The sequence below is a fragment of the Mytilus trossulus genome, chromosome 4, assembly GCF_036588685.1.
Source record: "Mytilus trossulus isolate FHL-02 chromosome 4, PNRI_Mtr1.1.1.hap1, whole genome shotgun sequence".
Lineage (NCBI taxonomy): Eukaryota > Metazoa > Mollusca > Bivalvia > Mytilida > Mytilidae > Mytilus > Mytilus trossulus.
The window spans coordinates 83,538,704-83,605,540 of record NC_086376.1 but is presented as its reverse complement, the minus strand read 5'-3'; the positions used below and the strand labels follow the sequence as shown (position 1 = coordinate 83,605,540).

At 31.6% G+C, this 66,837-nt stretch overlaps 4 protein-coding genes across 5 annotated transcripts in view; 1 reads left to right on the top strand and 3 right to left on the bottom strand.

Annotated features, from left to right (window-relative positions):
• Positions 1-15,105: 15,105 nt before the first annotated feature.
• Positions 15,106-31,954, bottom strand: LOC134716155 (protein FAM219A-like). Its single transcript, XM_063578950.1, has 5 exons — positions 31,764-31,954; positions 28,421-28,496; positions 27,146-27,218; positions 19,842-19,922; positions 15,106-19,212 (listed from the first exon to the last, which is right to left on the bottom strand). Exons 1-5 carry the CDS (start codon positions 31,836-31,838, stop codon positions 19,020-19,022), a joined length of 498 nt encoding a protein of 165 aa, XP_063435020.1. The 5' UTR covers positions 31,839-31,954; the 3' UTR covers positions 15,106-19,019.
• A 1-nt stretch (position 31,955) lies between these two features.
• On the top strand, positions 31,956-51,592 carry LOC134716154 (dynein intermediate chain 2, ciliary-like). Of its 2 annotated transcripts, none has more exons than XM_063578949.1 (20): positions 31,956-32,109; positions 35,343-35,390; positions 36,988-37,044; positions 37,329-37,376; positions 38,890-38,970; positions 39,742-39,868; positions 40,138-40,226; positions 40,591-40,722; positions 41,123-41,224; positions 43,403-43,486; positions 43,743-43,827; positions 44,425-44,586; positions 45,121-45,362; positions 46,930-47,019; positions 47,571-47,658; positions 48,443-48,716; positions 49,290-49,389; positions 49,787-49,920; positions 50,715-50,766; positions 51,171-51,592. In XM_063578949.1, exons 1-20 carry the CDS (start codon positions 32,077-32,079, stop codon positions 51,285-51,287), a joined length of 2,145 nt encoding a protein of 714 aa, XP_063435019.1. In that variant the 5' UTR covers positions 31,956-32,076; the 3' UTR covers positions 51,288-51,592. The 2 variants fall into 2 exon arrangements, with proteins under 2 accessions (XP_063435019.1, XP_063435017.1); XM_063578947.1 differs by lacking the exon at positions 35,343-35,390 and adding an exon at positions 35,456-35,506 and having other exon boundaries at positions 31,966-32,109.
• Positions 51,593-55,401: 3,809 nt separating this feature from the next.
• Positions 55,402-57,052, bottom strand: LOC134716153 (ribitol 5-phosphate transferase FKRP-like). Its single transcript, XM_063578946.1, has one exon. It carries the CDS (start codon positions 56,985-56,987, stop codon positions 55,464-55,466), a length of 1,524 nt encoding a protein of 507 aa, XP_063435016.1. The 5' UTR covers positions 56,988-57,052; the 3' UTR covers positions 55,402-55,463.
• A 4,715-nt stretch (positions 57,053-61,767) lies between these two features.
• LOC134716861 (lim and transglutaminase domain protein ltd-1-like) overlaps positions 61,768-66,837 on the bottom strand; it is a 10,109-nt gene continuing 5,039 nt past the window's right edge. Inside the window, exons 4-7 of the mRNA XM_063579873.1 lie at positions 66,403-66,643; positions 65,101-65,381; positions 64,283-64,471; positions 61,768-61,950 (exon numbers count right to left, since the gene is read on the bottom strand). Of these exons, the coding sequence (XP_063435943.1) occupies positions 61,855-61,950; positions 64,283-64,471; positions 65,101-65,381; positions 66,403-66,643 (807 nt within the window). The 3' untranslated portion in view covers positions 61,768-61,854. The remainder of the gene's footprint in view (positions 61,951-64,282; positions 64,472-65,100; positions 65,382-66,402; positions 66,644-66,837) is intronic.

Here is a 66,837-nt window from a genome sequence, read left to right as displayed (position 1 = left end):
CATGTTATGGAAGGGTATTTGCGACAAATACCATTCAAGTGACGGTGAAATAGTCCGAGCCGCTTGTCTAGGATGATAAGGTCCCAAGACTGGTATGTTCCGCAAATACCCCTCCATAATATGATATATCTGTTTAGCTACACCGAATAGATTTGGATCGAAACTCTCTGGTGAAGGCAAATCTTTTATTTTCACCAGTAAGCTGTAATTCATAAACATGTTTATGCATAATTTTGAGGATAATAGATATTATCATAGAACCGCGTGAATTATATATGTACTTTATATACGCGTTAGCGCGCCGTCTTTTAAGTAACGTCGTAGCAGAATAAATTTAGCGGGAAGAGGCTAAAGAGGGTTAAAACAGGAATATCCAAAATGGCACATACCAATGCTTAGAGGGGAATTGAGGCATATTCAACGGCAGTGGTGAAAAAACAGGCAAATTTGTTTGAAATGAGGAAAAACACTAGTATAAGCGAAAATTACACTGGCTACCAACCAAACAAAATCCGGCATTCTTATATAAGGTGTAATTAGCTCATATATATTATTCACTGTAACAATATTCGTTGTAATTGAGAATACGAAAAAGGAATTATATTTTTTTTCGCAGCTGATTCTTGTTTGTAAGAATGCGAATCACAATTATATTACCAATTCTTTGTCAGTACGGTAATACTAGAAATATTGGACACCATACTTTAAAGTGCTAACCTTTCACACTGCTTATCTTTTTATCAGAAACAAAAACAGATATGTTGGTGCAGTAATTAACCATGAAATATTATCTAAACAACCAGAATAACACACATTAAAGCATGAGCAAGTTGATGAGCTTCGTTCAAAAAAGAACGTAATTCACAAAAGTAGGAATTTGCTATCAGAATCCAGATCATAGAATCACGAAGTAACAGACTTTACCACTTTGATTGACTTAAAGAATTCATAGCAGGCTTTATAGAATAAAAAAAAAGTTGAAAGAAATTAAATTGCTACGAGAATATGATAATGATCTAAAATCCTGGTTGAACCCTTATGAAATAAATGTCTTCGGCTAAATCTTTAATGTTATCATGTATTTGCGCTAAAATGCCATACATATGATCTCTGAAAATTTATCATAGAAAACACAGCAGATAATAGTAAACACCTATTGACTTGGTGTTAGGGTAAAAGCAAGTTTGTTGTACCTGAGATACCAATTGTTGTTCGAGGCGAAGCCGAGGGCAATAGTTGGTATGCGAAGGGACAACAAATTTGCTATTACCCGCACTCTCAGTCATTAGGTGTTTTATTATACTGGACAACAGTCATTTTGTAAGTGTTGTATAATACCGAACAAACCAACTTTCTTAAAGTCTACATATATCATCTGAAAGAAAAGAAAATGCCACATAACTTGAGATGAACTATAAGTTTTTTTTATAGTTTGTGTTGTATTTTTAAATATTTCATTTACTGCAATCAAGACTAGGAATACTTGTGTTAACATTTTCGTGCATATGATAAGTTCTAGCTTAAGTAAACCAAATGCAGATTAAGAAGACGACGACAAATCCTAAGTTTATGAGGTACACTTGCAATAACATTTCGAAGAGCAAAATATACAGACGTTATACGAAGCATGCATCAAAATCGAAAAAGGGCCAAACAGCGGAGCCAAAATCCATATTATAAAGGGTTGATACCTTGTAGTTATAGGACTTTCTAGAAACTGACTTTTGAATGCACAAAACTGATTTTGAATTAAGTACTTATGCATGTTTGGTTAAAAAAAAAAAGAAAAATTTTGTGTTCAAATTGAACACATTTGAGGGAATAAAATATGTATTAGGATTGCAACGAAAAGTTCATTTCAATATGCTACTTAATTTTTTTCGAATTGTCAAATATGCAGCTTACACTTAATCTTTTCAATAAAAACATAAATTTAGAGAAACAACTTTGTTTGCTTGGATTTCGATGAAAATTGATATACTTAGGTATATAATTATATTCAAAATTTACCTTGTGACAAAAAATATACAAGGCAGCCCAAATATATAAAATGTTTTTAAAGTGTTCGTATTTTAATATAAGTTGATACTGACATTAAAAATAATACCCCATTTAATGTACAGTACTGCTTTGTACAAAATGTATGTATCAGTATAAATTATTCGTTTCTGTGCCATTCAACAACAAAAAAATGCAAGCGAAGCGGATCAATTCCTGATATATATGTCTGTTTTCTAGTTTATGAATTGCCCTATATTAAAGGAGTTATACGATAATAGTTTTGGAATTATAATATGACTGGCTTTGTAGCAAAACATTTCATTCTTGTCTTATATATAACCAAATGAAGTAAAGCATAAGGGTTTTCAGTTACAGGTATATATGCATGTGTACATAGTACGTGATAATATAGATTCAAGGACATATTATTATGCAAATGTCATAATTTTTCATATATACTAGATGCACGAAACAAAACTTGATTTGAATAAGAGCAACACGCTGCTACTGCATTAGTAAACATGTTCACTTGAGGAAAGAACATGAATTACTTCCTTAAAGAATGTAGATCATATTTTTTTTTAAACGAAACATAAATCATTTAACAAAATATTTCTGTAAGACTCCACCACAAAGAGCTTCCATCTGTCCGTGCGAGATATATGAATATGTGGCCACTTTTAATCGGTATAGGTAGACGTTTAATTTAACGAATCATGTCAAAGACAGTGTCATCCTTAGGTATTTTGCAAGGCAATTTAATGTTCTGTCCCCATCTAACATACCATATAAAACATACACAAAGTCCATTTTTACCGCCCTTCGTCCTTGTCGGCCCACGTTACGGACCTGGCTATTGTATACAATGATTCATTTGTTCTCGTCCTGATGATACCTGAAATACTTGCCACTGGATGTTTAGCGAGCAGCAATTAAAGAATCAATCATTCATTCCATGTAACGCTGTGAGTACCTTTATGAAATAAATCTGGACTTTGAATCATTAATTTTGATAACGGCTAGCCATAGGAAGAAAGAACAAAAGAAATTTTCGATGTAGACCACAGTATTAGCGCTTCCGCATAGAGTGATGGATCCTGTTTGTCGCATATTAAATGAAAACTGCAAGAATTGAAAAGTTTTATAAAGCTGTAGGTATCTGAATTACAACAGTTTAATATAAATTATCAATATGTTTTCTTTGATCCGACATATATAAAGTATATACCTTTTCAAACACGATGATTTCATCTTCTTTCCTAAACTAAGTCTTTATTTAGAAATAGATAATGCAAATTCAATTAGAATAAGATCATTTAAGCCATCAGTTTCCTCATTTGAATTGTTTCAATTTTTGTTTGTCACGTCCGGGCCTTTTATGGCAGACTATAAAATTACGTTATGGGTTTTCCTCATTGTTGAAGGTCGTGTGGTTGCCTATGCTTACTTTAATGTACTTCATTTTAACTCTGGTGGATATAGTGGTCTAATTGATTATAATAGATTGTATAGTTATTTCCTATAAGTTCTTAAGAACTAGGTTGTTGTTCCGATATACCATTATTAGTTGTAAGTACGTGTTCTATCGAACCGTATTGCGTATTTTGTCTACGAAATTAAATAGTGAATTAAATATGTTGAATAATCATGATGTTCGTAAAAACAATGATTTTTCATTAATCTTTACTTAACCCCAATTCGCCGTTTCAGAATCTAAAGGACTTTGGGTAATCTCATTGTTCGTACACCAAAAGGAAAATAACGTTACGTCATTGGTTGAATTTCCATTGTTTAGAGCGTTTTAAACCAATCTCAACGTTTTGGTGTACGTTTTAGAAAATATTACCCAGAATGCATTAGATTTTGAAATGGCGAATTGTGAACGAGGTTCAACGAAATATGGTCACTTGGTGTTCTTCTGACCGGCATTACAACGCTTGCTAAAGTAGGGCGTCCGTTTGTTATGCAGGATGGACTATAACTTACTACTAGTATATAAGTATCAATGAATGAAAATGGAGAATGTCGAAAAGAGACAACAACCCGACCCATTAGAAAACAACAAGCGAAGACCACCAATGGGTCTTCGATGTAGCAAAAAACTCCAGCACCCGGAGGCCTGCTTTAGCTGGCCCATAAACAAAAATGTATACCAGTTTAGTGATTATAGACGGAATACTTAACTCCGATATATACACGAGGAACTAAAATTAAAAATCATACAAGACTAACGAAGGCCAGAGGCTCCTGACTTGGGACACACGCCGGGATGTTAACATGTTTTTATATCGAGATGACCTTGAGGTCATTCCGATGTATAATATTGCTATCGCCTAAATTTCCATAATGCATATTAGTTTTGGGTTTTCAACCGATCTATAAAAATAAAAAATCCGGCGACCGCGGACAGTATCTTGTGCAAATTAACATTCCTTTTCGCTTGTTCTAAATTCATTTCTTTTCGGTAGATACTCCTGGGAAGAAAAAAAAAGAAAAAAAAATGATATGAAAAATCATTGAAAACATTTATACAACCGTACCGAAAAATTACTTTTAAGCTTGCGGTCATCTGATGTTCAGTACTTCATTAATTTGATTTAGATTGCAGACACATCCGATCAGAATGGGGACGATAAATCCGATAACTCGTGTAAAGAAAGTTTCGCGCTCTTTGCACGTTTAGAACCCTTGCTACAACTCTTTGTGGGGTTCGTAGGTGGCCTGTTGCGAGGCAAAATTCCTGTCCTTATCCAAAATACCCATATTTTCTAATGGCTGTCAAAATTTCCCCGACTATCATCCCAATTGGCATCAATTACTACTATACATACCTATTGTATTTATTGTCAACTTGATCTCGTCCTGAATATGCATGAAATATTTGCCACTGGCGTTAAGCAACCAACAATCAATCAATTAATCTTTACTACAGGACTGACGTTAAAAAGGTCAAACCACTGTCACTTGCATTTCTATCAAATTTGAATATACAATTGATATTTAAGTGACTGTGATTGGACTAACAAAAGTGTATTTTTCGGGAATTCAGTATGAAAAGAAAAACATAAAATTAATCAACTTTAAAATTCGTTTAAATCCAAATTCGCCTCTTGCTATATCAATCAGTCAACTTCACCTACATTTTGCATTATCACATTATTTTTGCCGTTAGATTGCAAACCAATGACGATGCAAGTACATTCGATTACAAAACGAAATAATCTTGTGATAGTCATGAAATAGTAAAAAATGCCAGAACTTTAAAAAAAAAATATGACCTATTGAATAAAAATCTTGATTGAATATGACTGTTAATCAAATTCTGAAAGAAAAGTCACTATAAAACATATTAATTATATCCGACAAATACTGACACATATAAACTTACCTTAGTGTAGTGCGTAAATAGCTTACACACTCAATTACATATAAACAAAAACAGTTTCCAAGGTTTTTGTCTGATTAGCGTATTTTCCGGTCAAGGACTATTATTAATTGCGTTTTTAAGCACGGCAATTAAAACCTGTTCTTTGTATTTATTTTTGCTATTTCATTCTTTCGGAAAAGGTCGGCAAATTTCGTGAGGTAGCGCGTACATGCAAAGAATTAAAGGTAAACTATTGATTTTGGACACATATTCTGGGTAGAAAACATTTGTTCAGGCAATGTATGGGGAAAGTGGTTAATTTTCTGCCCCCCCCCCCTAAGAAAACCCCAAACCCCTCTACATCCCTCGAAAAAAACTCCTGAAATGGTCAATTATTATTTTATAATCACCTATCATTTAACCTACGGCGGGAGTCAAAATTTAGGGTTCAAATTGACTCAATTATAGAAATATTGTTATCGCTGGACATATCCCATTCATCCACCAGTAAACTCTATATGTCAAAGAAGGGCGGTCGATTTGCTGTCATGGGGTGTATAAACAGCCACGTTCGAACCGAGTCTGATCGTTATAAGTGATACCTATATATAGTTGTATAAGAGAGTCATGCTCTTAGCAATTCAATGAAACGGACATATCATATTAAGTAAATTAAATTACTAAAATACAAGGATTGGGCGTATACTAACCATATGTGACATACAAGTTACTTTTATTGTTTAGCCATGGCGTTGTCAGTTTATTGTCAATCTTTGAGTTCCTCTGGTATCTTTCGCCCTTTTTTATTCTATTATGTGATAAAATGCGGCATTAGAGAGAAAGGTATCAGATCAAACACTGATCGACTCGCAGGCTTTCCTGCTGCCAGTTACATTTCTTGAATTATCAGGTTCAGATCTGTATGGATCTTGTACAAAGCATGATTCATTATCAAATCGCATTTACATGTTCTCAACCTGGTATGCTTTTAATATTTGCCATTGGACCCTAAACATAAATTCTGCATGATCTTGTACAAAGCAGGACTCATTATCAAATCGCAATTTACATGTTTTCAACCTGATATGCTTGTAATATTTGCAGTTGGACCTTTAACATGAATTCTTAATGATCTTGTACAAAGCAGGGTTCATTATCAAATCGCATTTACATGTTCTCAACCTGATATGCTTGTTATATTTTCCATTGGACCTTAAACATAAATTCTTCATGATCTTGTACAAAGCAGGGTTCATTATCAATTAAATCGTATTTACATGTTCTCAACCTGATATGCTTGTAATATTTGCCGTAGGACCTTCAACATAAATTCTTCATGATCGTGTCCAAAGCAAGACTCATTATCAAATTGCATTTACATGTTCTCAACCTGATATGCTTGTAATATTTGCCGTTGGACTTTAAACATAAATTCTTCATGATCGTGTACAAAGCAGGATTCATTATCAAATCGCATTTACAATTTCTCAACCTGATTTGCTGGTAATATTTTCTTTTGGACCTTAAACATAAATTCTTCATAAAACATATAATAAATTTCAATGTGTGATTTTACAGTACCATATTTTTTTCTAAGCTTTAAAGGTCAAATGAAACCAGTCATGAATCTTCAACCTTGTTGAAGGGCGTACGGTGACCTATAGCTGTTAATGTCTGTGTCATTTTGGTCTCGTGTGGACAGTTGTCTCATTGACAATCATACCACATCTTCTTTTTTATATGAACAATGTAAGATACAGAGAAAAACACGTGTAAAATATATTAACCAGGAAACCCTTGTTTTTTTTTTTCCTTTTATGCCCCTAATTCCTGAACGGTTTGATCCGTAACGACCCAAAGCCAATCCTAACCATCAATTTGTGGGATGGAAACTAGTGGTATAATTTTACATAGATTCATACACCTTCTCACAAGTTATCTAGAAACTATAAAACAAAAACATAATTTTTGTGCCTCCTTTTGACCCCTCCTTCCTAAACTGTTAGGATCAATCCCCCAAAAATGAATTCCAACCTTCCCTTTGTGGTTATAAACCTTGCGTTTTAATTTCATATATTTCTATCTACATTAAATAAAGATTTTGTCCAGAAACCAAATGATGACAACGACGACGTGATACCAACTGTCCCCCCTTTTTTGGCAAAAAAAAATATACATGAAGAGGTTTTCTTTTTCATTTCTGCAATTACGTGATACCAATATGAGACCACCAATACAAGACAGAATAATAAACTTAAAGGAGGATCTGTTGGGGTCTATCGAATAGTGAAGCATGGACTAAAAAAAATGTTTCAGATAAATAGGCAAACAAATCAAGAATAGAGGAAAATATGTAAAAAAATCGAGAATAAAAAAGTATAGGCAAAAAATACCACCTTACATATACGTATTTATGCTTGGTCTGCAATGCAATCCTGACGTTGCAAATATTGTGTGTCTTCTATTTATGTGAACTTGAAGCCGGATCTTACTTACCTACTTAATCCTCTTCGTGCGTACTTGCACATGAGGCCACTACCAACGCCCTTCACTGTTGCCTGTCTTGTGCCTTTCTTTCGGCTTCTCCCCATGTCATTCCCATGACTCTTAGTTTGCTCTCTATTGTACGTCGCCATGTTTCTTTCGGTCTCCCTCTCTTTCTTTTCCCCTCTGCTGGTGTCCAACGTAGAGCTATCCTTGTTATGTCATGTTTGTCTTTTCGTAGAACATGGCCTTACCATTTCCATTGCCTTTCTTTAATTTCTACTCTGATGTCTAGTTGTAAGGTAAGGGTGTGTAGTTCTTTATTACTGATGGTTTTTGGCCAGAAGATCTTGCAAATTTTTCGAAGACATGAGTATTGTGGAAAGGTGACAGTTTGTTGAAGTCAGATTTTATAACCCTCCATGACTCTGCACCATATAGCAAAACTGATTTTACATTGCTATTATAGATTTTAATTTTTGTGGACCTGGATATTGATGTTGTTTTCCATGCTGTTCGATATCTACAGAATGAATTTCTGGCTTTGTTGGTCCTTGCCATTATATCTTTGCTAGTGCCGTTGTCCTGGCTGATATTAGTACCTAGATACGTAAAATTTTCCACTTCTTCTATGTTGTATCCTTTAAGTGTTATTGGTTGTTTAGGCCACACCAATTTGATTCCTTGTTCGACGGACCCGCCCGCACCTATTTTTTCCAAAACAGATTTTTTTTATTTTTATTATATTCCCGCTTCCCGCATCCGGAAATGAAATCATGTCCATTTCCCGCACCGTTTTTTTGTAAATATTATATAAAGATCTCAACATTTGTTTTTTTAAATCACAGTCTAGCCTTTATATAACGATTTTAAACGTACCAGCACCCCACAACACTGTAAATATCTGCGAGAATATTTGTTTCAGCATGATATTCCAAGCTCCGATATAAATAGAAATACCAGTACAGAACAAAACGTTGGTTTCTTTCCCCTAACTTAATATATTCCCTATAAAAAAAAAATGTTCGTTGGTTATGTTGTTAAAATAAAGTACTAAGAACTTCCGAAGGATTTGCCTTGACAACTGCAATTATAATGTATGGTGACGGTCATACCCGCTGCGGGTTTGTGCACCTGTCCTGGTTGATTCAGAGACCTGTCGATCAGCAGTTATCGTTTGTTGATGTGGTTCATTGGTATTTTCCCGTTTGAAAATATAATTTAGATCGTTGGTTTTCCTGTTCGAATTGTGTACAATACTAAGGTGTGGTCCCTTATAGCTTGCTGGTTAGTCTTGATCAAAGCACTGTGTAAAAGGCCGGACTTTGACCTATGTTTGTTATTATCAGGTTGGGACCAACCCTCCCTCAGACAAGGGCCTTGAAGGGGTCATTTTACCATGTTTACTGTTCAGTCTGTTGTAGAAAAGAAAATAGAAATACTAAGGATTTGTACAGTGCTACTATACAAAACATTTGGCAACTTGGAATTTTTTACTCAAAAAGAGGAGAAATACATTATATTTTAAACAACTTTTCTAAAAGAGGGATGGGTTCACTTATTTTGAATAATATTAAACTGTTAAAGTAAATGTGTTAACATGGTTAAAGTCCAGGAATATTACAAATTCTTGGACATGTTTTGACCATTTTATACCAAATATTATAGATCTTTGGGAAAATATAAGCCCTTTTGTACTTAAAGTGTTTTTACAAAAAAAAATATAATATAACTTTAATATTTTGACCCCTCATAAATGGGATATTCATAACATTAAGGGGTTGTTCTGAACCTGATTATGACTTGGATGGAGAATTGTCTCATTGTCAGTCACACATACATAGACCAGATTTAATTATTCAATTATTTCTTGTTGAGCAGGGAAAAAATACTTCATAAATTTAAGAAATGTCAAGGTACAAGTGATAAATCAAGTTTTAATATGGTCAAAACCTACTTTTTTAGGTTTACAAAAAAAAATTATAATCGCTCGCCTTTACTTTTTAAGCTTCGCCTCAAAAATTTGCAAATTAATTATTTTTTTATTAAAATTTTCAAATCGCTCGCTCGCCCCAATTTTTGGAGTCCAAAAATCCGTAGAACAAGAAATTAAATTGGTGTGGCCTTACTAGTTTTGTCATTAAGGCTAATTATCTTTGTCTTTTGTTCATTTATCTTTAAACCTACAGATAGGGCAGTCTCGTGTAGTCTTGATGTTTTGTTCTGCATGTTTGCTCTAGTTGTTGATAATAGTCGTCTGAAAAATCTAGATCTTCTAAGATTGTGTTCAGCTACCATCCTATTCCGGTTACTCTGTTGCCAAGTGTTCTTCTCATGCACCAGTCTATGACAATGAAGAAAAGAAGGGGAGAGATGATGCATCCTTGTCTAACCCCAGATTGTACATTGAACCAGGCGGATTGGGTTCCATTGTGTATGACACAGCATCTGTAGTTGTTGTAAACATAATTTGATCATGTTAATTATTTTCTCAGGTATGCCATACGATCTCATTATTTCCCACATGCTTTCTCTGTCCAAGCTATCAAAAGCCTTTTCAAAGTCCACAAAGTTTATGACGATAGTGTGTTGGCATTCTATGCACTACTCAATGATGTTCCTGAGTGTGAATATGTGGTCACTGCACCCTTTATTGGCTCTAAAATCTGATTGTTCTTTCCGCAGGGTGTCATCTAAAGCATCTGCTATTCGCTTTGCAATAACTCTAAGAAAAACTTTTGCAGGTACAGATAGTAGAGATATACCTCTCCAGTTGTTGCAATTTTTCATATCACCTTTCTTGGCAATTTTAACTAGTAGTCCTTCTTCTCAGTCTTCAGGTATATTTCTTCCTCCCATATTCTGCTAAATAGTGTTTGCAGTATTGATGCTGTTGTTTCCACAACTACCTTAAGGAGTTCTGCACTGATGTTGTCTACTCCAGCTGATTTACTACTTTTGAGCTTGCATAATGCTTTCTTTATTTTCCCAAGTTCAATTATTTCTTCTGATACATCTATTTCAGTCTTGTCTTCGGTGTTATCGAATTGAGCTTGTTTGTCTGATGGTTCTTTGTTTAGAACTTCCCGAAAGTGCTCTGCCGATCTTTCAAGTTTCTGTGATTCTGATGTTAGTACCTCTCCATTCTTGTTTAAAGCTGGTGTGTCATTGTTGTTACTTTTCCCACATAGCTGTTTAGTGATCGTATATATACAGTACGTAATTCTTCATGTTTGCATGCCTTTTCTGCTTCATTTGCCAATCCTTCAATGTAAATGTAATTTGTCTTCTTTAGTTTTTTTCTTAACTTCTTTATTTAAAATTTCTAAGTATTCTTTTTTGTAGATTTTCTTTCAACCTTTCTGATCTTTCCGGATTGCACTTACTTTTTGTAGATCTTATCTTTTCAATAACATTCCAGGTTGTATCTGAAATCCACCTTTTCCTAGTACTGTCTCTAATTCCAAGTACATTTTCAGCTGTATCGATAAACATAGTTTTTACTTTGTTCCAATGTTCATTTAGATCAGGACCAATGTTGTCGAGGTTTTCATTGATAGTGTGTAGTGTTTGGTATTGGTTTCTTATGCTGATGTTGAAATTTGGTCTTATCAAAATGTCTTTGAGGCGGTGGATGTTATATGCTTTTCTGTTATGATGTGGTCTGACTACCTTTCTCAGTTTAAGTTTAATTTTCCCAAGTAGAAGGTGGTGGTCACTTTTACAATGGGCTCCCCTTTCGACACAGACATCCATCAGAGACTTTCTCCATCTTCCATTTACAATTATGTGGTCTATCTGGTTTTGGTCCCTGCCATTTGGTGAGTTCCATGCTTGTGAATGTCCTTGTGTGGTAATAAGGAACCTCCAATAACTAGATCGTTAAGAAATATATTAATTACCGAAAAGACTAAAGAAATTGCATATGAGGAATTTTGATTCAATCTCCAGATGAGATTATCAACTAATCACAATTTGAAAATAAAATATAGATAAGATATGATATGACTTATATTCTTGATCCAAATAAAGTCTCGGGACCAGATGTGGTTAGCTAAAAGATGCTCCAGATCTTTCTAAACTTAAAGTTGCAATACCTCATCAAATCATATTTAACAAGTCCCATAGTAAATTAGAATATCCAACCAGCTGGGTAATTGCAATGGTCACATGAATAGCTATTTCCAAACTAGAGGCTCTAAAGATACTGTGTTGCTCACCTTGGTCTATGGGCATATCATAAACGATTAAAGAATTACAAAATTTACTATAAAGGGCAACAACTCCCTAAGGGGTCAATTGACCATTTTGATCATGTTGACTCATTTGAAGGTCTTTGCTGTACAATTTTGCTGTTTACAAGTATCTCTATCAATAATAATATTCCAGAAAACAACCAAAAGCTGCAAAATTTTCAGAAAATTTACCAATTCAGGGGCAGCAACCAAACCTGATTGGTATGAAAATTTCAGGGCAGATAGACATTGACCTTACAAACAAATGTAATCCGTCAAATTTGCTTTAAATGCTTTATTTCCTAGATTTTAGCCCAAACTGTATTTTACCATATGTACTATTTTTAGCCATGTCGGCCATCTTGGTTCGCAGGCAGAGTAATCGGACACATATTTTAAACTACATACCCTAATGATGATTGAGGACAAGTTTGGTTAAATTTGTCTTAGTAGTATTAGAGGCGAAGATTTTTTGTACAAGATAGCACAAATTTAAGAAAAAATGACAAAAATTGACTACAAAGGACAATAACTCGTTAAGGGGTCAACTGATCATTTTGGTCATTTGACTTTTTTGTAGATCTTACCTTGCTGAACATTAATGCTGATTAAAGTTATTCAATTATAATAATACTCAAGATAATAACCAACCAGATGCTCCGCAGGGCGCAGCTTTATACGACCGCAGAGGTTGAACCCTGAACGCTTGGGGCAAGTATGGACACAACATTCAAGCTGAATCCAGCTCTAAATTTGGGTTGTGATTAAATAGTTAACACAGCATAGGTTTCTGACACAGAATGAATGTGTATTAATGAACTTAAAATTTTTGTTTTCTCTTAGGTCAATTCACTATGCTGTTGAATATTAATCCTCTCAAAAAAATGTTTGAAGAAATTTTCTTTTTATTTATGAAATTTCAAATGAGAAAAAAAAAATTTGGACCCCTTTTTGGCCCCTGATTCCTAAACTGTTAGGACCAAAACTCCCAAAATCAATACAAACCTTTCTTATGTGGTCATAAACCTTATGTGTAAATTTCATAGATTTCTATTTACTTATATTAAAGTTATGGTGCGAAAACCAAGAAAAATGCTCATGTGGACCCCTTTTTGGCCCCTTATTCCTAAACTGTTAGAACCAAAACTCCCTAAAATCAATCCCAACCTTCCTTTTGTGGTCATAAACCCTGTGTCAAAATTTCATAGATTTCTATGTTCTTTTACTAAAGTTACTGTGCGAAAAACCAAGAAAATGCTTATTTGGGCCCTTTTTGGCCCCTAATTCCTATAATGTTGGGATCAAAACTCCTTAAATCAATCCCAACCTTCCTTTTGTGGTCATAAACCTTGTGTTAAAATTTCATGGATTTCTATTCACTTTTACTTAAGTTAGAGTGCAAACTAAAAGTATTCGGACGACGACGACGATGCAGACGACGACGCAGACGACGACACGAACGTGATAGCAATATACGACGAAAATTTTTCAAATTTTGCGGTCGTATAAAAACGGCAAAATTTCCATCAAATTATGAATTAAGGGGCAGCAACCCAACAACGAATTGTCCAATTCATCTGAAAATTTCAGGACAGATAGAAATTGACCTGATAAACAATTTTAACCAGGTCTGATTTGCTCTTAAGCCTTTGGTTTCAGAGATATAAGCCAAAATCAACATTTTACCCCCTATGTTCTATTTTTAGCCTTGGTGGTCATCTTTGTTTGTTGGAGGAGTCACCTGACACATTTTTTAAACAAGATACCCGATACCCTACTGACAATTGTGGCCAAGTATGCTTAAATTTGGCCCAGTAGTTTCAGTAGATTTTTGTAAAAGTTAACAACGGCAACAAGGGACAACGAAGGACGCCCAGTGATGGGAAAAGCTCACTTGGCCCTTTGGGCCAGGTGAACTAAAAAGGGGGACTTATCTTTGCCATCTTACTAATCTACATACCTATTATATATCGAATTAACTGTGTGAGGAAAGTTTTGGACAAGTTTTTTTCAAACATGTATGTATAATCATCTATAAATAATATTTAAGTTGCATATAATGTTGGGACCACTGCGTATAATGTTGTGAGCACTGTATATGATGTTGTGAGCATTGCATGTAATGGTGTGACAACTGCATATAATGGTGTGATCCCTGCATATAATGCTGACCTTCAACATAAGGCACAAAAACTTTACTGTAACCACTAAACTATGAAAATGACGTCAAGGTCAGATTACACCTGCCAGTTGGACATGTACACCAAATATACAAGACCTTTTGCTTATAGTATTTGAGATATATACTTATCTTTATATATACTTGACCACCAAAACTTAACCTTGTTCTCTGAAACATGAAATGAGGTCGAGGTCAGGTGAAAACTGTCTGACAGCCATGAGGATCTTGCAAGGTACACACAAATCAAATATAGTTATCCTATTACTTATAACAAGAGAAAATTCAACATTACAAAAAATCTTAACTTTGAACCAAGAAATTAGGTCAAGGACATTGAACAGGTGACTAATAGGAAGTTCATAACAGGATGCATCTATATATACAAAGTATGAAGCATCCGCAACCGCTGGATCACTATCCCTATGTCGAGCTTTCTGCCACCAAAAGTCGCAGGCTCAAAAAAAATCACCATAATAAAGAAATGCATAAAGAGCAGCTATACAATTAATGAGGCAATAGTGTTAAGTTTTGTTGTACATTGAAGAGTTATCTGTAGATCGAAGAACTCATAACAACTTTTATGAAGAACTGATAAACTAAAATGACTTAACTCTGTGACAGAAAGGGCAAAACAATGGCATATCTCCCTCAATATATACCAAGTAGGCATACATGAACTATCAATTATCAACAATTTTCTAGTTTTCATTGTCAAAAAACATTCATTTGAGTTTTGGTGGATAGTCGTCTTATTGGCAACCATACCACATCTCTTTTTTTTTTAATATCAATGTAGCAGGTATTCATCACTAATCTACAAACACAGTAACATATAACAATATACTATATTGTATTTAATGAATAGTTATATTTGTATGAAAAGCATGTATAAAATTTAAAACATAATCACATGATAATGGATAACTGCAGAGGAATGTCAGATCAAACTAATACAACTTAAAGAGTCAAATGAGATCTAATGATACATATGCAAAAATAGACGTCACATGAAAATTACAAATCTTAGCACCCATTTCACTATAGTTATATGCACAAGTCACATGTTCAGGTGAAAACCAAATAATAACACCAATTTTACCTTAGTTACATGCACAAATTGATTGTTTGATCAAATAATTTGTTTACTTTAAAGTTTTAAACAGTTGCTATAAATAGCTTTCTTCACATCTTTCTGGCTCAAATTAAAAGGGACAATGAGACTAGGAGGAACAAGTCAGACTATTGGTTAAAGGTATTTCTTTGGCAGCTATAAATTTGACTTGTGTGCAGCATCCAATAGGATAATATTGAATAAATGTTTTACAATCTAAGATATTGTATAGTTATATCTGAAAGGTGGGAGAAATTTCTTGAGAAACTCATGATAAATGAAATTAATAGTTTAAATGGTTAAAAATATTCAAGTGTATATTTTTTTCTAGAAAGAGAAGTTGGTTTGTACCAATAACAAGAGCATAATGATTATGTTTAACAATATGATAACAAAAATATGATTAGCAGAAGATAACTTTGAATACAATAAATAGAACTTTCATTAGCCATTCCACCTGATTTTACCCTATTCATAATAAATTGTCAAATATAATATCATTTATGAGCTGTTCTATTTTCTTTTAATAAACTTGAATCAAAATAATGAACAAACATATGAAATGATACAACTAAGATATATAATTGCACAAATGACCCTAAAAACCATTGCAAAACTTTATATATATTGCATGTTTTCATTTCTAATTTAGTATATCATTATCAAGGCTCTCAAATAAAATGTCAATAATACATCATCTGTAGATACCACATACAATCACAGGTTTGAAGTACAGGTATATCATCATATCATTTTTAAATTAATTAAGGAATCACTAATATTTTTTCTGTCTATTCAAAATAACATAAAAAATTTGGTGCACACTGAATAACACGCGTAGCGTGTTAATTAACAGTGTGCACCACATTTTTTATGTTATTCTTAATTCTAATTCTAAATTCCATTTTAAACCAAGAAAACCATGAAAAAAAGTTGATGACGTCACGGTCACATTACTAAATTATGTCTATGGGCTGATAACAAAATAATGTCAGCCAATCAGAAGATGAGTTACAGCCAAAATTAAATTATTCACATTTATAAACTAGAAAATGTTTATATTTATATTTCTTAGTTTAAATTAGTAGTAAATCTACTATGAATATAGCTTTTATCAAAATACATAAAAATGTTCTTCAAAATTGTGAACTTAATTTTACCTCAATGATCAAGGAAAGATAACCCTCATTATTATAGCATATCTATCATTTATGTCTTATGAATTTCTACTTTCAACTTAAATACAAAGAAATAAACAGCTGATATAAAATGTGAGATTATCTTACATTAATTATTGCCTGAATTTATCAAGTGAATTGTATTAAATAAATTTTGGACATGAAATTTAGTAACTTCTAAAAGCCTTCAGAATCTCAATTCTTATTCTATGGGTCACACATATGCTGTAAATATACTGCTATATACACTTTTGATTTCTACTTGAAGCTACAGAAAGCACCTTTTAACATTGATGATTATTTTTTTTCTAACAGTTTTGATGGAATCTATATTTGTATCTTCATTCAAGATTCATGTATCAAATGTGACCAATTATAAAAAAACAAATTGAAAATAAATGTACAAAATTTATGTCATTTCAGAAAACTTTGAATGGATATAATATAACAAACTTTTGAAAAAGCCTGAATTAAATTTAATTAGTTTATATTAGTTAAATTCTTTTAAGAATGCAACAAATTTTCATTATTTAAGTGAAGTCAACCTTCTTGATAAAAAAATATGAATGTGTCCATAGGACATGGATGCCCTACTAGCATTATCACTTCCATGTTAGTTGGAACATGAAATTTAGGTCAAAACTTTAATTTGGCGTTAAATTAGAAAGTTCACATCATGGGAAACATGTGTACTAAGTTTCAAGTTGATTGGACTTCAACTTCATCAAAAACTACCTTGACCAAAATCTTTAACCTTAACCAAGACAAACAGACGAAACAGAGGGACTCACAGACAAGAAAACATAATTAAAATATTCTAGATTTAACCATATGTATCATATTGTAACCTTGTAACATGAAGTTAGCCTTAAGAATATATGTCTTCTCATAAAAACGTTGCCATAAGATCACAAATTATATTATCAGCCATATTTAATAAAACATTTAATTCATTAAATAATATCAACACACTATACAACTCAAAAGAAAACAAAACAGAATAATATCAATATAAATAATAATAAACAAGAAAAAGAACTGTCATTATATAATTCAGAATAACTGGATTTCAGAAATGTTATATAATACTATATGTATATTTATAGGATTTCTGATGATCAAATTGCCATTAAATATTTAACATTGTATATTAATTATACAGAAAAAGAATGAAGTGACCAAAGTCCATTATAGCATGTTTTTTTTCATAGTGATCTAGAAATTTCAAGCTAAGTCATCCTTGATACTGGATTCTTAGTTAGACATATTTGCTCATATGGATAATGTTTTAAAGTATACCTACTATCTACATGAATATTTTGTTAAGTTATATGAATTTTTTGAAAATAAGTGTGTAAGCTTTTTAAAATGTTTAGTCACACTAAAAACAGCGAAATGCTGCTGATTAATTTTAATCTGTTTTTAAATTTTCTACTGTTTCTATCTTGAATATACTATTAAATGATCACTTCTATAAGCAACATTCTCTTAGGACTGTTTAAAAAACATACTTTGGACAAAGGGAAAGAAAATTTGGAAAAATCATCTATGGGTGCCTGGTTGATGACAATTATTTTCAGACATCTGTGAAATCATATAATTGTCTCAAAAAAATAGTTTCTGATTGTCAGAAGAGACTTCTCTGTGTACTATATATGTTTTTCAATGGAACAGTAATCACAAAAAACCTTTTAACATTGCCATATGCCCACATACACATTCAGATCGTCTAATACAAATATACACAATATTACAACTTTCAACCATACCATAAAATCTTTTAACATCAGTTAATGAAGAATAGATTTAACATTTAGGGGGACCTTAATAATATACAAACAAAATACATAATCTAATGGAATGTAAGCAAAACGTATATATAAAATAAAATAAAAATAAAATATCAATTATGCGTGAAAAATATCTATAACAAGAACAACTTTTTCATCCTAGACGTGCAAATTTGAAATTATAACAATGCAAAACTAAATGCTACCAGAAACACCTCAAGAATGTTGCATGGGGTAAACAATAATGGAAGATCTAATTTAATCACTCAGACAATTTCAACTGAGTATTATAACAATTTAACTGTGTGTAGAATTAAAGCAGAGTAAGTTAGAGTTTGATATTTTAAACTATTGCACTTGTGCATTATAATATTTCACTTTCCTTAAAAAAAGAAATTAAAAAAAACACAGAAGTTTTAGATAAAGCTAGCTTATGCATTTAAAACTCAATTAAAGCTGCAGGCAAAAAAAAATAATTTGCTGGTCATTTAACAATACTGATTTTTTTTTGTAAATATTATTTTACTACAAAGTTCAGTTTTACATTACTGAAGAAAATTGAGTAAATTTCATGTTTTTGAAAGTGTTTCAGTCTCCAATCTTTACCGTTAAATTCTACTGATAACAGACCATTAATCTTAAAGATTTATTTTTTAACATAAGCTGTAATATCATTGCATAACACATGATCCTTGGTAATTAGGACAACAAATACAACGTTCATTTAAAGGTCGTGGGGGTATTAAGTCAAGATCTTCATCGTCAGGTTCCAGATCTAAATTGTAGCCATCTTTAATCAATTGTTGAGCTATTTCTTTAGTTGCAGCTTTGGCAAACATTGGAGATTCAAAATCATCGTCTTCACTGAAAAAACAAGTAAATTATCTTGAAATGCTAAATATTTAACATCAAAACAGAGAATTTTTCTAATTTAGAGTGTAAATTATAACTGATACCCTGCTTTAAGTCTTTGGTTAACAAGATGTGATGCATGCTTGATTTTTAACCAACCACATGGTTAAACAGGTCACATGAACCTGATAAAGCTCAATTCCAAATTTCAGATTTTTATTTCTTGAAAAATATGTTTCACAAAATTTAATGGCCATCTAATATGGATGAGAATACATAATTATTTTGGCAAACAGTAATTTGACAAGGAAAGAATTTAATATTGCATTCATCATATGAAGCACAATACCAAATTAGTAAACAGAACCCTGAGAAAACCACTGACTTATGGCAGGAAAACTGGCAATTATAGTCATTTTATATATACAAGTCAAAAACACCTTGGCACTTGCCAGATTCAAGCTTACAACATCAGTATTGACATAGTAATCACTGCAGATACATACTTAGACCACTCTGCTTCAAAAATGGACATGACCAAATTATGCATGCATTGGAATTAGCTTTCTAGAAAAAATTTCATTAAATTACCAGTAATATAAAACAAAATAAAATTGCAATGATTTTTATATTAAACTTACCTATCATCTGACACAATTGCAACTAGGGGCTGATTGTCATGTTCATTGGCAAGTAAGTCTTGTTTACTGGGTACACTTAATCTGAAAATGACAAACAAAATCAGTTCTGCAAACATTGCAAACATAAAATGTCAAGACATGAACAATTCTATTATATTTTTTTAGGTCAATAGCTATAGGCTATAGTTCTATCAACATGATCAAAGCTTTTCAAAAGTAAACGAAATTGATCAAAATGTATGAAACTTATCAATGTAGATCTACACACAAAAAATCTGTTCAATACGAGAATAGCAGTATACAAGAATACAAGATGTGAAAATAATTATATAGTCTTCACATATTTTGAAATAAAATTGAGAATGGAAATGGGGAATGTGTCAAAGAGACAACAACCCGACCAAATAAAAAAACAACAGCAGAAGGTCACCAACAGGTCTTCAATGAAGCGAGAAATTCCCGCACCCGGAGGCGTCCTTCAGCTGGCCCCTAAACAAATATATACTAGTTCAGTGATAATGAACACCATACTTATTTCCAAATTGTACACAAGAAACTAAAATAAAAATAATACAAGACTAACAAAGGCCAGAGGCTCCTGACTTGGGACAGGCGCAAAAATGAGGCGGGGTTAAACATGTTTGTGAGATCTCAACCCTCCCCCTATACCTCTAACCAATGTAGAAAAGTAAACGCATAACAATATGCACATTAAAATTCAGTTCAAGAGAAGTCCCAGTCTGATGTCAGAACCAAAGAAAATAAACAAAATGACAATAATACATAAATAACAACAGACTACTAGCAGTTAACTGACATGCCAGCTCCAGACTTCAATTAAACTGACTGAAAGATTATGATTTCATCATATGAACATCAGGCACAATCCTTCCCGTTAGGGGTTTAGTATCATACCATCATAACATATATGAGAAGAACATAACACGTGTCATGCCAACAACTGTTTTTAGAATAAATGTGTTTAGTTCCGATGCAAAGACCTTATCAGTGACTCAATATTAACGCCAAAATATGCAATCTTTAATGACTTGACAACAGTATCGTAATTATACCCCTTCTTAATAAGTCTATTCAAAGGTTTTGTAAGTTTCTGAGGTGAATACTGACACCTTTGTGCTTTATAAAGAATATTTCCATAAAAAATTGGATGTGAAATACATGAACGTATAAGAAGTCTGCATGTTGAGCTATATTTACGAATGATGTCTTTATACCGATGATAAAATTTAGTAAATGTTTTGACAAGTTTGTGATATCGAAAACCCTGGTGAAATAATTTTTCAGTAATACATAAATTTCTCTCGTTAAAATCTAAAACATTGTTACATACACGAGAAAATCGTACAAGTTGAGATATATAAACACCGTAAGATGGTGACAAGGGAACGTCACATCTAAAAACGGGTAATTAACGATAGGAAATGAAAAATCATCCCTTTTATCATAAATTTTAGTATTCAGCTTTCCGTTAATGATATAGATATCAAGATCGAGGAAAGGGCAGTGGTCATTGTTAGTATTAGCTTTATTTAAAGTAAGTTCAGCAGGATAAATTTCATTAATATACATACTGAAGTCGTCATTATTGAGAGCATAAAAAATCATCCAAATATCTAAAAGTATTATTAAATTTGTTTATCAGATGTTGTTTTGATGGGTCTTTGCTTATTTTTGTCATAAATTGTAACTCATAACAATACAAAAAGAGGTCCGCAATAAGTGGTGCACAGTTAGTCCCCATTGGAATTCCGATAATCTGACGATATACGGAATCCCCAAAGCGAACAAAAATGTTATCTAGTAAAAATTCAAGGGCATATATAGTATCAAAGCATGTCCAATTAACATAGTTTTTTTGTTTATTGCTACTAAAAAATGACCTAAAAGAGTTAGAACATATATATTCACATTCAGACTTTTTGAATGCCCATTTAATGAGGTGTGTGAATTTTTTCTTAATGAGAATGTGAGGCAATGTGGTATACAGGGAAGAAAAATCAAAACTTTGAACAGATTCAAAATCACCAATATAAGCATGCAATTTATCAAGTACTTCCAACGAGTTCTTGACACTCCAAAAGTAATTTATTCCACTATTTTCGAAAGCCTTATTTGAACAATTTATTATAAGGTTTTTAATTGTACCAAGTGTGCTGGTAAGAAGAATAGACAATTTAGTAGTTGAACAATGGCTTGAAGACGAAATAAATCTATATTTGTAAGGGGTTTTGTGTAGCTTCGGAAGCCAATACATAGTAAGGACTTTCATTGTTTTTGGCTCTGCTTGTAAAGCGGTGGCTAAAAGTTTATGTTTGTTACAGATTTCGTTTTCTGAAAATGGAGTCAGTTGGAATGTTGGTGAATTGGTAATTTCCTTTTTCAGAACCTCAATGTAAAATTTACGTCAAACAATAATAATATTATTAGCAGCTTTATCGGCCGGGACAAAAACAAATTCCTTTGCTAGTTCTTTTAGTTTATGTTTGATACGAGAAATAGATTTATTGTGGTTATTGTTAATAGTAAAATTTTCTTTAAAATGTTGAATACGTATATCAACTATCTTCATTACTGAATTAAAAAATTTGTAAGGGTTCTGCGGAACCCAGTGTCTCGCCTACTTTTGCTGTAAATTGCAGACTCAACAAAAATCAGGGAAAAAATCAATACAAAAATTCTGCTTGATACTATCTTTTGATTGTAAGAAGCTTCTGTCCAAGTTTTGAAAAAATCAAGGATAGCTTATGAATCTAATAAATGTTTTAAAAACTTTAACTATATGGATGTAATGTTAACCGGAACAATAACTAATTCCATTTATAAGTAAAATACAGATACACAGGTACCAAATATTCACAAAATTTTCTTCTAAATACTAGTTTTTGGTCATAAACAAGCTTCTGTCTAAGTTTGGTACAAATAAATAATGGTATAAGAAGTTATCAAAATTTTAAAAAATTTAACCACAGAGTGAATGTGTTGTTTCCTGGCAGAAAATCTAAGTCCATTTACATGTAAAATCCGAAAAAAATGGATTTATCGTTTTACAAAATTTACTTCTGGATACTATCTAATGATCATAAACAAGCTTCTGCCAAGGCTTGGTACAAACCAAGGATTGTTTAAGAAAGTAATTAAAATTTTTAAAACTTTATCCACAGAGTGAATGTTATGTTGTCCCACAGAAAAACTAAGTCCATTTATAAGTAAAATACGGAAAAAATGGAATTTTATTTTTACAAAATTTACATCTGGATACTATTTTATGATCATAAACAAGCTTCTGTCCAAGTTTGGTACAAATCCAGGATAGTTTAAGAAAGTTATTAAAATTTTAAAAACTTTAACCACAGAGTGAATATTTGTTGACGCCGCCGCCGACACCGACGACGACAGAATGTAGGATCGCTTAGTCTCGCTTTTTCGACTTAAGTCGAAGGCACGACAAAAAAGAGTCCAAAGATTTTTTGTCAGCTTTTTCCCGTTTTATCCATTTCATACAGTAAGTATGGAGTGAGTCTTGGATGATATTACGACACTCATTCCAATTAATAATTGATGGGGGACGATATTTAGGTTCTTTACTGAGGAATGATTTTAACTCTTGGTCTTGAACGATGTTAAGATCTCCTAATACAACATGGGAAATGGGTCCATAAATATATTCGGAATTACTGCAATTACATGAAGTAGGTGTATTTTCACTGATATTAACATCTTTACACAATTGACTATAATTAAACACAAATTTCTGGGTAGATTTCTTGTAAATATAACAAATTAGAGGTAGTTCAGTATTGTCAAAATATCCAGGAATTTGTTCTTTAACAGAATGGTCGTTAAATATACCTGCAATATTTACAAAATCAAAGCCTTTATTGACATACTTTATTTTAATAAAATGTTTTTTATGATCTTCATGTCGATCAATTTTGGGAAATAATTTAGAATAACAATATGCCATAATAATTTGAACAATTTCATACTTATATATAATTAGGACTGCTATATGAAATTGTGTTGCAATCCTCCAAAATTTTATTTAACTTATTAACCGGTAACGAACAGAGTTTTGTTAACAGATAATGTCTGCCGTTGTTTTTTGAAATAGAAATTAGGTCCGAAATATTAATATGATTGGCCCGAAATTTTCTTTGATTGCGATTTGTTCTACAACCGTGAGAACGGTTTTTACGAACAGTTTTAGAAACTATATCCAAAATGTTAACGGAATTGGTTCTAGATATATTACCAATTCCCATTATATTATCATTTAGACCGAGAGGGTAAACTGTCTGTAATTTTTTAATCCAATTTAATTCAATTATTTTCCGTGATCGTACAAACTTTGAATGTGATTCACCAGGCTGCTTATTTACTACTTCTAAAGGTTGAACTGCTAAATATTTAAAAGGATGGTTGTGCTTCTTAAGATGTTGGTAAATGAAACTTTTGAATTTATTTGGTCTTTTAAAACGATACAGATGTTCTTGAGTGCGTTTAGATAAATATCGTCCAGTTTCTCCTACATACTGAATACCACACCCCGGTTTGTTTCATGTGAGTAAATAAATAATACTGTTTGTCTTTCAAGTTACATCAGTTTCAAAATTTAAAGAAAATGTGCGACCATTAAACGTGGACATTACCGTATTGTTGGTGGAAAGACAGGGACATGTATGTCATTTTTTGGCATGACACTTATCGATAGAAGGGTAATCACGATTTTTATTGTTAAAAATGTTAGCAATGGTAGTATTTTTAGATAACCCATTTTGAAGATTGAGACGTGTAGATACCCTTTGAACAAGTTTAGTATTTAGTATTTTTCCATTTCTAAGTTTCATAATTGTTTTGTTAGTGAATTACATAATAAAGGAGTAAAGATTGGCGTCCAGAATATGAACCAGCATACAATAATTTAAGTTATGTAAAATTGATAAAATTGTTCGGCTGAAAATGTCAAACACCATCAGTATAAATTACCCGAAAAAGATAGTGTATATCAGGGTAGGACTGATGGCTGACTAAATAGTAGAATGGGGCTGAATATTGAAATACTACTTTTTGATAAATATTCCTAAAGTAATGAACTAGAGCCGTTCTCGCTCGGACACACACTCCATAATCTAGTATATTATAAGAGCATAAACCTGAAGCACGGGGAGGCACTCTACTGCCTCCACACGGCACTAAAGACAAACTCTGTAAAAAATAAAATTGAGAATGGAAATGGGGAATGTGTCAAAGAGACAACAACCCGACCAAATAAAAAAACAACAGCAGAAGGTCACCAACAGGTCTTCAATGTAGCGAGAAATTCCCGCACCCGGAGGCGTCCTTCAGCTGGCCCCTAAACAAATATATACTAGTTCAGTGATAATGAACGCCATACTTATTTCCAAATTGTACACAAGAAACTAAAATAAAAATAATACAAGACTAACAAAGGCCAGAGGCTCCTGACTTGGGACAGGCGCAAAAATGCGGTGGGGTTATACATGTTTGTGAGATCTCAACCCTCCCCCTATACCTCTAACCGATGTAGAAAAGTAAACGTATAACAATACGCACATTTAAATTCAGTTCAAGAGAAGTCCGAGTCTGATGTCAGAAGATGTAACCAAAGAAAATAAACAAAATGACAATAATACATAAATAACAACAGACTACTAGCAATGATAAAATGATTGAATAAACAGGAGAACAAACAAAGGTAAAACTATTTTCCATACCCACTTAATGGTATGGGAATTAAAATTGAAGACCATGCAAGGTGGATACAATTGACATCATGAATTATGGCAAACAATTTTCCAAAATATAACTGTTGATAGGTAATTTGTAACTTACATCTAAATGATTAATGCTTACATACAATGTAGCAGTAAAGACACAGACCAAAACAGTGTAAAGAGGAAAAATTGAACATGGAGGCTTTTGAGCTTCACGTGTTACGGTATATAAATACATAAAGCTAAATTATTACTAGAAGCTAATATTTTTGTGTGTAAATGCCATTTATTGCTTAACATTATTTTAATTTTTTTTTTGGGGGGGGGGGGGGGGGGGGGCTGATTGTTTTATTAGTACTGGTGTATTTGTGTTCTTGTAATATCATTATATTATAATTTTGAATAGTATTTATCAATTAACCTGGCATTACATGTAATCTTCGATAAATAAAGAATTTTATTACTATTATTAGTTTAACTTAGTGCAAATAGTGAACTTATCTATCTCTATTGTTTAAAAATTGAATTTTGCCCTCATTGATTATCTCCCTTATAACAAGTAAAAAAGATCCCATATTTCAAGGATAATTTTTTTTCCAAGTGAAATTACAAATAAGAATTATCTTTTGCAAAACGTATCTGAATCTGAATATGCTTAAAAAAATATCCCTCATACAAAGCAAGTGGACCCTTTATAGGTACCAGTTTTGTATAACAAGTCCAGTTTCCTTCACATGTCAAAACATGGAGGGTAACGAAATAGTGCATTTTTTTCTGATTTTTTTTCTGAACTCAATTTCTTCTGTTTGATTATAGGTTTATGCTGAATTGAAACATATATCATGTATATATAGACTTTTAAAAAATCTTAATAAAATTGAGAATGGAAATGGGGAATGTGTCAAAGAGACAACAACCCGACCAAAATAAAAAAAACACAACAGCAGAAGGTCACCAACAGGTCTTCAATGTAGCGAGAAATTCCCGCACCCGGAGGCGTCCTTCAGCTGGCCCCTAAACAAATATATACTAGTTCAGTGATAATGAACGCCATACTAATTTCCAAATTGTACACAAGAAACTAAAATTTAAATAATACAAGACTAACAAAGGCCAGAGGCTCCTGACTTGGGACAGGCGCAAAAATGCGGCGGGGTTAAACATGTTTGTGAGATCTCAACCCTCCCCCTATACCTGCATCTTTTGGGGGATATCAATTCAGGAAAGTGGAAGGATATCATGTTTGCTGGAAGTGGTGTGGCCTAGTAAAAACAGCAAACAGAAAGTAGAAAAAAATGTTTTGACTTCAGGATTACGTAACTTTTTATTCTTCGTGGCATGAACCCCTTTTTTTCTCGATTAAATCACAATTTCACATCAGTACATACATGGTATGAACATGAAATATTTTTTCTATGTAGCATTTTTTATTTTTCTATTTTAAAAGATCAGCTGTTTTGCATGTAAGCCTATGGAGCAGTCAATTACAAGACTGCAACCTGCATAAGTTAGTAAATAAAAATTATCTGTGTATGCTTGAGAAATTACCTGTTTCTGGAAAGCAGATATTTTTTTGGCTGTTGATTCACAACTCTGTTTTTACTTGCTGCTTTATGTTTATCTGCAATAAAGCAAATAAGAAATGTAAAGAATTTTCATATTATCTTTTCTGCTACACAAACATATAACTTTCATCAACAGTTCTGGCACTATAAAATTGTAAAAACAGGTTTAAAACCCCTAAAGAAATAGGCCAAGCCTTCTCCGTTGGAGCAGTTCATGTTGGCCTTAAAGCAAGAGACAGTCTGTTTGATATAGAAAATTTAACATAAAACATTAGAATCGTTCACTTCTTTCAAACCAATTTTCATGAAATTATTCACTATGGAGATGTGCATGTTTTTTTTCAACCATCAGCTGATTCCTTCATGAATCTATTGTTCTCCTTGTATTTCAAAGACAGCCCACCTTCAATCCACAGCTTTTAAATGCAAATACCAGCCAATAAAATTTAACTGAGCATATACATGTTGATACATGTATTATTCAATTTTTGACACATGACAAGAAACATAGAATGGGATGTTAATACATGTATGTATATGCATAAATGTGTTAAACATAAGGCTTGTCTCAATCAAAGGACCACATATAGGCAAATTCCCAATCACAAGAAAAATTAAGGGACCACACCAACTTTGATTTAAAGTTAAATCAGGAATTCTATAGTGAAACATTCATTCAGAGTGACTATTTTTCTATTCTATTGCGTAGAGGCCTGCCTAACACAAAATATACATTCCACAATAGACAAACGTGTAATGGGAAATTGAAACTATATCTAAGACTTTAACAATTGTATGTTTGTTTATTTCTTCAGTGATGATCAAGGCCAAAATATTTTAAATAAATGAATCAATGATGCTCTTTATATTTCTTTGAAAAGAAACTATGCTTGGTAAAAAAAAAGATAAATGAGACTGTTGTACAAAAGTAACATGTTACATAGTGCAAAAGATTGATTGATTGATTGTTGGTTGCTTTAAAGAGGCTATATCGCGGCGAGAGTACTGCAAAAGAAATATCTGTCACAAAAATGCTGACTGCATAAAAGTGCCCCTTTCATTGGATTATGCACTCTATTTTAAGGTTCCATCTCCTCTAAAGCAAAACCAACATGTACATCTTGTACATTTACATATTAAGCACAAAAATCAATGTTAATGTCTGCATACAGATAACAATGATAACATGTACAGCATCATACAATTATATTAATAATTAAGCAAACAATGAATAATTTTGAAATGTATAAATGCTTACTTATTTTCTTCTGTAGATCAAGAGTTTTCTTCTGTGATGACTGGACTCCATTCTGTTGACTGAAAGTATTTCTATTCTGCAAAAGAAAATAGCTTATACATGTACTTGTAAACCTATATTACATTTAAATTTGATATCTATACTTTCATTTTCATTAATAATAGAGAGCTGTCTCAATCAAAATCATGATTGATAAAAGAAATAATTGAAAAGAGTTTATAGTTTGATCTTTCTAAGTTTCATTTGATATTCTAATAATTGATTGTTATATTTTATTCAGGTAACTTTAGAAAAGTTCCTTTATTTCTCCTTTCTCTATGTTTTTTTTTGTACTTTCAAATATATTTTTTTTAAATTAATAATCTTTTTAATTCATGATCATGAACAGAATGAGTTATGTATTGAAATTCGCAACTCATACCACACCCATGACATCTGCATAATTGTATATATATACATTTACATGTATTTAATGAAATCTTAAAATAAAATAATATTCGTCAGAGCAACTTTGTTTTAGGGCCAACATAAAAAAATCAATGAAGGATAAAAAACTTAATTCAAATAGTTTGTTGTTTGTTTGTTTGGTTTTTTTTTTTTGGGGGGGGGGGGGGGTCAAAAATGCTGCAAGTTATGTTTAAATGACATTGATTATATATTTATATTCTTATTGGTCAATCTTTTTTTCCCCAAATTAAGTTAAGAGGGGGGTAGGAATGTTAGGGGGGCAGTGAAAAAAATATATGCATTAGTTTTTTTTATCCTAGTCTACATTGAACTTTTGATACCTTATTGTCCACTGGTTATATTATTATAACTAGACCACACCCACGACATTGTGGGTCCATGACTGAATTAATATTAAAAGTATTAAATTATAGGTATAAATGCAATATTAATAAACTGCTTCGCTGAGTGCAGCGGGATACGCCTGCAGAGGTCAAACCCTGAACAATTGGGACAAAAATTGACACAATATATATATACATATACATGTATAATGTAATTTTATTATTCTTTTATTCACAATATATATGTGTTTTTTAGCTTGATTCTGACCAATGCTTATATTCCAAATACATATGTATATGCCACTATTATTGTTGTTGTTACCAATTATGTAAATCAATTGTATTTGATTTTATGCCCTTAATGGGCCCTGTAATTTGGGAAATAAAAATATTCTATTCTATTCTATATTCAAGTTGATACAGGTCTGAATTTGGATTTAAATCAAATATTTGACATATTCTACATTGTTCAAGGTTTCTAAATAAATGTAGTCAAAGAACTTTAAATTGGTTATATGAATTAAATTTACATTCATCAAAGATTTCTTGCTGTTGCACAATTCTTAGTAAATCTGTTTTCAGACTAATGTATAAACAAATAAAGTTCAATAACTTCCGATTTTTTTATTAGAAATTAAAAAAAAAAATAAGCCTTACACTTAAGGGAGATTTTCTTATTAGATAAAAATCAGCCATCAAAGTCTAAAGAAAACTTCTCTAAGCACTTAAAGGATAATGTCTGAAAACTTAAAAAAATCACCCCTTTTTTACAGATTAAAATCTTATACATTTGTAACTCTGAAACTTTTAAAATCTAAAATTTCTAAAAATCAACTATATAAATAATTTACATTAAAAATGTTATTGCTCTAAAATTGGAAAAAACTTTATGTAATTGATAAAAATTCACAAATCAGAACAGTAAAGTCTATAATTTTCATGACTTATAAAATTCAAAAGGGTGCTGACTGCTCATGTCCATAAAATTAAACATTTCAATAAAGTTTCTTGCAAAATGCTGAAATAGTATTTGAGTTATTGTCTGAAAACTAGAAAATAACCTGTTTTACATAAATAAAACTCCAAAGCTCTGAAACAGTAAATTCCAATTTTATAAAACAAACAAAAGGGAGCTCACCATGCTCACTTCCATGACTTCAATAGATATAAACAATTCACCAAAGTTTCATGCATATAACAGTTCTGCTAACTCTTCATGAAGTAAATGCGTGAGATTTGACCAAAATTGAAAAGATCAAAGAGACAAAATAATAGATCAAAGGAAAATGCAGCCAAAAAAGCATGAACATGCTCAAGTCTCACACTACATCAAGGACTTATGTATACGTCCGTGACTAAATGCAGAAAACTTGGCATATTGGACTTTTTTTGTAAAAGTGTTTTTGAGTTAATGTCCGACAACAGACCGACAGACAGTAAAGGGTATACCATGAAACAACCCAGGGCAAACAGACCCTATACACCTAGTAGTATAGAAATTCATCAATATTTATGTATCACAACTCATGTTTACAAAAAAAAAAATTATATGTACAGCTCATTAGTACATCTATATTGTCATTCCTTATTGGGCAGCATTGGCTTGAATACCAGTATTGCGATCGCCAAGTTTATGTCTACCGTGAATAGTGATGTAAACAGACAAGCCACAACTGGCAGAAGCCCTGAAAAGAGGGGGGATAGGAGGGGTCCTGATATCGAAATCCCGGACTTAAGGTTCATCATAACCTTTTGGCTAAAATGGCAGTATTTACGCCCCAAATTTTACTCTGAGTACAGACTAACCTATACACCTGCAACAGTTTTAAGGGATGGCAGGAACTAGATATATAAATTTTAAATGCATTTTATGTTTCAGAAAATTATTAACTTTTCTAGATTTTGCTATCCATTTTTTTTCGTTCCTGCAGAAGGTGCAAAAATTAACTAAGTAGTGAAAACGATTGAGAAGCTCCCCTCATATAATCAATGTTGTGAGTAGTATTGATTTAAATGGACAATAGATGGACAATAGACACCTTTAGACAATAGGTGATTTAACAGGTTTAAACTGTGTAACTGAGTGGACCGTATCAAATGAAACTCGAGTGTTTGTTTATTTTGCTATCTTCTGCAGACTGGAAAAAAATGCACATCAAAATGCAGGTAAGTTTTTCATTTTCTGAAACGTAGACTTCATATAACTTTTATATATCTAGTTCCTGCCATGCCTTAAAACTTTCCTAAATGTACCAGTTTGTCTGTACTCATAGTAATTTTTGAGGTGTTAACACGGCCATATTTTTCAATTCCTTATGATGAACCTTAAGAAAACGAAATCCCGAGGTCCCGAATTTAATTAAAGTAAATCACGACGTCCCGAAATCCGAAAAAAAGGATTCCCGGATCCCGAAATGGTCAATCCCGAAATCCCGAGCTTAAAAACACCCGATCCCGGAGTCCCGATAAAGGTCCTATCCCCCCCTTGAAAAGGTTAGATGGAAAAGGTATGAAAAGTTTTTTTGAGACGACATATGCTTGAAAATACAAACAGCTGCGGAATCTGTGTTAAGTGCTTGAGACGATTTTTGGTCACTATCAAATCCGCTATCTTCCATCCCGTCCATTCTAAATTTTAACCATCTGTTTTGGGATAGAAGCTCATATTGTTGATGAACGTCAAGAAGTGTTGATATTTTTATTTCTTCTTAGCCGAACCGGAAGTCTCAAACAAAACGTAAATCTCGTTCCTCTACGGCTGCGCATCAACCCTAGCAACAACAACGCCATCGTTCGGTGGATACACGTTATTTGTCTGAATTTATTTGTGTATTCACTGAATTGGTATATTAACCATCAGTCAAAATGCCACCAAAACAACCAGCAAAGGGGAAACAGGTTTGTTACATACACTTACATCAAAGACGGATTTTGATTCGACATTTTGTGTATAAAAATGTTTGAACAAAAAATCCCACTTGAGGCAAAGCTGTAATTTTTTTATTTAGCTAAAAAAGAAAAAAAGTACACGATGCTTATCTTTAAGTAAATGTCACTAACTTATGTTAAAAGTTTAACGTTAATAAGTCCATAAAGTCTTGATGGTTTCAGCCATGTACCACTTTGGCCAAGTAATGAAAGTCAAATTCTTTTCATTTTGAAAGAGATTTAGTTATAAAAAAAAGTGTTATAATAAACCACTTTCGAGTTCATCTGTCACCGAAAAAACTCATTAATCATATGCCCCCCTTGTGACGTCATTTACCAGATAGAGGGGCTTGTCTGTATCCCTGCAATATAAACGTTCATCAAGCGTCTTAGTGATCGTCATTGTGCAGAATAAACTAGAAATAAAGTTTGTTCAGTAGGTGTTTAATCACAATTCCCTAATGACAGCCGTGAAGACTTGTCAATTATGAGATTTGAATTTCATTTTGCTGCATAATTCGTGCAATATAGCTTTAACAGTTTTTCAACCACTCGCTCAACATGGAACTGGAGATGACGACGCACCTAAATGCGTGAGTGACGTTTACCAAAATCAAACTTTTTGATGGAAATGCATCGAACTTGAAAGTTGTCTATTAGATTAAAAAGAAGAAGAGCTTATTTGCTACATTCATTTTGTTGGAGGAAAGAGACATTTTTTATATAACTAATACAGCAATCCAGTTCAAAATACCCCAAAAGAAATAGAAGGAAATTTCACATTGTCAGATGTCACAATAACTTACAATCTTGTTATTTTGCATGTACAATGTATACTAAATATAAATCCTTAGAAAGACCTTCAGGTTTCAGTTTTTATAATCAAAGAGGAACAAACATTTTTCTCAAGCAAGTGTTACAATGTTTTAAATTGATTACTGAGATGGTGAAATTTGATTTAAATTTTATATTTTTTGTTGAAGCTAGCTTTTACTTTAAAAAGACTTTTATCTTTCTTTAGAATCATAATTGAATATTAATAATATAGTTGAAACCTGCAGTCATTTCTTATAGTGTCAATTAGCTGTATTATCTCTATAATACTATTCATACATAAATATGCTTATTATCTGCATGCTTCAACTCACTATTCTACCAGCTTTAAAGACATTGCATGAATACCTGTTGCCTATATTATGCCTTCAATCTGTATTATATATAACCACCATCTTAATCTACCTGCATGCACTTGTAACCTAATAGAAGTAATTTTTAGGACAGTTTTGAATTCTTGATTCCTAATAATATGATGCTCTTAGTCACTACTAACAGCATGAATTTACTGTACTGTTAGTTTATATATACTTTCATACTTTTTACACATCAAATCATAATTCTTTGCCTAAATCACATACTATTCTTTCTATGAAGCACAAACATTGGCTTATACAATGTATATAATTACTTTTATATAACCATCTTCCCGATGAACTGTTAAATTTGCAGGCCTGGAGCTCAATTTTTGAAAATTTTTGGTTAGATTCTGTTGGCCTGTACATGTAGATATGGTTTTTACAGGCCGGAGAGCAATTTTACAAGCCTGGGTTGCCATTCAGCGTGAAGACTGATACATGTATAACCAATTATTATACATCTTACAAACATTTTAACTGAAATCCACAGTTTTTATAAGGGCTTAAGATATTAAATTACAAAAAAATAAACTTATTATGATTGTAAAAACATTATATCACAAAAATTTAAAAACTTATGCTTAAATTAAACGTCTTGAGTCTGAAACATTCTATTTTTAGATTTCCTACTTCGTGTCTCATAAAAGTTGCTTTACCATTTTCTTGAAAAAAAATTGTATGATCTAGCTTATAGATCTGTTTTGTTTCAAGGCATTAGTATAAACTGGACATTGAAAGGCTCTTGTCAGTTTACCTTACCCCTTTACGTAACACCTTTGAAACGTTTTTGTTTGTTGAAGTACTAGTAATTTCTTAGAGACAAATGACTTAGTAACTTTTTGGTCAACTTGACCTATATTTTATGCATGAGTAGTCAATTTATTAACAGCATTTGTGTCACCATGATCTACCTTTAACACTTGCTTTGTGACTCTAATTAAATTTTCTTTCATATTTTCTTTTAAATGATAGATTATAAGATACTCACTGACAGTGAGTCACTGTGATATTTCTAAAAATAAAAGAAAAACAAATATGTATCAATTATGTAATTTTGACCTTGATGGGTTCCGCCTCCTGCTGAACATCTTGAATTATGTATCACATGTACATGTATCCAAGTGGTTGTTTTCTCACATACAAATGTACATGCATGTTGTTTGTTATAAGGATTTTGGTTACACACAAAATATTCTTACACATCAACTAGTTTAGGCTTGAAATATAAGTTCTCATCCTGTTACTAGCTTCTAAGTCAGAGTGGGAACTTTTATAAGGAGTTGTTCAAAGTCATGTAGTTTTTTAACAGCTATTTATCAATCAGTCAATGTATTCTCAACTTCTGGGTTACGATAACTTATATCTAGACAAGGTTAATTTGTCTTTGCAATCTGATTTTAAAGAAGTTTATCCTGTATAAATAAAAGGAGATGCAGAATAGTAATACATGTAGTATCATTTAGAAAAAGCACCCAAACTGTAAACTTTTATCTTGAAGTTGGCCTTGTAGCTACATGTACGTCAAAATAAAGACAATATTTTGAATATTAGTTATAATTAGGTCATGTCAATTTAAATGAAATATGATACTAACTGAATAAGTTTCTTACGAAAAAGTAACACCAATCATAAATTCATAATACACAGAAATGAAAAGAAAAGGAAGTGTGTCCAAAACATATAATGGAATGATAAAAATATGTGAAATATACATTTATGTAGATTTTATGGGAGTCCATCTTTTCAATGACCACATTAATAATTTCATCTTTGAAATAAGACAAATTTTTTATACAATTTGAAAATAAATAATGGAACTCATAAGACCATCAGTATAAGAGTTTTATTTTAACTTAAAAGTGTTCTGCACAAAAAATAGTGTTTTGTTTGACTGTTCCCGTTTTCACATCATTCAATATTTGTCCACAAAATTGTATCAAATTCTCCCACAATACACCTTGAAGGCTTAATGTAATGCACAATCATGCATGTCTGCTGTTTTCTATACAGGCTGGTGGAATGAGTGATATCATGGCTCGCAGAAGGACCAGGATTAAGGTGAGTTGGTGTTTTTATAACGTTATACATAAATAACTCATTTTATACAATTTTAAATTCTTTAGGCAGCTGCCAAGTCCAAGCAAACAAAAGGACCAGGTATTCTTCACAAAAAGGTAAAAAGTGTTTTGTTGTTTGTGTTTTATAGGTTTGTTATATTCTTTGGTTGCAAGTTGGTTATATCGTTTATGCTTTATTATACACCACAGATTTTAACATTTTATTTTGTGGCTATATACAATGTACATATAATTTGTTATGGTAAATGGTGCTGGTAGATTTAATGTAACTTTATTTGGGAATTTTGTGTGTTGATTTCTTTTTGGAATTAATGGTCTTTTGAAATTTAAACACAGATATTGTGGGAATTTTTCTGAAAAAAAAATCAGTTTGGGTTTAATAGTTGCAATTCATTTCATGACATTAATATATGCATTTCAATATAAATAGTTCTTAAATCTATGTAGATAAGACCAATTTCAGACCATTTCAACCAGGGTTCTTGATAAGAAGAGACCATGGGTCTAGAACTTTTAAAATCTGTTTTCACTCATGATCATCATTGACAGGTACCAAGATATTGTTCAATGTTATATCAGGAGAATCTAGTTATCACCATTTTATAGACAAGTTAATTTAATTTGGATGTAATCTCTTTAAATTATTTTTGTCATGGTCGGAGAGATACACATGTACATGTATTACATAGCAATAATATTATTTTCTTCTCGTTGTTTAACTCACCATGGCCAACACTGGTTAGTCCAGGACTACTTCAAAAACTCATAGTGAGAACCCTGACTAGTTAACAAATTTTTTAAGCAATTTTTTATTCAGATTCTGATAAATAAAAGTGGACTTAAATAAGGACCATGTTTTTTTTTGTAGTTCTTAGACAATATAGGCTATAAGAAAAGTCTTTGACACAGTTGCCAGCTACTTAATTTCAATTGTGCTTTAGTACATTTTGTTTTTGCACATTTGTCTATAGACAACAATATGGTGTGACAATGTATTATATTTTATCTTCTGTCCATCCCAGTAATTATCATAATATATTCAGTTTGCCTCATTCAATTTTTACACAATGTTTGCCTCTATGAGGTCAGAACTGTCTCAAATTTTAAATTTTGATGATTTGATAACAGAACATAAGCTCTCATATTTTTTAGATTTTCCAAATGAATGTTCCTAGTTAAAAGTCTTTGATTAACTTTTTTTACATTATTTTGAAAATTTGTAATGGTACTGTTAAAGAAATTAAGAAGAATAATTGTATTGACAGGCACAGTGGAGAAAACAAAAGTCTACAGAATTACAAGTCAATCATGCTCATAGTTGTAATATTTAAATATACATTATAATAATACGGTTATATACTCAGTTTAATTTATAACCCGTTTGTGGTAATTTTATTTGTACTTTTTGTGAATGATAAATGAAAACAAACAGTTACATTATATAATCAATATTCTCAGTTTTGATTTTCTACTTTCAATTAATTAATTGCACCATATTTGATGTGATTGTTATAGAAAAGATTTGTTTATATGATTTAATCATCCTGATAATTTGACCGTCTTTATTTGTATTTAAGGATGGAGATGACATGACAGATATAGGAGATGGTACTGAGGCTGAAGACTGGATGCAGGTAAATAATTAATATTTCAAACATCTTCATCAACATATATATCCTGTCCTGTTTAGCTGTTTATCATGTTCAAATGTTTCATGCTACTTTTAATTTAGGATTATTGCAAATTTTTACTTTCTTTGATACTTTCATTTTGTTTCAAGATAATAAGTTTGTTTATAAGTTCCATAGTTTATGATAGTTTTTAAAATTCTGTCTATTCATGTAAATGTTTGAATACATCCCAAAAGAAACCAATTAAAACTCTTTTATACTTATTTCATGTCTCTTGTAATTTCTAGCACAAGAATCTAGTCAAACCTGAGGACCAGCTGGATTTAAATGAAGGAGTAAGTATTTATTGCAGAATAGAATGTAAACACTGAAACATATAATTATAGAAATACTCTTAATGCTACCACACTATAATTTTAACATTACTGCCAACTCAGGGTTTCCCCTGGGTCAATTATTTATTTCGCCACCTCTTTCGCCAAAACAATATATTTTTCGCCACTTTATTATTTTTTTCGCCAAATGACATAAACATATTTTTCGTTTAAAATTAACCTCTTTCTACCCCCCCCCCCCCTCCCTTAAATAAGAGGATTTTTCCCCATTGTGTCTTTGATTATTCTCTCAGACTTATTTAAGAGTCTACATGTTAATGAATAAACACTAAATCATTTACTTTAAAACAACAGAATGTTTTAACTTAAAAAGGAAAAATATTCGTTGTATTTTAAACAACTTTTCTAAATGAGGGGACCACTATACTTTTATACTTTATAAATAAAGATATAATTCCTGAATTATAACAAAATTAATAGACATGTTTTGATCATATAACATGTAAAATACCAGTATAGTTCGTAAGGAAAGTTCTTTAAAAGAAAAATACTGATGTGCCCTTTTGTACTAAGAAGTGCAGTGGTTTTTACAACAAAACAAAAGCTTTTATCACATTAAATTGATCCCTCATTTCATTCGAGGGGTTGTTCCCAACCTTTTTAATAGATTTCTTCATAACGACAGTTTTCTTTTCTTGACCATCGTAAATGAAAAAGTTGAGACGTAAAACTATGCTTGAAACATGTGTGTCACTCAAACGACTTTGAAGTAGTCTCCCTAATCAATTACCTATATTAAAGTCAAAGGATAATTAAAGTTTTAAATCGGAGAGTTTTCTTGCTTTTGAACATTTTTCGTCACATAAACAGCTTTCTTCTCTAAACTATCTTTGAAAGTTTGCTTCAAACACGTGAGTCGCAAAGTAGTTAATAAATTCTGTATGTGACATTTAGCAGAAGCCATTTAACCATATAATTTTGTCAAACAAACCAATCAACACTTTTATTAATTAGTCCTTTGTTATCGATATCACAAAATGCAATCAGCTGATCATTATTGATTTTCTGTCAAAATCTTAACGAGTTCAAGGTAAATTCCGAGTATAATGTCTGATCAGGTAAAATCCGAGAAATCCGAAAAAATGTAAATAAAAAAGATGGCTACAAATAAATCGTATATATATATTTCTTTCGCCAAATTCTTTCGCCAATGACGAATTTTAATCGCCACAATGATTATTTTTTCGCAAATTGCGAAAATGGCGACCGCCAGCGGAAACCCTGTGCAGCAGCCAACTCCTATAAAAGTTAAAGAAGGGAGTTTTGTTTTTTTTGGATAGTACATTTTGACTTTTTTTGATAAAAAATAGGAAATCAACACTAAAAGGTGATGTCAAAGCAAATGTTAAATATAGATACATGAAATTAAAGGGAAAGAATTCGATAAATCCTTACTAAAAATGTCACAGACAATGATGTATTAAACTATACAATTTTTGTTTTCTCTTTATAGCAACTGAAGGAAGAGTTCACCAGAATTCTAACTGCCAACAATCCACATGCACCACAGAATATTGTTAGATACAGCTTCAAGGTATAGTTTCTTATGGTCTCTTGGAAAAAAATAAATGGCAACACTTTTCTGCACTAAAATGTGTTGGTCGTAAGCCTATATTTCATGTTCGAAATGATGTCAAAGTCAAATTGTGTTATAAGGCCTTAGCTTCATTGTTATAGGTTTTATTCAATTTACTATCTGTGAATTCAGATGTAACTTTAATCTCCAAGTGTAACACTTACCCTGGATAGCCAAATTATATATAGCAAACATGTTAACCCTTTCCTCCATAATGACGCCTTTTGACGCCACCCCCCTTACTCCATAATGACGCCTTTTGACGCCTGTGTAGTACCTCAGTTGAAACACTTTGACTACAAAGTGTCTGCAGTTGACTTAATAAAATTTGTATCTGATATGAAAAGGAATATCATAGGAATATCTGACTAAAATTTATTTGATGAAATAGTTGTTTTTTGCAATGCCTTAATACTTTAAAGCATATGTTCAGCATTTGATTAAAAAAATCCTATGCGAATCAAGTATGCAAAAAACAAAATTCAATGGAGGAAAGGGTTAACTTTAAGTTCTATTAATAATATCTATGCCTTAGTTTCTGTTTTTTTTTATCAAACTTTTTGATCAAAAGTTCCTGTACTTTCTTTTCAAGAAGATACTTTCTTATATTTCCCAGTATATGCTTCAGAAGAATGCAGAAATATGATTGGCATTTGAACAATAGTAGTGATTCAGAAAGAAAGAAAAAGTTCAATTGTTCTCTTTTTACTTTACACTTTTTGTTAACAGGAAAGGCAGTATAAACAGACTTCAAGTGTTGATCAGTTAGCCATTCATTTTGCCCTAGATGGCAACATGATTCATAAAGAATCAGATGAAGCTAAAAGACAAAGAGCAAGACTTGGAATTCCAGAAGGTAAATAAATCAACCTACAAAAAGGAAAACCATCTAAAACCTATTAATGTCATTCATGTGGGATGAAGGCAAAAAATAATAGCTTAGCTAAATGAAAATATGTAGAAAAAAGCATTGTTATAAATAAAGCAAACAAAATTATGGTTCAAGAGCTTCAAACAGCATTTATACTAGATTATTAGGTGGTTTGTAACATATTAAGAAATATAGAGACAATGAGAAGTGCATTTTGGGGTGTTGAATTAAACTATACTCATTTATTCTTTTAGCTGTACCAAGTGAACATGCTGGAAGTGAAGGAGGGGAGGCAACTCCAGCAGCAGGAGCAGCAGAGGGGGAAGAACAAGCAAAAGAAGAAGTAATTTCCAAATAATTTTGTCATCAGGAATTATAATCGCTAATGTCTTAATTTTTTTTTTTTTAAAGATAATTTTTTCAATATACTCTCAATAAATTTTTTCAAGAATAAACATGATAAAGAGGTGGTTAAATTCCTGAGAAAATATTAAGAAAAAATAGTTCTTTTTAAATTTAAATAATTCCAACATTGTTTCATGAATAGTTGCTCATGATCAGTAAGCACATGTTTAAAAGTAATTTTTCAATGCTCATTTATAAAAAAAAAAAATTTCCAATGGCAAAACATGTTTCAATAAACAAACTTTTCACAGTAAGAATTTTTTCAATGAGATATTTCATTTACAATTTTATTCATTTTGCAGGCTGCTGAAGAAGCTAAGGATGGGGCGGCTACTCCAGCTCCAGGTGAAGGGGAATCTTCTGCATCAAAAAAGTTGACTAACCAGTTCAACTATAGTGAAAGAGCTTCACAAACATACAACAATCCATACAGGGTGAGTTATGTTACCAAAAGCTATAATAAAGCCGAATCTTTTATTAATTTGTGAAATTTAATAAGGGGAGATAATTAGTGTACTGTGGATTCATTTCTTTTGGTGGATTATGGAATACTTGCATATTCGTGAAAATTTAATTTTGTGGTTTAGCAGAAATTCTGCATAAAAGCCTATATAATATTTTTGTTCTTTGAACATTCATTTTCGTGGTTCACCTGTAAACAAGAAATACATGAAAACTGGTATCAAACGAATAATAATTAATCCACAGTATCACACTTTTGTAACACTTGTTTAATGCTGTTTTTTTAGAGCATTTATTTTCTGTTTTTAAACTAACGAATTGAATCTATTTGTTCTGGATCAATTCTGATCAAAATATGATGTTTTTCCATAGGAAAGGGGAACTGCCACTGAGCCACCACCAAGAGCCACATTTTCTGGTAATGTTACACAGTGGGATATATTTGATGCATACCAAGAAGACTTTGAAAAACAAGTAAGTCAATAATTCAGTGATCAGTCAAAATCTAATGTGCGATTTCATAGATGTGAATCACTTAATTTGAAAATAACTCTTTTTGATGGTATTTGATATGTTTGTGTAGTTTAGAAATCACTTCTTATATATGTCAATATTACTACAATTTGTTCTAACAAAATCACAAAAATGAAAATTGACAACAAGGCCATGCAAATAAAAGTATTGATTGTAAATCATTGTGATTAACTTGACTTGAACATTTCAGGGATTGCAGATAACAAATTACTAAAATCCATTATGATAAATGTCTAAAATGTAATAGGAAAATTAAGGTTCAATGATGTCATTTTATATTTATTTAAGATTACATCATACATCAAAGATAAACAAAAAGTTCACATCAAGAAAAAAAAAATCATCTTTTTAAATTTGCAGTGTGATAATTTCTGTAACACAAATGAAATTTTATAGCTAAGGGCTGTTTCATAATTTAAAAGCCTAGATATGACCCAGGGATGGTAACTTGAGATCACAATGTAAAGTGCACGACAATTTTATTTATTTATCTAAACTAATAGTTTAGAATGGATGTGTCCAACATTGCTTCTATAGGAGTTTACTCTAATTGTCAAAGTGCATCCCTGGGTAATGGAACAGCATTTTACAGTTGACCTTCTAATTTAGTATTCAAACTTTGGTTAAGAAACTGGATGATGGAAAACTGTACAAAATATGAATAAACATATCAACAGTTAAAATCCTGTTTACAATTAGCCAGCATTTACAGAGTGAGGTATTGAAAAGTTTCCTTCTATGTATAGATATTTATGCTGGAATATATCTTTTAGATGGAAGCATTAAGAGAAAAGCAAGCATATAAACCACCGACTGCTTTCCAGCAGATTGTTCAAGTAATTTCTCCGCAGTTTGCAAAAAATAGTTATAAATATTTAGTGTAAATGAACTGCCTGCATTTTAGATAAACCATACATGTATACTATGTCACGATAGTTAGACTTGCCTACTGGTTTTTATTTAGGCAAAGGGTGATATAATTGCATGGAAATCATACACAACAAATAACATGTGAAATTAGTGTATTAAATCAAATAGAAATTAACTGCATGATTTGACTAATAAAAATTAGATTTTTAAGAAATCCAAACTGAGAAAGACAACTCTAGATTTACTGATGACCCTTAAACCATTTCTTTCTTCTATTGTAAAAATCAGAAATTTTGATACTAACAAAACTAAATGTACTGTAGAAAATTTGTTAGTAATCTGTTAATTTATTATGAATTTGAATGAGTAATTGATAGTTTTTTTACATCACAATAGAGAAGTTAGAGAAGTTTAGTATTTAAGTAGCACAATATATTATGTGATGTCCCATATGGCATCTTTATACTAACAGTTTTACTCTTGAGCACAAAAATAGCGGGTAAATTCTATAGTCAGGGTCATTCCATTTAAATTTACCACCAAAGGGGGGGGGGGGGGGGGTTCTCATATTTTTACAATAAGAATGATGCTTTGGCATAGCTAGACCTTTTCTTAACCTGTACATTCAAGTCTGGTCAATATTCTTGTCCATGAAGTGTTTACTTAACTTAAGAGGAATGAACTTGTAAGGGGAGATATGGCTTTTTTCTGGGAAGGTATTTTCTGAGATCCCTTGTAGAATGGAACAAAATTTGTGGTTGTCATCTTTTTAGTTTTAGGGGGATGGAAAATGGGAGGGGGACAGGGAAAAAACATGTGTCTTCTTGATATATATTTTAATGGAATATCCCTCATCAGTTGTATGATTTTTTTTATTTAGAGATATATATATATATACACATATCTTAATAATTTCATGATTCTACTGTCTACTTTTAAACTCATTTTTTTTTGGCATACATTTCTGCATTAAATTCTACAACAATATAGAAGTTATGGTCCCATTTTTATGGTATACTCAAAAATGTATATATGTTAATTATAAACTGATAAACTAAAGTGATCCTTTAAATGTGTACGGTATTTGATTTCAATGGGAGATAACTCTTTGTTTTTAGTTTGAAAACTGAATATTCTTGTGATTTTTTTTATGTATAAATTAAAAAAATGTAATAAGTTTAAATTTCGAATTTACTAAAGATATATTTATTGGTAGTTTGTGTTAATGTTAAACTTATAAATTCTCAGGAGAAGAGCAAAGAGAAGAAAGTTGTACCTGGTAGGAGGGAGGAGGAGAAAACAAGGAAGAAGTTAACAATTACTGAAACTCAGGTGGGTTTTTAAAGTTTTATCTTACAACTTAAAATAATATAATATACATTTTTTGGAAGATTCTGCTACTCATCTAGGTTTTTTGCAAGATTAGTTTTAATGGTAATAAATTTTAAAAAGATTCACTAGAAAAGTAATTCATTAGCAATTATAAGACATTATCACAAATACATTAATAAATTGTTTAAGACATATAAAATAAGAGTAAGAAATTTATAAGTCAACATAGTTTAATCAGCGTACTGCACTTTTACAGGGAGAAGATATATCTCGATTGAATAAAGCATCTAAGATTGTTGAAAGAATGGTCAACCAGAATACATTTGATGATATTGCACAAGGTTTGTTTTACCAAATATTCTTACTCAATATTGCTCTCTGTGATATATGTACAAGAGAAAATAGGCAGGATTTTTTTTTGTTATATTGGTTTGAACAACAAAAAGCTAGAAAATGTTTTATGCCCCACCTGCGATAGTAGAGGGGCATTATGTTTTCTGGTCTGTGCTTCTGTCCTTTCATTCATTCGTTCATTCGTCTGTCCCTCTTCAGGTTAAAGTTTTTGGTCAAAGTACTAGTTTTTGATGAAGTTGAAGTCACATCAACTTGAAACTTAATACACATGTTCCCTATGATATGATCTTTCTAATTTAAATTCCAAATGAAAGTTTTTACCCAAAATTCACAGGCCAATGAACATGGAAAATGACAGTGCAAGTGGGGCATCCGTGTACAATGGACACATTCTTGTTGTTCATAAACTATTTTGTCTCATTAAGAACCTTATTCAAAAACAGGATTTTATTGTCTCTGATAAATTATTCTAATCAAATCTGTGATAACAAACACCTTATAAATTTTGAAACAGTAATTTTTTGTAAAATCATTATCTTGAAAAAGAGTTCTTGGTGTGTAACCATTTGAATTTTTTTCTTCAGATTTCAAGTACTGGGAAGATCCATCAGATGAATACAGAGAGAATGAGGGAACACTGTTACCTCTGTGGAGATTTACCTACGAGAAAGCAAAGAAGTTGGCAGTCACCTCACTCTGTTGGAATCCAAAATACAAGGACTTATTTGCTGTTTCTTTTGGCTCTTGTAAGTTTCAGTGTATAGATATCAAACTTCTTATAAATTGATGACACTTAAGGTAAATCTTTCAACGTGAAGCTTGTATAAGTTTTAAATTTTAAAATATTTAGTGAAATTTGTGATTTGAAGAATATCTGTTTTTATTGTCAGATTATTTCTAAACAAAATCTTTATGAAATCATTTATGCTTGCATTATTCTGCTTAAAATGTGAACCACTAATAGTTATATTTCATGTATATACTAAAAATTATTTAGTGACGGCACCGTTTCAGATGAAATAATTACAAATGCTAACACAATGCCATTCATTTCTGCATGTGAAATCAGTGAATTATGTGGCTAAATGAAAAAAGGGAGAGAGAAAAGTTCCAGTGAGCTACCATTAAAATAATGAATATGTCAACAAATTGATATGTTACTGAATGTGTTCTTGTTGTTACATGTATCTCAAATATTAAATTACAAACACCAAAATATTTCAATTTCAAGTGTAAGCCCAACGTTACAATGTTTTCAATTTCATGTTCCTAATTTTCAGATGATTTCATGAAACAAGGAAACGGTATGATCTTGTTCAACAGTATGAAGAACCCCTCCTTCCCTGAATTTGTTTATGAAACAGACAGTGGTGTAATGTGTTTAGACTTACATCCAGAACACCCCTATCTGATAGCAGTTGGATTTTACGATGGTAGTGTAGGCATCTTCAATGTGGAGAGAAAAGAACCTGTTCATAGATGTACTGCTAAAAATGGTAAACATACAGACCCTGTCTGGCAGGTAGGTTCTAATGCTTATTTACCATTACTAGAAGATATTTCATAAAATGTTATACAGATCATTGTTATTTTTGCTGATATTCAAATATTACATGAGACTAAATGGTGCCATTGATTTAGCTTAATATATATTGACAGACTTTTATTTTTTTGCATTATACTAAGGCCACGGTTTTTTAATTTGTTGGTTTACAGATTTTTCACATAAAAAAGTCGGGTCGGTCGGTCGGAAAAAAAAAGAAAAAAAATATCTTTCATAACAGAAAATATATATGCAAAATAAATAAATATATCATCTTACTAACAAAATGTTTGTCTTATCTGCTGTTTTGTCATCATTTCTTAGCATTAAGTTCGATGAAATAGTATTGATCAGTGATCATGAAAATCGCATGACATCGTTTAATAATTTTCTGTAAAAAAGGGGGGTTGCATGGACAGAGACAAAATTAAATCGTCATTTCACAAACAAGAAAAACAGATTCGCGTAGCTCTCAATCATTTCCAGAAAACTTGGTGAATAATGATCTTCAAGCCCAAAAACTGATAAAGAAAAAAAATATAAAAATGTCGTACAAAAATAGTTTCAACACATGTGTCGAAAAACGTATTAGACTCGTCCACTGGAAAAACGACAATATCGGGTACATCATTTGTCATGCAATCCGGTTTTTATCCCAATGATCGATTTTTTTTTGTTATCTATGAAACAAGAAAATTTCAAATGATGTGTTAATATTCAGTACTTTAATTGATGTATTCCACCTGTCCACATTTGGACAAGTCTATTTCTCTGAGATGATGCATCTTATGGACTGATGACAAATAAGGGAAACGAACTTATTTTGTAATTGGTTTTAAACACAGATTTCGTTCCGCAAAATTATTTGCGAAATAGACATTTCAAGGTCAGTTATAATTGATTTGTCTAATTTTAGAAACGTAAATTGGAAGTTTTATTTTTCACAACAGAAAGTGTTATCAACTTTGTTAATGATTAATGCATTTCATTTCATAATAGAAGAAAATTTTAATTATTTTTCAGGGATAATGCATTTATAAGGGTCGGCGGGAATAAAAAACGTGAAAAGTCAATTTTTATTTTGAAAATCGGCAAAATCGGGTCGGCGGATCCGTAAACCAACAAATAAAAAAACCGTGGCCTAAATGAACTTGAAATTTGTTGTCAACTCTTTTCTGAAGTGCTTTTTGAATAGATACTCTGAATTAAGGATGCGAATATCTTTTACTGGTCAAAGTGTGCACTTTCTTGTAAATGAATGTGAAACTAAATTGGAACTAGAACTTTTTTTGCTTTAGAATGGCAAATCTGAATACTGAAATTACAAGAGAGAGAATTTCCACACCGACTCCCAGCAATTAAAAGCTTTTATATTATTCATAAAACAAAAACCATATTTTTTTTTATAGAATATAGTATTTGAAGAAAAAAATAAAAAGAACAAGATTTATAGATAATTAAGTAATAAATAACCTAGAATTTACTTTTGTAAAAATTTTTACAGATGTTTTTTTTATTCATTATAACTGATTATTATTACAAATAGGTACGCTGGCAGGCAGATGACTTAGAAAACAATCACAATTTTTACTCTGTGTCTTCAGACGGAAGAATTGTACACTGGACTATAATCAAGGTATTTATGATATTTTGTATTAAATATAAAAAAGAAGATGTGGTATGATTGCAAATGAGATACTCTCCACAAGAGACCAAAATGACACACAAATTAACAGCTAAAGGTCACCGTAAGGTCTTCAAGAATGAGCAAAGCCCATACCATATAGTCAGCTATAAAAGGCCCTAAAATGACAATGTAAAACAATTAAAACGAGAACTAAAGTCAATCATTTTCAAGTTATATAGAATATAAGAATTAGAATATATGTGTTCAAAAGAAAAAAGAAAATTACAAATAAAAAAAGCTAAAAAAAAGAGGTTTTGCCTTTTAAAAGCTTGTTTCTCTAATACTTTTCTTTACTCACTTGAGTATTCTTTAAAATGAGGAATATTTTGTTTTTATGTAGAAATAATCAACTTTGTCTGTGAAACAACTATAGCACCTTACTCTTATTTAGAATTTTTAAAATGGATTCCATATCTAGATGTGCATAAAATTGACAAACTAAAGAGGCTACAACTACAACTCAGAAAACATCTTGCTATAACTGTGTTTTTATTTGACAGAACGAGCTGACATACCAGGATGTAATCTGTTTAACTTTACCTGATACCACTGCTGAGGGTCCTGATGGTACAAAAGTTAATACTGTTGGTAAGTTTGTAGACACTACTATTTGAAAGTAACATGTTATTTCTGATGGAGATTTTTATTCAATACATTTTGACTAAAACTTTTATTTTCAAAAGCTTTTATAGGGTACCCAATGAAACCTTTCCACAGATTCATTTGAAAGTTACCTGTTGATTTAAAACTTTGCAAGTTCTTTTGTCCCATCAAATAAATACAATACTTATTGCTTTGTGTAGTTAATTCACTGGTACCTTGAAATTTCCTCTAAAAAAATTCACTCATTGATTAATTTTATCTGAGTATAAAAAATATCTTCAAAATAGACAAAAAAACATTTATAACAAAAAATAATGCATGTGATCACGATGTTTTTATTCAACAATTTATAAAAGTAAACCATTATAGGTCAAAGTATGTCTTCAACAGGGAGCCTTGGCTCATACTGAACAGCAAACTATAAAGGGCCCAAAAAATGACTAGTATGCATGCAAATAAAAACACTTCCTGTTATTTTCTACTCTTAAGTTGGGTTGTTGGGTGTTTGACACATTCAGTATTCTATTTGTATTTATCAGGGTGTGCAAAACAAGCATAAAATTTCATAAATTTATTTTAGTTGGAAAGGATTCTTATGATTTCAACTAATTTATGAGGAGGACAAATTTGATTGCGATGTTTGAAAATGTTATATAGCAGTTTCAATGTGTTTTTCTTCTCCTTTCTTATTAACATTCACTAATGTCTAACATGTTCTAAAACAGCTGTCATGTTTTCAAATTTTTGATTTTTTTTTTTTTTTTCCCAGGTTGTGGTACAGCCTTCGACTTCCATAAAAAGAATGATTACTTGTTTTTGGTGGGAACTGAGGAGGGCAAGATCCACATGTGTTCTAAAGCCTATACCAGTCAGTTCCTTGATTCAGTGGATGCCCACAATATGGCTGTATATAAAGTACGATGGAATCCATACCATCCAAATATTTATGTTACCTGTAGTGCTGATTGGACGGTCAAAATATGGGAGATGAGCAGTAAAACTAGCATAGATAAATCAGATACTTCTAATGATGCTAATTCAAGGTAACATAGGCAGAGAAAGTAATCTTAATTAGAATAACCTTTAAAGGGACATACAAATTTAGCCTTTACATTGCTTTTTAACCAATTTTCACGAAAAGCTGTAAATGATAAGCTTCAAGCTCATGTGACAACCTTCTAAGAAATGCTGGAAAATAATTGAATCAAAGGAACAGTGTTCACATTTCTGTTCTTGATTAACTTGAAGAATGAACTTAATATCTCACTGTTTCATAATTTGATATTCACCATTGAATTCATAATGGGAGCAAAGAATACATAAAAACCTTATACAAAACAAATCATTTTAACTGCCTGAAAACACAGGAAGATACACAGTACCAATAAGATAAATGGAGTAAAAAATGTCTTCTTTTCTTGAATATTTTAATATTCTTTCTACAATATTTTTTTTACAATAAAGCAAAAAGTAATGCATATTTTCTAGGAACTATCCATGTTTAAAGACAGGTTGATGGGCTGATATACCAAACTCTACCTTTATATTGAAGGAATAACCCATGTATATTTTATGTTATTTTTTTTAAATGTAACAATTTATTTTTGTACTTTTAGAAAACCATTATTTACTTTTGATTTGAACAACTCTGTTGGTGATGTAGCCTGGTCTCCATACTCCTCTACTGTTTTTGCTGCTGTTACTGCTGATGGAAAAGTATGTATATCAGACAAAACAAATATGTGTCCGTTTCCTGTTTTCACACAGACCCTGTGTCTGAATGTCAACCATCAATTTGTTTATAGCATTACTGTAAAGTCATTGGTGAGATAATGTGATGTTTCGTTTCAGAAAACGGTTTTTCTTATTTCATCTTAATTTAAAATTTGCAATGGTTTTTTTTTAATTGTCATAATATTGGCAATGGCAAATGTTTCATTCTGTTTGCTCAAATTGCTGTATATGACATGTAAATCTGGATCAGTATTTGGCTTACAGGATTCACAAGACTTTCCAAATGTTAGTATTATTAGATTTTTGTACATTTTTTTAGTAGAAACTGTTTAAAAATGTGGTTTTCATTACAGTAAGTAATATGTTTTCTTCTTTTCAGGTGTTCATATATGACTTGCATATCAATAAATATGAACCATTATGTGAACAAATGGTAGCTCAGAAAAAGAAGACCAAATTAACGCATATAGAATTTAATCCAGTTTATCCAATGGTTATAGTTGGAGATGATAGGTTTGTTAATCTTACTTTTTTTGTATTGAATAAAATATTAGAATAAAATATATATCCAAAATAAATTTGAAAGGGAGATTTTAAAGTTATTAAGAAAAAATATATAAGGGAGATAATTGACTCAATGTGTTTCAGATTAATCAGAGATCTGTAATAAGTAAAGTATACTAACCGTTCAAAAATAATTCTGTACAATTTTTTACACCTTTTTATGCCCCACCTACGATAGTTGAGGGGCATTATGTTTTCTGGTCTGTGCCAACATTCGTTCGTTCGTTCGTCCGTCTGTGTGTCCGTTCGCTTCAGGTTAAAGTTTTTGGTTAAGGTAGTTTTTGAAAAAGTCCAATCAATTTGAAACTTAGTTCACATGTTCCCCATGATATGATCTTTCTAACTTTAATGCCAAATTATAGTTTTGACCCCAATTTCATGGTCCACTGAACATAGAAAATGATAGTGCAAAGTTCAGGTTAAAGTTTTTGGTCAAGGTAGTTTTTGATGTCAGAAGTTAAAGTTACATCAACTTGAAACTTAGTACACATGTTCCCTATGATATGATTTTTCTAATTTAAATTCCAAATTAAAGGTCTGACCCCAATTTTCACAGTCCACTGAACACAGAAAATGATAGTGCGAGTGGGGCATCTGTGTACTATGGACACATTCTTGTTTATTTATTTTTATTGGAATAGAATATTTCAGTTCACTTGAAATGTTTTTGTATAAATCATAAGTGCATGTTATTTATTGATAGATATTTTTTTTATCTATATCATATTTATTTTATTTTACAGAGGAAACGTAACGAGCTTGAAATTGTCACCAAATTTGAGAAAAATGCCAAAGGTATATTAGTTTGAAACTTTGATATAATAGATTAAATATATATTAATAGGATTAAAGTTGCATCAATTATCTTTTGGCAAGAAAATAATAAAAAAAAAAAAATAACAAATAAAAAAAACTCATCACTGATACCAGGATTGAAATTGAATACACCAGACATGTGTTTCTTCTACAAAAGAGTTATCAGTAACGCTTGAGACAAAAAAATCTAAAAGATTTTATAGAATAAAATAAAAGTTATCTTTTCCTGGGGGTAGAAAATCCTTAGTATATTGAAAAAATCCTTTGTAAACAGTTGATAACAATTCAAGTGTATCTCAGATATGAAAATCATTGAAAGCATCCTAAAAAAATATTTGCTTTATATTGTACTCCATTATTAAATATACATTTTTGCATTTTAGGAAAAGAAAGGAGCACCACCAATGGATCCAAAACAGAAAGAAGAAAATGAAATCGCCAAATTAGAAAAACTGCTTTCTATGGTGAGAGAACCACCAGTAGATTCAGTCAAAAAGTAAATACAGTGATCGAGACTTTAAAAATAAGAAATGAACCCAAAATGACACCCGTCCAGTGAATATGACATTTCACTTATTTAGAAGGAAAAAAAGCATGTTATAAACTTTATGATTGTTATTGACTTTTTGTTTGTTTTAAATGTTTGAATGACTGCTTGAATTATGAAAATGTGAGCAAATGTGATAACTATTTAATTGATGCATTTTTTACTCTTATGTGTATTAACTTTACAAAACTGTTCATACATGTACAATGTATTATGAAAGAATTATAAATTTATTAAATTATTTTGATATTTATCAAACTGTTTTATTTTTGTTTCTTTTTAGTGTCTGAATGTGAGAAAAAGAAATATTTGTTATAGTCAATGTTAAATTTCATTTGTTCATGGGCCAACAAACTTTCTGTGCATTTGAAACAAATGTTTTTAGATCTGTGAACAAGATTCAGTTTTGATGGTCAAGTCTATATCTAAGATACCATAAGCAATAGGTCTAGTGTATTTGGTGTATTGAAGGATTGTGTGGTGTACATATCCAAATGGCAGGTGTCATTTGACCTTGACAGTTGACCTCATTTTTATTGTTAAGTAGTTATATATAGTTGAGTTTTAGTCTGTTTGTCTTATACAGTTAGCAATAAGATTACTTTACTTGTTATATAGAATGATTGTAACGCATGTACATGTCCAATTGGCAGGTTTCATCTGACCTTGACCTCATTTTTATGGTTCAGTGGTCAAAGTTAAGTTTTTTGGGTTTTGGTCTTTTCTAATACTATCATGTAACAAATCAAGACAACTATATTTGGTTCATGGAAATATTTTATGATGTACATGTCAGTCTCGCAGGTTTTTTATTTGACCTTGATTTCATTTTCACGGTTCATTGCTCAGTGTTAAGTTTTTGTGTTTTGGTCTATTTTCTTGAACAATAAGCAATAGGTCAACTTTATTTGTTGTATGGCAGAAAAGTAAGCAGTACATGTCTGCCTGGCATGGTTCATTTGACCTTTACCTCATTTTCATGGTTCATTGGTCAATATTCAGTCGGAAACCAGGTTGAAATAGAACAAAAGAATCGAAGCTCTCTATTAGAGACGGCGATAAATGTTTACTGTATTGTTTACTATAGTGACAAATTTTTAAAAAGTTAATAGAAACAAACAAAACTGCAATTTTCTTCTCAATTACGAGGTGTTTTATTTCAAAAACACCATTTGCATAAGTTTTCAATTTATCTAGTACATAGTTAAGCAGAACAATTAGATATCAAGTCAACGACATGGGTATCTTTCAAGTTGGATGACAAAAATGCATAACCTCCGATTTTTTTGAAAAATTACCACGGATGGAAAAGACATCAATCTATTAGTTCAGTAATTTTCGTGTCTGCCCTTCCATTATGTGACTGAAGAAAAAATTCAAAAAAATAGGTAACAATTGTATCGAAAAGAGAAAATCGAGTGCACCTTTTTATGTTAGGGCGTGTTTGAGTTGAATATTTTGTCTTGATATCGTTCAAAGTAAGAATATTTCATACATCGTCTCGCTTCAGATTCTATCATTTTTATATATTAAAGCTACAGGTTGACTTTATAACACAAAAAAATAACAGTACTAAAAGATGAAATATATGGGTGAAGTGAAATACCTATCTAATGAGTCACAAAAACAGGGAAGGTGTGTTCGAATAGCTATTTTTTTACTGAAAGTACTTGACGACAGTCTTACAAGTTGGATGATGAAAATGCATATCTTCGAAAAATTAAGTTTTCTTGGTTATAAGTCTGTTTCTTAGAAACTATAAGCAATAGATCAACTATATTTAGTGTATTGAATGATTGTAAGGTGTACATGTATTTCTCTATGTATGACCTTCATGTTGAGTTTATTTGATAGTTGTATTAAAGCTTTATATTAAGGACAAGTAACATATATAAATGATTAGTAAAAAGTTGAGACACTTCAGCATGGGCGCTCTTGTTATTTTTAATTCAATTATATGCTATGGAGTTTAATATGACATCTATTTTCACTGAACTAATAAACATTTTTTGTTTAGTGTCCAGCTAAAGCCTGCCTATTGGTGCAGAATTTTCTCACTGGGTTGAAGATCCATTTCTGGCCTGTGGCTGGTTTCTGCTCTTTGATTGGGTTGTTTTCCCTTTGACACATTCCCCATTTTTGTTCTCAATTTTATACTGCATCATTCTGTTTAGTCTCCAGATTGTGTATAAGGTGTGCCAGTATGACTTGTGTAAGCATGCATGGTAAGTCACTTTTCTACTTGTTTAAACCTTATAAATGTTGCTGACAGAATAAAGAATTAAAATCTGATGGATGTGTACTGATTGATACATGTACTTTTGGCTGGAAGAACATGATTTATTTATTTGTTATTATTGACTGAACTCATTTTCAGTAAATGTAAGTACCGTACTCTTTTCTCTTTATATTAGGTTGTTAATGTACTTTTTTTCTTCTTCATTTAATGAGTGCTTGGCCCAAGATATAAATATTTGTATGTCTATCATATTTGTTTTTGTTTATAATTTGGTCATGAATCAAGCAGTTTCTTTTCCTTTGAACACTTACATTTTGTCACATATGGGACATTTTATACATGCAGCTGATATTTAGTGACCTAAATACGTAGTTTCTTAAATCTGCTTCTTTTGGACTATGTTGTCTATTTGACAATCATACATTTGTTCCATATCCTCTGATTTTAAATCTCCATGTAGTCGATCAATTAGAATAAAATGCTCTGCAGGGCACAGCTTGATACAACCGCAGAGTTGGAACAATTTGGGCCAGTATGGATATAATATTCAAGCTTGATAGATATTTGACACCATGGACACAGCATTGGTTTCTGACACAGAATAAATGTGGTAAAATGAACTTGAAAATTTTAAAATTTACCTATTATGGTACAATATCCATAATCTAAATATTGATTCAGCATATCAAAGAATTCCAAGAATTATTTTTTTTAAGAAACCAAACAAAATTTAATTTTGAACCCTTTTGACCTCAATGTTGACCAGTTTGATAACAGGGCCCGAACATCTACATACATGTTTAGATTCAGCATATCAAAGAACCCCAAGAATTCAAATTTTTGTTAAAATCAAACAAAATTAAATTTTGGACCCTTTCGACCTAAATGTGGAACAATTTGATAACGAGGCCTAAAAATCAAAAACCTAATTACATAATTAGATTCAGCATATTAAACAATGTTAAAGAACCCCATATATACATTTTTTGTTGAAATCCAACAAAGTTTAATTTTGGACCCTTTGGAACTTAATGTAGACCATTTTGAAAACAGACCCAAAATTAAAAATCTAAATACACTGTAAGTTAGATTCAGCATATCAAAGAACCTCAATAATACATTATTTTGATGAAATCAAACAAAGTTTAATTTTGGACCCTTGGAACCTCATGTGGACTAATTTAAAAGACTGGGACCATATTCCAAAAACTGCATACAAGATTTAACAGATTCAGCATATTAAAGAACTCCAAAGAATTTTCCTGAAACTAAGTGTCTTCGGACGTCACTGACCACACTGGAGGATGACATGATACCAAGAGATGAATGCTATTTTTTTTGCAGTCGTATAAAAATTGAGCTGTACTCTTAACTAAAATATATACATTTACATGACTTGTACTCTAGAGTCTAGATCTGTGTTATGATATTGAAATTATTGTACATTTTTGTGTCTAAAAAAAAAAGTTTAACCGTGACATATTTGGTATGTGCCTTTCCCAGGTCATGATCAGAAGCTTGTATTTCAATGGTTGTTGTTTCAATCAAAATTTTTGAACATAAATTAGTCTTATAGTTTCCTAGTTTGAATTATTTTACATTTATCATTTCAAGGCCTTTTCTAGCTGACTATAAAGTATGGGCTTTGCTCCTTGTTGGAGGTCATACCATGAGCTACATGTACAGTTGGTAATTTCTGAATCATTTAGAGAATGGATTTGTGGAGAGTTGTCTCCTTAATTGGTAATCATACCACATCTTCTTTTTTTTATATATGTATATATTTTGTTCTTATTGTGCAATGACAAAAAATTGTAAGTTTCTTGCATTTTAATAATAAAAATCTCATTATAAATGGAGCATAATCTCTTTGAGCAGATAAACTAAACATCAATAGACAGGATTTGAGTTTGGATATTTTGGATTTTCTATGACACCTTTTCCAAATTTTAACTCCAAAAAATCTTTAAAATGATTTGGGGCAGATACATTTCTTCCAATAAAAGGAATTGTTATTAGAGGTTTAAGATAATGTTCAGGAAACTCCATATCTTGAGGGTGTGTTTTAAACCAAGTATTTTTAGTCATCATTCCCTTCTTTGAATAAAACGGGAAAATGTCAACATGATTCCTGTTAATATCACTATAATGCACACGAAAAAAGTCTCCTTCAATTCCTTTTTCCCATAAGAAGCCTCCATCATCAACATACTGCTGTTCTTTTGCTTTCAATATTTCTTTACATTTAGGAATATCATTTTGATAGATGCCAATATCAACATCATAGTCCCACGGAATTATATCTTCATTTCTGGCAGCTCCCAACAGACTTCCTCCTTCTAACCAATATCTAACTGAATTTTTTTCTAGTGTCTGAAAAACATGTAAGGCAGTTTCTCTTATGGCTTTTAAACAACATGGTGGAGTCCATTTATTTAGATAAATATAATCAGGAACATCATTTACAACTGAGCCAAAACATCTCTCAGTATCTTTTGTACATCCAATATAATTATGTTTATCACGATTATAAATAATCTGATGCATTCCAAACTTTTTATATGTCGATTCAAGTCTTGATTTTTCTAAACGTTTATGTTGATATTGACTCATTGAATCCTGCAAGCCTAGTCTTGGAAAAAAGACTTGCTTGTCATATACTAAACTTTTCTTTTTTTTTAAAGCGAATTGAAAATATAATGATTTTTGAACTGGTCTTGTGAATGGACTGGCTAATTGTTTTAAATCCTCTGTCTTCATTAGCATTGCTTGATCTCCATCAATGAAATCACACAATCCTTCAATGCCTGTGAAATCTTCAATCTTAACAGTCCACCTTTTCGTATCAATTTGAATGCCTGGGCAACTCAATTTCCCGCTCCCAGTTTGTATTGCGTATACCTTCACTAAATTTTGAGAAGTGAATTTTTGAAGAGCAATCTTAAAGTTGGATATGTTTGCTATCCTACATCCATCAGAAACAAACAACACATTTCTGGTCTTAATATTTGCAATAATGTTTTCTGAACCTGATGGAATGTTCAGATCGAAAGCTAAACTCATTAACTTTACATTTTCAGTTAGGTTCAATTTTAAGGGTGGATATGGGTTTTTGTCCACAATAATTAAAATGTCAATCTTTGGTCCAAATATCTGATTATAATGTTTGATGTCATCCTCTAAATTATTCTCAAAATCTTCAAATTCCCGAATTATTATCGTTATATCTTCGAAGTCTAACTTTTTACCGAATTTTTCGGGATATTTTTGTCCGTTTTTGTTGTCTGTTGGCAAAGCACTTTGAATGAATGCAAAATATATGAAAAGAATCACATTTACGAATAAGGCAATAAATATAAGAGTCTGTTTCTTCCGTAGAAAACTGCATTTTTTATGTGAAGTCGTTTTCAGCATGTTATTGTTTACATTCCATTCGAGTATTTGGGCACCAGATGTTCCGAATGACTAGATATATTTTAAAGTCCGAAACAACGTCCTTAACAATTTCCGTATTTCGAAAATTACTCTTGCAAAAAGTGCAATAAAAGAAATGATACGAAAGAATAACTTGAATTAAAATAAAGTTGTGAAAAAAGATCCAATGCAAAACGATACGATTGGAAATGGCATTCCAATCAGAATAAGATATCGTTTTGCATTGCATATTGCAACTTTTTCACATGATTCGGTTTATCTATTACTCAGCGACCCATTTCTGGTGTCTGAAATACCAAAATAAAAAAATCAAATGCAGAAACACTTCAATCGTTTGTAACATGTTACAACATTGGCCTATTGGGAAAGATCTTGTCAGTTATGTTTGGTTTTTTTTTTTGGTCATTTGTGTCATCATTTTTTTTTTGGACTCGGTATACAAATTGCATTGTGGATTTAAGTGTTATTTTTCACAAAGGATTTGCACTATCAAATAAAACTTCTTTTTTGTAGAATCTTTAAACTGGAATTTCAAATTGACTAAAACTAAGTAATGTTCACAACCGTGACATACATATTACTATCTCATTGTATTATATGACTGAAATATTTGTCGCTGGACATTAAGCAGCATCATCAAATACAATTTCTTCTAGCGGAGCACTTTGCAGAATTTATAAACTGGAATTTCAAATCAACTAAAGCAATGTTCTGCTAAACACATATGTTGCTATCTTTTTGTATTATAATTGATATACTTGTCGCTGGACATGAAGCAGCTACTTCAAATGACATTTTTTATGAATTTCTTGTGGAATGGATACATTCATTGAGAAATATTTTAAAAATTTAGCTATACATTTTGTAGAAAATAGTACAACAAGACTTAAATGCAGGATTGAAAGAGCTAAGGTCTTTGTATCCACCACAATTTTAGTGTGGTGACTTTTTATCTTTAACTTATTATTAGGTTAAACTTTTTAAAAGTATTGTATGTTCGTTGTCTAATTTAGGTCGACACCTTTATATATTATTAGAAAGGGTGTGTTTTATGTCCAATGATTTCTAAATGTTTTTTGGCAATGTATTACATAGTCATTATTTTGATGCATCAGTCAGTATCTTAGTAGACATGTCGTTTGGGAGCATAACTTTGCTGCCCTGGCTGTGTCTGTTTGGATCCTATGTGCAAAAAAGACGAAAACAGATCGTAAGAGTAACGCCCCTGCTATACTGAAGACTGTAGGTTTCAGCTCTTATCCAGAGTTCCTAGTGAAGACATTTTTTTTGCCACACACACTATCAAGATTTACAGTTTTAACAAATCTTTAGATATGGTGCACATTTTGGAATGTACTTGTGTAATTACTTATTATGAACTGCTTAAGTGACATCAAATAAAGTCATTAGGCACATGTTAAAAAGCCGCCCTTTTAAGCTACGATTTATAAGCTGTTTAAATAAACAGAGTTGCCATTCAAACAATTCTGACACTTAATCCCACAACGCAATCTGTAAAAGTTAAAAAAAAATATTTGTTTAAATGATGATACAAATCACCATAAAATAAGTAACATAACTTTAAGTTTTAAGCCATACATTTTCCTTCAAAAGACCAGTACTTATAGTTTACATTTATAAAAATGACAGGAACCATATTTGTAGACAAGTGTCAACAAAAAACAATATCAATTAAACAGATTGAAAGATTATGTCTTCATCATATGAATAAAAAGCACAATCCCTCCCGTTAGGGGTTTAGTATCATACCATTATGACTGAAATATATGAGAAGAACATAACCCGTAGCATGCCAATAACTGGTTTTAGAATAAATGTGTTTATATCCGATGCAAAGACCCTATAAATGAATCAAATTTAAAACTAAAATATGCCATCTTTAATGACCTGACAACACTATCGTAACTATATCCCTTCTTAATATTAAAGTCTGTTTAAAGGTGCTGCTACAATGTATATGTGAAGTGAATACAGTCAAGGTCGGTAAACACTTCAATCATTATATGTGAGGTGAATGCCGACATGTCTGCATGTAGTTTATCTTTCTTATTTAACTATATCAGTTCATACAAGTCGCAACTCGGTTATAACGAATCATATAGTAATCCACTGTCTATTGATGTTTGGAAGATGGCAGTTAGTCCTGGTGCTATTTCTGATGCATATTATTTCAGTATTCTGTTCGGTATACCATCTGGTCCAGATGCTTTTGATGGGTTTACATCTTTAGGTAGTTTTTCGAGACCTTTTTAAAAAGTTGTTATAATAAGTTGTGGTATTGTTTCTTTGACGTATTTCGTAGTTTTAGGTATTGATGTTGATTTGTCATTTGTGAATACGGATCTAAATTGTTGAATTAGTATTTCAGCCTTCCCTTTGCTTTCACTGACCAGTTTCCCTTTGTTTTTTAACGGTGATACTCCGATGGTATTTTTTTTCTGGATTTGATGTACTTCCAGAATGGCTTTGAATTGTTTGTTTCTAGGCCTTTGATGATGGTATCGTTTATATATGAGTATTCTGTTTTTCTGATTTGCCGTTTTACTTCATTTTGAAAATATCTGTGATTTGTCCACTTTTTTGTTCTTTTAGCTTGATGGTATAGCCGTTGTTCTTTTTGAACAGTTTCCTGTGGTTTATCCATAGTAAGTTATTTTTGGAGCGGATTTCTTTAGATGGGATATGTTTGTCCATACTATTGAATAGCTCTTTCTTAAAGGTGTCCCTCATTTCTTGTGCGTTTATTTCGCGGTCCTGCATTTGTCGGATTTTTGTTGATGTTATTGTAATTTCCTCTTTAATGCTGCTCCAGTTTGCCTTAGAGTAAATATAGCACTTCATGAGTTTGCCACGCTGGTAGTGTCACCATCTGTAACTATCATTAGTGGTCTGATATACCAGGTGTGTTTTTTTATGTTTTCACAAGTGATGGGTTTGTGGTAAGTACTATATCAAGGAGGTTGTCTTCTCTTGTTGGTTCTTCATGGATTTGAGTTAGATGGAAGGACTCTGTTATTTCCATGAGTCTAGTTTGCATTTCCTTGTCACTTGAGCTGTTCGGGACTGACATTGATTCCCAGTTTGTATCTGGACAGTTAAAATCTCCAGTTAGCATGATGTTGGTGTTTGTATTTGGCATCATTTGTAAAGATTTTTTCTAGTTCGTCTAGCATTCATGTTTCTATATGGCATGTATCATGACCCAATTAGAAGGGTTTTTTTTTATTTTAAGGTGTATTTTTACCCATTTTATCTCACAGTTGGTGACTAGACTGGACTGTTCAACCGATATGATGTCTTTGTGGACCAAGATGAAGACTCCCCCTCCAAGTGTTCCCTTGTTTCTGTATGCGTTGTAGTCATCTGGGAATACTTCGCTAGATTTGATAGCAACTTTAGTGCTGGTACCGGGTTTCCCTGGTTTTTATCCTTTTAGCCAGGATTCTGTTCCACATATGATGTCAGGTTTGATGTTATTAATGGCTGCTTTAAATTCTGAGGTCTTGTCTTTTATACTTCGACAATTGACAGTTAGTACTCTCGAGTTCACTTTTTCGTTCAAGTTAAATACATTATTGCTTTGTGTTCTACTTTTGTTACTTTAATTCTTAGAGAATTATTTGTTAAATTAATAAATGCACATAACATATATTTCGATATTGTTGTTGAAGATTGTGATTTTAGTCTTCGGCTGCTGGTCCTTAAAGGGTTACATAATAACAAAGGTACCAGGATTATAATTTAGTACGCCAGACGCGCGTTTCGTCTACATAAGACTCATCAGTGACGCTCATATCAGAATATTTATAAAAAAAGTACAAAGTTGAAGAGCATTGAGGATCCAAAATTCCAAAAAGTTGTGCCAAATACTGCTAAGGTAATCTATGCCTGGGATAAGAAAATCCTTAGTTTTTCGAAAATATCAAAGTTTTGTAAACAGGAAATTTATAAAAATGACCACATTATTGATATTCATGTCAACACCGAAGTGTTGACTACTTGGCTGGTGATACCCTCGGGGTGCGCTTGAAGACACAGATTCGAGATTTTCACTATATAATTAGTAGTAAGGCAATTCCTTTTTCACCAGATCTCAATCATTACATGTACAAACTTAAATAGGCCTTGTTGGTCTATGAGATTTGACGAAAAATGGTTTTATGATTTGTTGACCGCACTATTTGTTGACTTGTATTTATTGTAAATAATCTTTTACATGAATATTTATATTGCAAATCGAAGAACGCGTGTTTTTGTCTATCTACGTTTAACGAAGGCGCAAGCGTCGTTTTTTACTTTTTCTGTATTTGTCCCTTGTCCCGAATCTGAATGTATGGTGTCTCCGAAGTTTTTTTTATCAGTCGAGACAAATTCTGTCAATACAACTATTCTGGTTGTACGTGGCATTGATTGCATCTTCGTCACGCACTTGTTCCGTCATCTGTTCACGTTCTTCCTCTTCGTTTCATGTTCAATTTCCAAACAACTCCACCAAAGGAAATATGAATACTGACAACAAGAAGGTGTTATTCAATATCAATATAGTTTGCACTAACAAAGTCATGCAGCCATAGAACAACTAATGTACATGATGACGATTGGAATATATTAATCTGTGTATTCATTATATATTTATGTGGAATTTTCGAAACTTGCGTACCTGAACCTAAATAACCATAAAAAAATCATTTAAACCAATTGTTTACAAATCTATTAGTAAAACCATAAACACATCATACGAAATTAACAACATTTTATTTAAAAAGAAATATTCGGTATGATGTATACAGCATAGAAAGGGTCCAAATGAATGTCAATGTTTAAACTATTGCTTAAGCTGTAGTGGCGGCACAGAACTGGACTTCTCGGATCCCATTTTTCTTGATTCGATATCGTCAAACTTTTCCAATATACTCTTAATCTACAATGAAAACACAAAAATTCGGATTTTTATTAAAACGGATTTGATAATGCACAATTAAGTAGCTATATATGCATTTATTAATCGTATTGTTATTTCAGTTGTATGCTGCAGGAAGTGCAACTAATCGAGTTATATGTTATGTGCTTTTATTTTTTACTCGTTAAACCCATTTTCTGTGGTTTTTTTTTTGTATTATATTACATATGTGAGTGTGACATGAAGTTTTGATTGACAAGTTTGACTTCTCACTGACTTTATAATCGTCATGAACAACACTTCAGGTGCACTACTAACTCTGACATTATAATCGTCCTCAGTCTCGGCTCATATATAACTTGGTTTACTGTTTTTTATACGGAAGCGTATTAGGGACATAGAAAAAACAAAACTGGCAGTGAACTTTTTTTTCAAAGTCGAAATTTTGACATTTCAAATCTCCAAATTTCGACTTACACTCGAAATTTTAACTTTTCTTATCTTAAAATTTAAACTTTCTTAAATCTTGAAATTTCAACCTTTTTTTAAACTCGAAATTTCGACTTCTTTTAAACTGAAAATTTCGATTTTTTTTAAACTCGAAATTTCGAATTTTTTCTTAACTCGAAATTTCGAATTTTTCTAAACTCGAAATTTCGACTTCTATTAAACTCAAAATTTATACGTTTGCGATTACCACATTCACAGTCATTTATATCAACGAGGCGGAGAGCCATTTACATCATAAACTTCATAATAAAAAAAAAAGATGTGTATGATTGCCAATAAGACAACTATCCACAAAAGATTCATAGGCATATTTTAATTATCTAAACCATTTTAAAGAGGTTATTTTAGATAGAAAATCTTGTTCTTGCCAAAGAATAAATAAAATATGTTTCACGTTCAAATACATATTTCTAGTCTGGACTTCAGATATGTGTATCATGTGACCCCGCTATTCCGACACACCTATATTACGACATACTTTTATTCAACAGTTTGATATATAAAGACAAGGGTTAATATTTGGGTTATAAGAATGCAAACTTCGAAAACTAAAAAACTGGGGCAGCTCATTGGTCGTTCTGAATATGCATGGCATTTTTTGCTACTTGATTTACCATTGTTTAAACAAGGCAAAGTCAGTGACTTGCTATTGGTATACCAAACAGGCCTTTGCAATTGTGATGCTAAATGTCCTCAGATCTGACGATCCTATGACAGTGTTGTGGAAACTAAAACATGGAATATGGGGGGGGGGGGGGGGGGGGGATTCTGTCAACATGCATGTTCTTTACGAATGGTTTCTTTAATATTAATGATAATCCATATCTTAATTTAAGAACAAAACCAGTTTCTGAATATAAATTGCCAAAATAAGTAAATGACGCTTTAATAATTTGAGTCCATGTCTACTCCTTCTGAAATTGTAATACCTGTTGAATACTAACATCAAAGTTTTAAAAGTACTTGGAAAAGGTAAAAATTTCGAGATTTTAACAGTCGAAATTTTAAGATCAAAGTCGCTATTTCGATTTAAAAAAAAAGTCAAAATTTTGAGTTTAAAATAAGTTGAAATTTCGAGTTTAAAATAAGTCGAAATTTCGAGTTTTCAAAAAGTCAAAATTTTGAGTTTAAAATAAGTTGAAATTTCGAGTTTTAAAAAAGTCGAAATTTTGAGTTTAAAATAAGTTGAAATTTTGAGTTTAGAATTAGTCGAAATTTCGAGTTTTTAAAAGGTCGAAGTTTTGAGTTTAAAATAAGTTGAAATTTCGAGTCTTAAATAAGTCGAAATTTTCGAGTTTAAAAATAGGTCGAAATTTCGAGTATTTAAAAAGTCGAAATTTCGAGTTTAAAGTGGAAATTTTGACTTTTTATAAGTTGAAATTTCGAGTTTCAAAAAAGTCAAAATTTCGACTTAAAATTTTTTGAAAAGTCGAAATTTCAAGATTTTAGAAAGTCAATATTTCAAGTTTAAGTCAATATTTCAAGTTTAAGTCAAAATTTCGGGGTTTGAAAAGTCAAAATTTCAAGTTAAAGTCAAAATTTCGAGATTTGAAAAGTTAAAATTTCGACTTTGAAAAAAAAATGTTCACTGCCAATTTTATTTTTTCTATGTCCCTAATACGCTTCCGTATTTTTATTACATTATTATTACATTGCCCATATGTGGTTTTTTTTCCCAGTCTTGCTATCTCCGAAGCTTCATTATGAGAAGTGTGCATTTGTAATTTGTTTATTGTTGCATCCAGCAACTGATATCTTATACCTTACTATCTAAAAATATCTTAATCTAACTGTAGTGGTACTTGTGTAATTGAGGCTTTATCTGGAAACTTTTTGTACATACCCAAAGATAAAATGGCGTAAGAGAATTATCAATTTTCCGAACGGTATCTTCTGATATACTCTGCATTAGACGTTTGACTTTTACCAATGTCGTTTTACTCGGCAGTTTTGATTCATCTATTTGCATTTCATGCATCCTGTTTAAAATCTTCTGCTTATTTTTCAGTGCTGCTTGTGTGTCAGTCCAATCCTAAAATGTCAAGAGACTAAACTAGACTAAGTATTATCTGTTTCATTGGTCCATTGTGAGCAGAAAACACGGTAGACCTATTGTCTCTTTTGGATAATCATACCAGTGCCGACCTTGTGTGTGAAACCCAATCTAATGATTTTTTTAAATTCGGGGAGGGTTGAGATTAGTCATGTTTTAAATGCCTGTCCCCAGCAAAGATTATGTAAATGTTTGTTTTCCTCTATTATTTTAGCTTGCATATCTGTTATTTTTTTACTCATTTGGTCATGTTTTGCTCGTTGTTGAAGGTACTACGAAGACCTGTAGATGTTTAAATTCTCTGGTTCCTAGTGAAAATTTACCACATTACATCTCCCTATTCTCTATATCATAAAGATAATCACGTGAGCAGTCTGATAAAAATAAACGCTGTTTGTTACTGCAAAAAATAATCAGAATGAGGAAACGGCAATAACTTAAAAACAAAATTCTGTAAAACATGTTGACGAATTTACACAATAAACAACTAAAAAATAAGTTCTATTCATGACTTTTCTTATACACCTGCTTCAAGTCATTTTTTTTTGTCTGTGAAGTTTGCACTTAAGTCTGTTATTCTAAAAAGTGATTTACTTATTCCTTCTTACCATGTACTCGTCTTTAAAATTGAAAACTAACAAACAAATAGCTTTCATCACATCCTGGGCCTTTTCTGGTGGAGCATTCATATGGCTAACCTCCGTCAGAGTAAATCTATTTTTCTCTGGAATATCATGTGGCCATCTGTCGTGTGATTGTAACTTGTCCATCAATTTTATAACTTGAGAGGTTTCACTTTTGAACACTTGGGCAAATTGCGAGTTTTCAGCTTTAATTATAGCCCTCTCACATGCATCTATATTTTGTCGCATGAACGTATGACGAAACACTAAAAATAATGAATATTCATGTTAAAGTTTGACTAGAATACTTATTCTAATGCAACAACGTGTGTAACGTTCATTTTGATTGGATAACGTCACTTATTTACATGACATCAATTGACAATTGATGCTATGGAACGTACGCGCAAGCGCAGACGGCATATGACAGATTTTAAATACATGTTTTAACGTTGTTTTCTGTCAGTTTCATTAGAATGGAGATATCAATATTGTATTTTAAGCTCCGACGGCATCATTTGGGGATTTGATGGTCGCAAATACCCGTTTACTGTCTTCGCTAACGTGTCGTCAGTAAACTTAATTTGCGACCATCAAATCCCCAATTGATGCCGTCGGAGGTTAAAATACAATACAGTTATCTCCTAAATAGATGGTTCAGATGTTACTTTGAATGGAATTTCATAAGATGAATATCTCGTGAAACTCGAAGATTCAATTATGGAAATTGTTATTTAACTAATTGGTAATGCTATCTTGAAAAGTGCTGTTTGAACGAATTAAAAAAGACAAAGCAGTCGTACGTTAACCCTATGGAAAGTTGATGTTGATGGTCATATGCTTAGTGTTCCTTTAGGTTATATACAATGTAGCTCCAAAACGTTTCTACGAGTTTATTCTTCCCTGGCTTTAAAATGTTCAGAATCTGGCGTTTCTGGTGATGGAGAGAAGGACTAAGTATAAATTTAAACATGCTGAGGTTGGAAAATAGAAATTTAACTATTTAAAACGGAGATGCTGTAATAGCTAAAAGTTCTGACTTTAACAGAGCACTTAGGTTCGTGTTCCTTTTTTTTGTTTTGAACTGTAAAGTGTTTATAGGCTTCGTCTATTTTCTGTTATTATTTGTTTTGTCTGTCTATCTTCGACATACTAGTATGATCATTGATTGTCCTCTTGGTAGCTTCTTACTTTTATATATAAAAAAGGGATTACTATAGTCATGCATTAACTTATGTCGTCACCCAAAACTCTAAAAAAAACAAAATTGTCTGTATAACGTCATACTTTGCTTCATTTCCAGAAATTCCTTCCTTTTCTGCAGACGTCTAACGTCTTCATCCTGCTTCTTTTTCTGTTGACGTCTAACATAATTATGACCATTCTCCTCAAGCTCCTCCTCTTCTTCCTCGTCATTGGCTGATAACTTGAACTTTTCAGCACGACCTAGTAGGTTGTCAATCTCTTCTAAGTCATTGCTGATCAGTGCATTTTTTATTTTATTTCGATATTCTTTAACAAGAGGTCCCTATAATGAAATAAAAATATACAACTCCATTTTAAAATTGTCAAGTACATCTATTTCATTCCTGTAAATAAACAACTGGAGTTATTTAAAAGTAAAATCACAAAAATACTGAACTTAAAGGAAAATCAATTCGGAAAGTCCATAATCGCACATGGCAAAATCAAATGCAAAACGCATCAAAAACGAATGGACAA

Coding starts and splice junctions, on each gene's coding strand:
- LOC134716155 (XM_063578950.1), bottom strand. CDS start 31,838: ATGGACGGGATGGAAGATAGCGGATTTGATAGTGACCAAAAATCGTCT. Junction 28,497..31,763: donor TTAACACAGATTCCGCAGCT/GTTTGTATTTTC, acceptor TTTCTTTTGCAG/AATAGAAATACTTTCAGTCA. Junction 27,219..28,420: donor TGATCTACAGAAGAAAATAA/GTAAGCATTTAT, acceptor GCTTTATTGCAG/ATAAACATAAAGCAGCAAGT.
- LOC134716154 (XM_063578947.1), top strand. CDS start 32,077: ATGCCACCAAAACAACCAGCAAAGGGGAAACAG. Junction 32,110..35,455: donor AACCAGCAAAGGGGAAACAG/GTTTGTTACATA, acceptor TAAATTCTTTAG/GCAGCTGCCAAGTCCAAGCA. Junction 39,869..40,137: donor AAGACTTGGAATTCCAGAAG/GTAAATAAATCA, acceptor TTATTCTTTTAG/CTGTACCAAGTGAACATGCT.
- LOC134716153 (XM_063578946.1), bottom strand. CDS start 56,987: ATGCTGAAAACGACTTCACATAAAAAATGCAGTTTTCTACGGAAGAAA.